At 39.6% G+C, this 71,382-nt stretch overlaps 2 protein-coding genes and 5 long non-coding RNA genes across 23 annotated transcripts; 3 read left to right on the top strand and 4 right to left on the bottom strand.

Annotated features, from left to right (window-relative positions):
• Positions 1-23,990: 23,990 nt before the first annotated feature.
• Positions 23,991-33,008, bottom strand: LOC133737786 (uncharacterized). 2 transcript variants are annotated; one of them, XR_009859887.1, is made up of 5 exons: positions 32,935-33,008; positions 25,690-25,756; positions 25,012-25,049; positions 24,652-24,683; positions 23,991-24,254 (listed from the first exon to the last, which is right to left on the bottom strand). It is a non-coding gene; the product is annotated as an uncharacterized LOC133737786 (long non-coding RNA). The 2 variants fall into 2 exon arrangements; XR_009859886.1 differs by lacking the exon at positions 32,935-33,008 and having other exon boundaries at positions 25,690-25,984.
• LOC133727225 (uncharacterized) lies at positions 30,705-31,781 on the top strand. Its single transcript, XR_009855063.1, has 4 exons — positions 30,705-31,012; positions 31,105-31,175; positions 31,371-31,438; positions 31,548-31,781. It is a non-coding gene; the product is annotated as an uncharacterized LOC133727225 (long non-coding RNA).
• A 672-nt stretch (positions 33,009-33,680) lies between the features above and the next one.
• Positions 33,681-34,172, bottom strand: LOC133713855 (uncharacterized). The gene is made up of 3 exons (XR_009848290.1): positions 34,061-34,172; positions 33,916-33,955; positions 33,681-33,804 (listed from the first exon to the last, which is right to left on the bottom strand). It is a non-coding gene; the product is annotated as an uncharacterized LOC133713855 (long non-coding RNA).
• Positions 34,173-34,379: 207 nt separating this feature from the next.
• LOC133726422 (uncharacterized) lies at positions 34,380-34,816 on the bottom strand. Its single transcript, XR_009854792.1, has 3 exons — positions 34,734-34,816; positions 34,579-34,618; positions 34,380-34,441 (listed from the first exon to the last, which is right to left on the bottom strand). It is a non-coding gene; the product is annotated as an uncharacterized LOC133726422 (long non-coding RNA).
• A 3,709-nt stretch (positions 34,817-38,525) lies between these two features.
• Positions 38,526-39,792, top strand: LOC133725322 (uncharacterized). Its single transcript, XR_009854367.1, has 3 exons — positions 38,526-38,846; positions 39,053-39,131; positions 39,474-39,792. It is a non-coding gene; the product is annotated as an uncharacterized LOC133725322 (long non-coding RNA).
• Positions 39,793-40,009: 217 nt separating this feature from the next.
• LOC133717461 (uncharacterized) lies at positions 40,010-51,578 on the top strand. Of its 16 annotated transcripts, none has more exons than XM_062144231.1 (20): positions 40,010-40,425; positions 40,563-40,624; positions 41,780-41,862; positions 41,966-42,013; positions 42,371-42,484; positions 42,597-42,773; positions 42,859-42,921; positions 43,164-43,211; positions 43,293-43,397; positions 43,478-43,528; positions 43,618-48,685; positions 49,111-49,217; positions 49,301-49,405; positions 49,799-49,866; positions 50,002-50,062; positions 50,161-50,239; positions 50,334-50,378; positions 50,682-50,830; positions 50,955-51,004; positions 51,390-51,578. In XM_062144231.1, the coding sequence occupies exons 5-11, from the start codon at positions 42,373-42,375 to the stop codon at positions 47,868-47,870; spliced, it is 4,809 nt and encodes a 1,602-aa protein (XP_062000215.1). In that variant the 5' UTR covers positions 40,010-40,425; positions 40,563-40,624; positions 41,780-41,862; positions 41,966-42,013; positions 42,371-42,372; the 3' UTR covers positions 47,871-48,685; positions 49,111-49,217; positions 49,301-49,405; positions 49,799-49,866; positions 50,002-50,062; positions 50,161-50,239; positions 50,334-50,378; positions 50,682-50,830; positions 50,955-51,004; positions 51,390-51,578. The 16 variants fall into 16 exon arrangements, with proteins under 16 accessions (XP_062000215.1, XP_062000186.1, XP_062000174.1 ...); XM_062144202.1 differs by having other exon boundaries at positions 49,719-49,866; XM_062144190.1 differs by having other exon boundaries at positions 43,618-48,437; positions 48,526-48,685; positions 49,111-49,866.
• A 375-nt stretch (positions 51,579-51,953) lies between these two features.
• On the bottom strand, positions 51,954-55,199 carry LOC133717452 (uncharacterized). Its single transcript, XM_062144170.1, has 10 exons — positions 55,074-55,199; positions 53,637-54,731; positions 53,495-53,534; positions 53,290-53,351; positions 53,130-53,169; positions 52,954-53,018; positions 52,809-52,848; positions 52,650-52,702; positions 52,476-52,557; positions 51,954-52,380 (listed from the first exon to the last, which is right to left on the bottom strand). Exons 2-10 carry the CDS (start codon positions 54,710-54,712, stop codon positions 52,186-52,188), a joined length of 1,653 nt encoding a protein of 550 aa, XP_062000154.1. The 5' UTR covers positions 54,713-54,731; positions 55,074-55,199; the 3' UTR covers positions 51,954-52,185.
• Positions 55,200-71,382: the final 16,183 nt, after the last annotated feature.

Here is a 71,382-nt window from a genome sequence, read left to right as displayed (position 1 = left end):
CTACTGTGTCAAATTAAACGGGATGAAATCATCTGTCCCTAAACTCTCTATTCCAATTCTGTCCCCCGAATAAAAATTTGACACCTAATCACTTCACTAACAGTAACTTAACACTGTTAACTTGTAATATTTTTAATTTAAAAATAACAAATAATTAAACTTAGTTCTGGTTCGGTGGTTCGTAGTCCTCACCTTCTCACCTTCTGATCATATTCTCTCCTCCAACAACCCATCTTCCAAATTCCAGTCCCATCAAAATTGGCCCTATTTCTTTCTATCTCTAATCTCTGTGCAGGACTCCCTATTCTTTTACTCTCCAAAACTTCATCATCACAATTATGGCTTCCTTCAATCAAACAAAAATGTTCCAAAACCAAAAAGTTCTCCACTGACCCAAAGTCTCTTCCTTTTTCTTTCTCACAATGACCAGAGTATTTAACTCCTTTGGTTCCAGAAGAAGCACCAAAGTTCTAAAATCAGAACCTGAACTCGTCATCATGCCTGTTCACCCGGTCGAAGACCTGCCCAACCCGTATTGAGGCTTCAATCATTGTAGAAGATTGAAAATTTGGGGAAATGTCCCATTTGGATTGGGGATCGATAGATCTCCAAACCTGGCTAGGGAGATGTATAAACTCCTTGGTTCAATTGAACCCAAATCAGGACATAAGGATACAAAAGTAGTAAAAGAGGAAATTGGAAGGGAGATAAGCCCATTTCATCCCCGTCTTGATCTCGCATATCATTATAAAGTGGGAATGACATTGAATCAGATGATTTAGATTTGAAACTTTTTCTTCTGGGCTCTATCGAATATCGATCTGAATGAAGGAAGAGAAAAAGTTTATTATGTGTTTTTATTTTATTGTTTTTTTTTTAATCGAAGGAGGTCAGTAATTTATTGAAATCGAAAAATTACAACGATACGATGCCAAAAGACATCAAGAAACAGTACGAAAAAGAAAATACATCTGAAATATAAAAACTTAAAAATGCAAGGAGCAGCAACGTCGAGACGCAGCGCTGATTTTACACTACGGATTGCAGCCGTGTAGTGAATTGAGTAGTCGGTGGTTTGACTACCCATCGAACTCCAACGCACAAATTGACAAAAATCAACTTGGCGTCGGAATGAAGGCACTCTCCCACCTAAAGATCGAAGTCGGCCAAGGGTGTCAGAACATGGCCATGTTGGCAGACGATCTTTCACGAACAAATACCATAGAATTGGGTCCTGGATCCAATAGTAAATCAAAGGAGCCCAAATCCATTCTAGCGAACCATAACAAGCCCACCAAAGATAGTGGGCCGCAGGCCAATACCAACCTCTACCCGGATCCGAGATCCGGATCCTGACACCATCCACCAGAAAACCAGCGCCGTCACACACTGCATCTCGACCTTTGTCCCTGCCGCCGGTGACGCACTGAGTGTCCGCCATGCTGCCACACGATCGGGAGTCAACCGGCCAGAAGAGGTCGCCTGCACTACCAATCGTCGACCCATCGAATGAACGCGCCCGTACCATACATGAACAATCACCTACACCGCCACGCCCACTGCGCCTACGCCGGCGGTCACTGCTTGCCTTGAAGACAACGAAATTCCCCTCAACCGCCGCCCCACAAACCTGTTGCAGCAGTCTCAGAAGATCCGATCGGAGAAAGAAAGCTCCCAATCTACTCGACCACAGCCTACTCATCGTGCCATCAGCGCAGGGATGATCTGACCCGCTAGGACCACCGTGAGAGAAAGGGATCAACCTTCTACCCGGATCCCACTCCTTCCAACAACCACCGCCACCCTCCTTCGCCGATCCAAAAGTCCTTTGACTCGCCGGCAGGACCACACCAACGCCAAAACTCTCCTCAAACTCCGCTCTGCCATCGAGAACAGCAAAAGCCAACACACAGAGACCGAGGCCTGAAATTATCTCCATGAATGGAGTAGGTTTAGGATGCGACGGCCAAGAGACGCGCCGCTCCACAAACCCTAGCAGAGCGCTAGGGGCGTGTTTTTATTTTATTGTTAACAGAGTTAGAGCATCTCCAACAGTAGAAATTGTTTTTTAGTTAAATTTAGCTAAAGTTGTGAAATATAGCTATTGATTTAGTAATGTTGCTCCAGCAATAGAAGCTATTTATAAATAATAACTATATTTTACCAAATCATAAACTGACATGTGGACAAAAAAAGAGAGAGAAATATAACTTTTGCTTTAGCTATGTAGGATACTCTAGCTAAATATAGCTAACTATTTTAGCTATAGTTAAATTTAACTTACCTATAACTAGTCTGTTGGAGCTGAATTTTGCATTAGAAATAGTTATATATAGCTAAAAATTGAGTTTAGCTACTCTGTTGGAGATGTCCTAAGTGGGCTGTTATCTATACTATTATTAAGAGAAGTGAGTTTGTCAGTCAAAACAGAAAATTTTTACCAAAATATCCCTCAAATATTAAAAAACATTTGAACTGAAATATTTGAGAAAGACTATTTGTACCTACATGTACATTTGCAAAGCATAATTAGCTATAATAAGCCACGCTCATTGTACCGCCAGAGGTACCAACTACCGTCAAAGGAGTGACCCACGGATAGGCAGCCAGGCGGGCTACGGCCTGAGCACAAGATTACCCCGGGATCACCGCTGACGCGCCGCCACGCGCTGTGCCAAGACGGCATCAGAAGCTATTGAAACTGGGAACTGAAGCACTTCAGTCCCACATCGAAAACAAGGAGAAGATCGGACCTCTCCTCACCTATAAAAGGTCCTCTTCTCTCTTCATTAAATTACGCATTAACTACTCATTTATTATTGTGCTGCCTATATGTATCAACTGACTTAGACATCGGAGAAGTGAAGACCGCCCAACGCGGTCTCCCTCTGACGCCCTGTCTTTCATTTGGTAGCCAGCGAAGATCATCAAGTATACAGAGTAGCGGTCCGCCCACCGGACCTGCGTTAAACGGAGGTTTGGCTACCGCCAGACTTTGAGCATTAACACTATTATTAAGAGAAGTGAGTTTGTCAGTCAAAACAGAAAATTTTTACCAAAATATCTCTCAAATATTAAAAAACATTTGAACTGAAATATTTGAGAAAGACAAAATGGTCAGTTCACAAATAAAAGAAAAACAAAAGAAATTTAACAAAAAAAAAATTTCAAAAATTAAAAACGAAATATGTTCCAGCAGTTTTCTTCACATTCTGTGGAATAACTTCCCACGTAATTATCCACACCTATAGGGTGTGTTTTGAGTCTAGTATTAGTGATTAGGTGTCAAAAATTTTATTCGTGGGACAGAATTGGGACAAACAATTTAGGGACAGGTGATATCATTCCAAATTAAACAATTGCTCCCCTTTTGATTCTTCTATTTCCAGTTATTAAGAGTGACCTCATTAAGACATTGTCCATTAAAAAACTTTGTGGAAAAATTCGATCAGTACTACCAATTAACCAACTAGGTACAAAACAATTTCAACATACTAAAATTTAGGTCATAATGTGATTTCTTTTGTTATCCTTCACCAATATGTGTTCAACATATATGATGATACAAATTTTTATGTCACATGATCTTGATTATAGTTTTAATTCTTATTAAATATATATAAATGCCTTAATGAGTATGTAGTGAAATTGAAAAATAAAAATAGATAAGGAAAATAATAAAGAATGCAATATAATATTATTGAATTGGAAAGTTTAGAGAAATTAAATATAATATTTTTTTTTGTATAATAATTGTCCTTAATTAATAGTCATTTTATAAGAGGTTCTATATGCTATTTAATAATTCATAATAGAGTGAGGTCAACTGAGCAGATTTGGAGGTCACAATAGAAACACATACCAAAATGTTCCAAAAAAAAATAAAAAATGCGACGATACTTTTTACCTTCTTAGCTATAACTTGGAGAGTATTTATTATATTTTAATTCCTTCCTTTTAATTCTTTCTGATATGCATTCATTAGTGTGTCCCATGAACCGCTAGCTTAGTAGCTTACGGCAAGGCGATTTCACTGTTCTTTAATTTTCAATTCTTCCTATAAGGCCACTTTTGGTTTGCGGAAAGTAATCATCAGGAAAGGAAACTTGTTCATTTCCTGCTTCTGGGATGCAAAAGGAATGGAAATCATTTCCTGAAGGAAAGGGAAAATAAGGGGGAAAATGGTTCATTCCAAACCCCAAATGAATCATTTTCCCTCCTTCTTTCCTTGCATTATTACTCACAACATATTATTTTATTACATTATTTACAATTTTTTTTAACAACTTTCCTGATAACTTTCCTTAAATCACCAAACATCGGAATGAAAAGTTGTTGAGAAATTTCATTTCCCTTCCCATGGGAAAGATAAAGGAATTACTTTCCTTTTGGTGAACCAAACGAAGCCTTAGTACAGGTAGAAACCATCTCCAGTGATATCTACACAAAAGCACTGGCGGATCTACATACGCCCGCCCGAAAATTTTGGAGAAAAAAAAATTTCTATATATAGTGTCAACAAAATGTTGTCGTCTTGATATTAAAGCCCACCTGAAAATAATTAGGAATAGGTTTTCAGTCTCCTCTCCATCATTTTCATTGTCTCTTCTCCGTCATTTTCATCACTAATCAGCGATTGAGTCCTCATTTTCTTCTTCACTCAGGTTTCTCACTCTCGTTATCATAGCCATTAAACCACTGCTTGTTCTCTTCCAAATACTCTCGCCTCCCGGTCTCCGTCAACGACAATACAGAATGATATTTCTTGCATTTGTGCATAGTTGTACCGAAAAACTTTTTGGCCTTCGCCCAAAAGAAGACACTTGAATATGTAGCCCACCCCAAATTCAAATCCTAGATTCGCCACTGCACAAAAGTGTGGATCGTACCAAAGTGAATCACTTGCTTCCTACATTGTCGAAAGTACAGGGAAACTTGATGATGTTCTTAACCCAAACATGATTATTGTAGTCCTCCAAAGGCTGAAATACAACGACACATCCACTCACTTCAGTTATGTCTTTGTTCAAAGAATAATTGTCACTTGCAAGTATTTCGATCGAGTTCTCCCGGAAGTGGGATCACTCTGAATCTCTCTTCTCCAACCTCAAATACCACTATGATATTCTCATTCTCATGCTTCAAATGTATGCCTCCATTTGGGCACACAGTTCTATTTTTCTAGAAAAATAGAAGCGTGATTTGAAAGGGATCGGAGCTAGATCTAACTCTTTTCATCTCCCTCCATAACTCGTAACCAGAGTGAAAATCTTGAAACTGAATGTACCACTCCATTTACTCGGAGAACCTTAAATTCGTTTTCAAGTGTACCTGAAGCCGAGGTGGTATGTTACAGCGCCATGGGAAAGTAAAACACCTGGTTTTCTTGTGCTTGGATTAACTAAACAAGTTTTTGACGCCGCAAAAACTGTAATTCTTCCGCTGTAAGTATCAAGCCGTTGACAACTTGACATTACATATTTTGAAAGCCAAAAACAGATGGACACCTAGATGTCGGAAGGCTTAAGAGCTGGGTCGGTACTGTTGACTCGCCTTCATCGTTGATCTTTACATGGACAAAGTTTTGATTTGTGGCTGTTGGTTCGTTGTACGGTACGGCGAAAAAGAGGTTAGCGCGCTTGTTAGGGTACTTGAGTCGGTGGAGTTTGGCAAAGGAAGGGGTTGCGAATGAGAGAGAACAAAAATTTGCATACGCATTTGTGATGAATCCACCCGGAAAGCCCTAAAAGGCTAAACCCAAATGAGTAGCCCATAAGGGAAAGCCCATTAAGCTGCAACAAAACTTGGTACAAATGGCCAATTGGAAATATGTCACACATAAGGGTAGAGTGAAGTAAGATTTTTTTTTTTTTTTTTTTTTTTAATCTTAATTTTGGTGTGGTTGAAAAATGAGGGTGTGGTGGCTTCAGCAATGTTTTATGCAATATAGCTATGAGTGATTGACAAGGGAGGACCAATGTTTGTTTCAGTGTATCTGCCGCTACAGACGTTCCTCGTAGCTATAATGGACTCGGTCATTCTGGGTGAACAATTCTTCTTGGGAGGGTAGGTTTTCAGTTTTATCTTCTGAACCACTAAATTTAATTATATTCTTGACTGGTATATATTTTCGCTGATTAATTAGTTTTTGTTCTATAAATATCCAGCATTATTGGAGCAGTGTTGATCATAGCAGGACTGTACCTGGTGGTGTGGGCAAAAAGAAAAGAGAGCAAGTTTAGGAAGGGAAAGTTCACCAGTGCCATTCAACATTGATAATCAGATCAAATATTATTCTGAAGAAGAAAGAATCTTCTCTCTCGTCAAATCATTGCTCCCTACCTCTTCAAAATAATTCAGCAAATGTATTGTGTTCTGTTGTCTATGTATTTGTCTTTGGTTCAAATAAAATAAATAAGCTGCATTTTCTCAAATGTTCAGTTTGTAGACAATTAAGCTGATCCAGATGTAAAGCTTCGCAAGTTTATCCAAAGCCAATGTATCAAGTATCTGTAGCTTACATGCATTACAATTTGGCGTACTACTATGGTGTTGGTGTAAATTCTTCATAATTGACCTTACTGGTAATTTGTTATTATTTTAACTCCAGGTGAAAAAACTGGTGTTATCATTTATTTTTGTTTGGATCCGTATCAATACCATTGATATATTGAGGGGCACATATAAGTTGGGATGTCGATGTCATGTACAGCAATTGTACAAGCAATTGTTTAAATTTGACTTGATTTACAATGAATTGTAGGGTGCTTTTGTTTGTTCATTAGCATCATGTAGAACGGCAAATAAAACTCTTCAGTGAAAAATCTGTGCTCACTCACACGATCGCGAATTGGCGATATTTCATATCAGGCAAAATATTGGCACATGGAAAGAACAAGTACTCTCTTGAAACAATCCTATCATAAGCTATGTTGTAAAGAGCTCAATCCCATGGAATTATGTGTGAATATTTGGTCTCATGGAATTGGAATAATGTGTAATGTGTGTCCTATATGTCCTGATTAAAAATCGAATGAACTGTAATCATTTTCCGGTGTATGCCAATAGAGTGAGGTTTAATAGTGTAAAGAATTCAGAACATGGTAGAAGCTCGCACTATAAATAAATTAAATAGCTCTATATGATTCCTCCTATACAGTAACTTACCACAGTTTAGAATAGCTGCTGCAATGGCTGATTTATCATCAAGTGGAGCTGATAAGACAATATTGTGTATGGTGCCTGAAAAGAGTGAAATTCACATGGCTTTAACTGTCCTGCAGTTCATCTATGAGGGGTACATATCATTTGCAGAAGTATGCTTCACATGAAAGTAAGCAAGCCTGTTCTCTCAGTTTACAGGAACGTCACCGCTCTGCTTCTGCTCATTCCCTTTGCATACTTTCCTGGCTTCAATTTTCCAAATTGTTACTATACTGGCCAAGTCCAAAATTTTAGAATCTCATTGCTTGATAGGTTGTGATTAGCGCTGTATAAAAGGAATGGAAAAGAAGAACCGAAACGAAATGTTTTGGTCCTTGTTGTTTGGTGATGCCGTCGATCCTTGGACCAGTAGTCGATATTCACAAATAAAGCAAAGGCCACCGGGCCAAGAAGGGACCAGCAGAACTGAAACGAAATGTGATTACCCCTTTGCATACTTTTGTGAGAGATATGCACATAATTACAAGAAACTAATACATTTCTTGTTGAGAATGTGATAAAATATAACTCTCGCATTGGAAAAATATAACTTTGCTTATGGGTTTATAAGTGTTTGGGCCACTCCATCCATTGCCAATTGGTTTTGGATGTGAACCCCAGATTACTTTATTATAAAACATTTATTTGGAGATTGTTAGGAGAAATTGAGTCCATTTATTTGGAGATTGTTACGAGAAATTGAGAAATGTTCCACCCAAAGTGAAAACACTTATTTGGAGATTGTTAGGAGAAATTGAGTTGAGAATTTATGGGATATAAGGAAGTGGGTGATTGGTGATGGCTAATTGGGTCTGGTTGATTGCCAATTGGTTTTGGATGTGAACCCCAGATTACTTGAAATTGAGAAATGTTCCACCCAAAGTGAAAACATTTATTTGGAGATTGTTAGGAGAAATTGAGTCGAGAATTTATGGGATATAAGGAAGTGGGTCGGTGATTGGTGAATTGGGTCTGGTTGAGGGAGATTGATACCGTTGTTGATGGAGAATGGGAGGGAGGTGAGTGATAATCAAAGATTGAAAGAGGGGGTCTTTCGATTAGACTAGTTAGAAAGAAGCGCGTGATGCTGTGAGTCTTTTAATTGTGATAATAACTGGTGTATTGTTGCAAAATAACCAAATGAGAAAACAAAAAAAAAAATAGCGAAAAAGCTCTCTACTGATCAATGCACAAAATGTCTGTTGTTTTGATTGATTGTTTTTCAGGGACCATTAGCATTACAAAAAACATAATGAATGGTCCTGACAACCATTAGTCATATGTACACAACATGACATTGTTTTTCAAGGACCATTAGCATAACAAAAAACGTAGAGAATGATCATCACCACAGCCGAAGTGGCTAGGTTAGGTCATCAGTGTCAGATTGAACAAATGTATTTGTGCTCGTCTCATGGGGTTGCTTCATCTTCAAGGTTGTCACTGGAATATACAGAGCACATGAAGGTTATATTTAAAAGATTGGCTCATTAACTAAGTGACGGTTAAATTGAATGGACAGAGTAGATAAAATGCAAAAACTAAGTGGAAAAGAGACTGCACACAATGAGAATAATCCTTAAATTAGAATTGAAGGAAAGATTTTAAAACTTTGCCTTCTTCTCAGGTTCTTGCTTCGTTCTGGTTTAAACAATTCCTTCCTCTTCTTCCCAAGCTTAACAGGATTTGGCGTGGAAGTTGTTGGTTCGCTATCTTGGGTTGGTGTGGACTTGTGAACATCTGCATATACTCCCTTTATAAGGAAATCTCATGTTATTCCTGGCTTCAATTGCAGCAATTTGATCTCTCCTTCTAATTGCAGAATTTTTTGTGGTATAATCCTTTTGGTTTTTGCAGTTTTTCTTGATAATCAAGTCCTCGCATGAGATTCGGAAAATTTATTCTGCTTCTTTCCCCATTAAGACTGCATGTGCTTGATCGGTCTCATCTTCTATGAGAACAGTGACTCTTGTTTGGCGCAAAAACCAGTTGGCTTGCAAACTGTCTCTTTTGAGCGTGTGCGCAGGCGTGCCAGCACCGTGGGGTGCAGTCGTCGGGGTAGTCCCTTGACCTGACTTCTTCTTCAAGCGTTTGTGGACGAGGAGAGCACCAACCTCGCCACAAGGTTCTTCTCTAGCCTTCCGGGAAAGGACTTTCTGCCTTACGGATAAGGACTTTGGGTGTGATCTATTCGCGTCACCGAATCGATACTTAGTATTGCAGACTAAGCAGAGCAATCACTGGGAAGTTTGGAGAAAGCACGGGTTGCACTAAAGCGTGACTTTAGCTTCGCTGGGTTGCGAGGGCGTTACCCTTGCTTCGCTGGTAGTAACGATGGCGGTTGCGCTCGCAGTCGGCTCCTGGGGAGACTAGGACTGGAAGTACCGTCGCCGGGTTGATCTGGTGATGCTGACAGTCGGCTCTTGGAGAGACTAGGACTAGCGTGCTGTCACCGGGTTTCAACAAGGTTGAAGGTTTGCTCCGGGGAGGCTTTGTAATCGCTGGGATTGATTGATTTGAGAGAGGTATTTTTATTCGTCCTTGAAACCTGGTATATATACCTAGGGTTTCGACTGTTCCTTGTCATAGAAGGGATCTTGATTGAAGTTTCCTATTCAAACCCCGCTACCCGATTCCAATAAGGCTTCGTTTTCCTCATGGATCACGGAATGGGTGAAGCTATAACCCAAACCCGAGTAGGCTTATTTTTGGGCCGCAGGTATCGGCCCGCTGTGCTAAATCCACTAAAGGATCTTGCCAAAATTACTTTTGGGCTCAAACATTGCCCCCCAGGCCCCGATATCAGGCCCAAGAAAATGTAACTGATTGAAGGGGACTAAAACGACATGTCTGATGATCGAAACTATGTAATTAATGAAGGTTGCGTCTATTCGCTTGGCAAAACGTCTTTTCATCGCATCGTTTCCCTCACAAAATCTTTTATTTAAATACCGCAGCCACTCTAGGCCTGTCACATCAGAAACCCTTCCAGTCTCTTAAACCCAGAAAAACTCTTGCTCCATACCCACTTTGCAGAAACCCAGAAATGGCTCCCCCAAAGAAAGTGATCATCGATCAGGAAGAACAACTCACTGATAACATCACTCGTACCTGGGGAGTCAACATCGGTGCCCGCTGTCGCGCCCACACCTCCGTCCAGAGACCTCTGCTTCTCAGGCTTTCAAATCATCACGTCGGACTGGGTCCGACACCGCGAGACTCCATTCCCGATGATGCCATCGTCCTCTATAGCCTGCCCATTCGTCGACCCATTCAAGTCCTCCGGAGGACCCCCGCAGATTTCAACAGTTGGGGTGCGCAGAATCATCGGGAAAAAATAGGGCATTGGCCGTCCTTCATTAGCCCAGATGAGCTTTCCTGGTACCGTGAAGTAAGAGCACGAGATTTGGCTCGCTGGGATATGGCAGGTATAACCCACACTATCGATTTATGCTTTCGCCTTCCTCGCAGTGGGAATCGCTCACCACTCGCTGCCTTCCTTTGCTTTTGGCATACTGCTACCAATACTTTTGATTTTCGATTTGGCCAAATGAGCATAACATTGTTGGATATCCTCACCATTACTGGATTGCCCATCGATGGCGAGCCCTACCTGCACGGCCAATTCGATTCTGATATCTTCACATCAACCATGGCCCAAACTGGTCGCAGCGCTCATAGCGGCTCCTATCCGCGATGGGTGACCTACTATCGCAAAGAGCGCAATGCGACTGGTAGTATTGCTTTTCTGGAGTTTTGGCTCTGTAAGTTCATTTTTTGTACTTCTGCCTGTAAGCCCACTGGCGCTTGGACTCTTCTAGCAACGACCCTCTACAACGGTCGCCGCGTGGGGTTAGGACAACCAGTGTTGGGTGCCCTCTACCGCACTTTATACCAGGCCACAATGCATCCTTTTGAGACTAGCATTTCTGGCCCCTTTTGGATTCTTGACTTCTGGATTACCTCCTACTTTCCATTCTTCCGCCGCGACGACATTCCTCTGCTACCACCCACTGATGCCCTTCTCGGTCAATGGTTTTGTCGCGATGAGAGGTACATATCTCCACCATATTCTGAGTGTTTCTCATACTTGTACCTCTTGCACGAAATGCCCTACTGTGATCTAGTACTTAATAGGAGATTCCCCGCTCCTCTTGAAAATGGGTTCCTTCTTGGGGCACCTAATTATAGCGATCGCGCGCGCTTGGCCTTTCGCCGCGCAATCTCTTGTTCAGACATTAGGCTCGCTGTTGACGAACTCACCTATGAGCTTTATGCTCCCAACCATTTTGCTCGCCAGTTTGGTCTTATCCAATTGGTGCCATTTCCCCTCTATGATGCCTGGAATTACAACACTTCTTGGCGCCGAATTGGCCCCTTAACTGGACCTCCGCCCGCACAAAGCATGCATGCACTGGTCGATCTCCCTGGCTGGGCGGATAATATTGTCCCCGTGGATGGGACCGCTGAAGATTATGATCAATGGTGGAAGGAAGTCTCTGTTAACTGCTGGAGGCAAAGAGATGACGAACTCTTCGCGGCCATCTTCGAAGAACTGAGATATCCTTACGATGTCGATACTGAAGAACTTGCTCGCTTCCATGAAAATGAAGAAAGGCCTCCACCACCTGAACCGGCTCCGCGACCCGCGCGAGCCCCACGCTTGATTCAGGCTGGAATTGTAATTCGCGAGCATCCTCCAGAGGTAATTTTTTAGCATATTCGTTGTTTCCTTGATCACTCTCACCTTCAAACTCTTAACTCAAAGTTCATAGCAGGGGCGCGCACCGCCTTCAAGCAATCGCGCAGCGGGTGTTCTTCCGACCACTGGCTCGGCCGCTAAACAGAAAGCAAAGCTGAGCAAGCCTGAAGTAGAGGACTCTTCCTCTGATGATGATGATCCTCAAACCGTAAGGATTCTCTTCTTAGCACGTATATTTTGGCAGCCTTCCCAAATTCTAATTTGGCTTTGTTTGCTAGATTGCTGCTGCTTTAGCACGCAAACGTAGTCGCGCTGAATTCTGGACCGGTCCTTGGGCAACGGATGGACCAGTCGCTGATCGACTGGTAATATTCCTCTTTAAAGTGAGCATTGACACTTTGGTTTGCCATGTATGATAACGTTCTCTGCTTCAGGTTCGTCGTAGGTTTTCGAGGCAAGTTGGGGAAGGCTCCTCTGCTGCCGGCGAGGGTGTATCTGGCACGCCAGCCCAAGAAACCCATGGTGACTCTCTCTCTGCAACCAATGCTGCAAGCAACATGCAGTTGGTTGTAGTCCCGGCACAAGTCATAGATGACAGCTCGCTTGAGTTTGAAGAAAGGTTGCCGCTTCTCCACACTCCCTGTAAGTAATCAATTCTCCTTCTGGAATCAGCAGTGCCCGACTCGGGTCCAACCTCTGGTGAGACTGCCCCAGTCCCAACAGCAGATTCTCGCGAGCTACCAGTTGAAGAGGTACTTCTTTTAACCAAAAGTTTTATCTTTACCCTTGACTTGGTCATTTTGAAGATGTTTCTTTCTAGGGTCCAAATGTAGAAGCGGTAGCGGATGAGGTTCCTACTGAACCTGTTCCCAATGTGGTTGGTGAAGATCCTGCTCCTCATGCCCCCAAGTCGAGGAAATAGGAGCACTTCCTGAACCAGTGCCGGAAGCAATACCTGTCGCGGAGCCTCTTGAGGCCCCTATCGCTGAGCAACCTACTCCGTCCACCTTAGAACGGTTAGCTCGTGTGCTTGAAGTGACCCCACCTGGGGTTGTAGATGATGCAAGGGAAGGCCTTCGTCGCCTCTTGGGCCCTGATATTCTAATCCCTGGTGCGCCCACGAGAGTTTTGGAGTATCTGAGAGTGCTGTCTCTGAAGATCAATTTCAAGAGGTTGACCAACTACTACAGCAACTCCCGCAAGGGCTCAATGAGAGGGCGGTCGTGAGCGCTCAAGCCAGGCAGACCGAAACACACTACCAAACCCTTACTCGTCAAACGGACACTGCGCGTGATTTCTTGGGTGATCAAGCTGACCTCATTAGGGATCTGACGCTCGAGAGGAACCATCTGAGGTCCCAGATTCAAGCCCTTCAGGCCCGGTTGACTGATGTCACTGCTAGGCTCGCCCATGCGGAGCCTCAATTAGAACAACCCCTTGCTGCTTTCGAGATGCTGTCCCAAGAACTGGCCCAAGCTCGCATAGCTGCCCAACAAGCCGCACAAGCCGCCGCGGACGCTAGTTTTCGCCTGGACGAGCTTTTTCTTCGCTTGACCCATGCAGGTCGAAGACTTCTGGGCCTCTAGTATTCCAGTATCAGGCCCATATTTGTACGAACAATATAATTTTTAATAATTTAAATATTTAGCCCACATTGCTTGGCCCAAATATATGTTCAAATTTTTCAGGCAGTTTAGCATTTAACTTGCCTTTATTGCTTTTGAAACTGTTCGAAAAGATAATCTCGGAACAAAGCGGTTACCTCCTTGAAAATTGCCCCGCTTCCCACGCGTTTTCAATTATCCTCATTTCCGAGATCTTTGCATTCAATTCCAACGATACTCATATTGATGGCGTTGAAAATCCTCCAACTGCCCATCGCGTGGTTGAGGCCACTGAAGCTGGTCCTATAAATACCTGTACTTTGGAGAATCAACACTCAAGCAAATATGGCTTCCCCAGTAATAGCCTCACAAACCCTACTTCTCTTCCTTTTGTTTCTGAAATCCTCTCCTCACGATTTCAGCCTCAACCCCAAATCCTTAGGTTTTATGGCTTAATCTCAATGCCTGGGTAGGTCTTATGGCCTAATCTCAGGTCCATCCGCATGTCTTTGGTCTCTGGAAATCCGGATGGGGTTCCCCGGTTCCCATTAGGCTGAAGAACACGCGGCGCTCCTAACGCGGCGGAACCAGATTCTGAGGGATCCCTCTCCTCAGATTTCTCGCGTGGAGCAGGCAGAAGAAGGGCGGAAGGCCACTCGAGGCCTGCTGTTCTTCTTCCGCAGCCTACCTCTAGGGACAGACTGTCAGACTTTTGTCATTCCCCTGGAGGTAGATGTGGTTGTGAGTCACTTTCTCTCGGAAGACCCCCTCCATCCCGGACGGTAAGCCACTAGAAGGTTTGGGATGGATTATTTCCTTCCTTCTGCCTCCAGTACAAATGAGAGTAGCTGCGACTCACATCAGAGGACGGATGTGGGTGAAGAGAGGGAGAATATCCATGACCAAAGCTCAGCCACCCCCTTTGTCACCATAAGATCACAAGATCCAGAATTTGCAGTAGATCTGCAACTCTTATGATTATTAAGCCACTTTTGGCCTTGTAAACCGCAAATGTAATTATCTCGATTTGTAATGCTTCTGGCCGCAAAGCCACTTTATGAATGAAAGAGTTTCTGAGTATTGCTTCATTTCAAAAAACTGTTATAAAATAAGGCCTCATGCTTAGGCCATTACATATAATTCTTAACACATGTTGTCAAGGAATTTGAAATAAATGTATAGAGTGTTGCCCCCCTAGTATTCGTAGGCGAAGCAAATCCATGAAACAAAAGCCACAGGAGAGGCCTGAATATGAAGGGATGATGGGAGCCAAGGAAGACTATGGTTGCCCCCCTGGCTGGGAAGAAGGAGGATCTGGAGGGTCTTCATATTCCCAAACACTAGGGTAATATTTCTTCAGGAAACGCCCGTTTATGGGATTACGATGGATGTCGCCGTCCAAATCTTTGAGGTGAAAAGCCCCGCGCTCCAGAATGCGGTGAACAACAAAGGGTCCTTCCCATCGTGGAGTCCATTTACCGCGACCGGTCAATTTCTCGCCAAAGGGCAGAACTGCTTTCCAAACAAGGTCACCTTCCTTGTAACTGCGGCCACGCGTCCGCTTATCATAGGCACGGGCGATACGCTGTTTTTCCATCACTAAATTATCCAAAGCCGCTAAGCGCTGCTCGCTCAAGTCTTCGTGCTCTTGCCACATCGCTTGGACATAATCTTCGCCGATCAAGTGATGCTGATCCTGGACGCGCAAGGATTGAACGTTGAGTTCTAAGGGTAAAACTGCGTCATGACCAAACATTAGGGCATAGGGTGTTGTAGCAGTAGGGTTCCTCTTGGAGGTGCAATAAGCCCAAAGTGTCTCATACAACGTGTTGTGCCACAAGCGAGGGTTTTCAACCAGCATCTTTTTGATAATGGTGATAATAATCTTGTTACTGGCCTCTGCTTGACCGTTGGACTGGGCATAATATGGTGTACTGTGGACAAACTGGATGCCCAAGTCGTTGACAAGCTTCTCTACCTCACCGCCCATGAACGCTGCCCCCCTGTCTGAGACAAGCACTTCAGGGATACCAAACCTGCAGATGATGTTCTGAAAAATAAATTGTCGAATAGTGGCACCGGAAGCCTCTTTCAAAGGCTCAGCCTCGACCCATTTGGTGAAGAAATCAGTGGCCACAATGATGAACTTGTGTTGGAGAGAAGAATGAGGGTGAATCATCCCAATCAAGTCCAATGCCCAGCCTCGTGCAGGCCAAGGCTTAATAATAGGCTGCATGGGGATGTTGGGAACGTGTTGCACTGGACCATGTGCCTGGCACTCTTGACATCCTTTCGCGAACGTGATACAGTCCTTCAAAATGCTGGGCCAATAATACCCATGTCTGCGGATAAGCCACCGCATCTTAGGGCCCGCTTGATGGGCGCCACATACTCCTGCATGGGCTTCGTGCATTAAGCGCTTTGCTTCGCGGCCATAGACACATCGGAAGTCTATGCCATCTTCCCCTCGTCGTCGCAACTCGTCGCCCCTGAGGAAATAGTTTAAGGCAAGAAAACATATCTTCCTGTCTGTAGTAGGATCTGGTTGCTTGAGGTAATCGATCAACGAAATTCGCCAATCAACGTCAATAGGCTCCTAGACAGCGACGACCGGATCGTCCGGCGGGTCAAGCCGCGCAAGCCACGAAGGCAACGTGCGGCGTTCGACTTTCAGAATGCGCTCGCGAACCCCATATTTCAATGTGATGCCTGTAGCTAATTGAGCCAGCTCATTGGCCGCAAAATTGCGCTCGCGAGGGATGTATTCCAAATCCGCGTCGTCAAACTGATCCAGAAGCTCAATGGCGCGATTCAAATATGGAATGAGCAAACAACTTGCACATCTGTACTTCTCTTGGAGCTGATTTATCACGAGCAGAGAGTCACCGCGTACCTGAACGTCCCTCACTCCCAATTCCAATAACACTTCTAATCCAATGATAAGGGCTTCGTACTCGGCCTGGTTATTTGTGCACTTAAACTCCAGTTGGAAAGAATAAGAGAAACGATCACCTGCTGGATTTTCCAGTACAATCCCTGCCCCTGCTAACGTTTCGGTTCTGGAACCATAAAAAAATAATACCCAGGGTTGCAAGGAGATTGTAGCGTGATGCCATATGGCGTACTCTGGAATGCGCGTCAAATCTGGTCGAATTGCGGTAGCGGTAGCTCTCTCTAATTCTTTCACTGGGGGAATATCCAACATAGGGTGATGGGCCAGAAAGTCTGCAATAGCCTGTCCCTTCACTGCCTTCTGTGGAACGTATTGTAGCGAGAATTAAGATAGAGCCAGTACCCACTTGCCAATGCGTCCTCTCAGAATAGGTCGCGACAACATGTACTTGACCAGGTCAGTTTGAGCGATGATGCATGTAGTAAAGGATAACATGTAGTGTCGCAACTTGCACGCGGAGAAGTACAACGTGAGACACAGCTTTTCCATAGGAGTATACCTTGTCTCGCAATCTGTGAGTGTTCGACTGAGGTAGAAGATGGCATGCTCGACACCTCCTTCATCATCTTGGGCAAGCAGGCTACCAATGGAAGCCTCAGGTGCTGAAATATATAGCTTCAATGGAAATCCAGCTCGAGGGGGAACAAGCACTGGTGGACTCGCTAAATAGGCCTTGATTTTGTCGAAAGCCTCTTGATGTTGGGATTCCCAGACAAACTCTTTCTGTCCTTGTAACTTCAGCAGTGGAGAAAAGGGCTGGATCTTACCTGCAGAGTTAGAAATAAAACGTCGCAGGAAGTTGATTTTACCCAGCAAGCGTTGTAGCTCCTTCTTCGTCCGTGGAGGGGAAGCGTTGATGACTGCGTTTGCTTTATCTTCAGGGACCTCAATTCCCCTTTGATGGACAATGAATCCTAGGAAATCTCCTGCTTGAACTCCAAACACGCACTTGGCAGGATTCATCTTAAGTTTATGTTGTCGCATGCGCTCGAAGACTTTCCTGAGATCTATGATGTGATCCCCTTTCTTCTTGGACTTCACCACCACATCATCGATGTAAACCTCTAAAATCTTTCCCAGGATATCGTGGAAGATCAGGTTCATGGCTCTCTGATAAGTGGCCCTAGCATTCTTCAGCCCAAAAGGCATAACCACGTACTCGAAAACGCCCGCGAACCCAGGGCACCTGAACGCGGTTTTATGTCTGTCCTCCTCGATGACTGGAATTTGGTGATACCCTGCGGTACCATCCATAAAGGACAGCAATTCGTGTCCTGCTACAGCGTCTACCAACATATCCGCCACCGGCATGGGGTAAACATCTTTAGGTGTCGCGAGATTGAGGTCTCTGTAATCCACGCAGACCCTCATCTTGCCGTTTTTCTTGCGAACAGGCACTATATTGGATAGCCACTGATTGTATTTGGCCACCCTGATAATGCCTGATTTATGCATTTTCTCGACTTCCTCCTTGACGAGGACTTGGGTTTCTGAATTCATTCTTCGCGGCTCTTGCTTCACAGGCCTCTTGTCAGAGAGTGTTGGCAGCTGATGGCAAACCAAGTCCGGTGACAGGCCGGGGATATCTTCATATTTCTCTGCAAAGCAGTCTTTGAACTCCAGTAATAACTCAATAAGCCTCTGCTTTTCGCTAGGCTCTAAGTAAGCGCTGATAGCCACTGCCATAGGCTCATCTATTGTTCCAAGATTGACCTTTTCAGTAGGGTCTCTGACCTTAGGGGGTGTATCGTCCAGCGCTGCCGGAGCTAGCTGAATTTCGACCTCGTCTTCGTGTTCCTGGTCAGAGAGTTCTTCATTGACGGTTTCTAAGGTCGCGATTCGATCATAGGCCTCTCTTTCCACTAAGTATGACGATAGCCGTTCATACAACGAGTGGAGGGCCTCTATCCCTTCCTCCGGAAGGTCGTAATCCATTAATCGTTCAAGGGTTTGGGCACAGCGTGGCCAGGCCTTTCCAGGCCTTTTTTTACGAGCGTGAGCCCCCACTGTGCCAAGTCAGAGGCCGTCACCCCTGTGGGGCGGCCCTTGTTATCGATGCCACTCACCTGCAATGGAGTAATAGGCTCCAAGTAATACCTGGCATCTACGTAATTCGCGGAAACTGGGAATGGACGAGGGTCCGCTTTGATCACCTCAGCTTTATCTGTCTCCCTGTTCCACATAACGAGTTCTTGATGGAGAGTTGACGGAACACAATAGCTCCGGTGGATCCAATCTCTCCCCAGAATAGCGCTATAGGCTGCATAACAATCTGTCACAAAGAAAGCATAAACTCCCTCTGCAGGGCCAACCTTGATGCGCAAGAAAAGTAACCCTAAGGTCTTTGTTACAGTCCCCGCGAAGTTCTTGAGTGTAAGGGACGTAGATTGGATTTTCTCTTTCTTGATCCCGAGCAAGTGCATGGTCCTGGTAGTGATGACATTCACGGCAGCTCCGGTATCAACCATGATCTTGCTTACCTTGGTACCGCCAACTTCTGCTGTGATGTATAAAGGTCGCATGTGTTGGACCATAGCGGGTGTTGGCCTGGTGAAACTCATGAAGAACTCTCTGCTGTTGGCATCATCTGTTTCAAGAAAGACAGCCTCTTCCACAGGTGTCGTGACTGCTGACGTAATCTGCAGGGGTTGTGCACTACTTTCCTCAGCTTCTACACAATCCTGCGCGGCGACTGGTAGTGCATACCTCGCGGGCAGTACGTAGACCATGTTGCAGGACGTATCAGTCATAACTGTCTCATCCATGTCCTCATCCAGGTTCAATTTAGGTTCGTTGACAGGGGTGTCAGTGTTGAACTGGCTAGCCAGCCGGTCCACCAACGATTCTTCAGTGAGACCTTTTACCTCACATTGCTCATGTTCCTGCATTGCGGTAGCCGGCTTAGGAGAGTTTGACTTTGGTTCCTTGACTACATTCCCCTCAACAGGGATGACTACTACACTCTGGATCTGCTTCGGTTTCCACTGTAAAGTATCGGTAGTCCTGTCCTTACCCCCCAGTCTCTCAAAAACTGAGGATTTGGCCTCTGGGTCTTCACGAAACAGCTTGCGTCTGACAGGTGGTCGTCTGGTCGGCGAACTCCCCTTTCGAGCTGGCGGGGGTCTCCTTTCGTCGGTGATCCTGCAAAAGACACTGGGCTTAGATGCCCCTGTTACTAAACTTGCCTACTTCTGGAAGTTGCGGGGAGTCATTAATGGCTTAGCAGCGAGTGTCTCCATCTCTTTCTGATACTGCTCAGGTGATTTGACCAACTGCGAAGGTTTGATCAGGCCCTGGTCCAGAGCCTCTACCGCGCGCTTGGCTTCTCCAAACCTGCGCTGCAGTTTCCTCTTCCTGGAAGGACTTATCTCTACTGCCTTCCCCTTCTCCCTGGTGTACCACTTACCTTCTTTGATGGTGGCGGTTGAAGCAGGTGGAATATAAGGCTTAGTCAGAATGTCTTTGTGCTTGATCGTAGCCTTCTCCTCTTGTGTCTGATCAACCGCGGCCGCTCTCAGCTTCTTGAACAGATTGGAATCTTTTGGAGATGGCGGTGACTCCACTCTCTCCTTTTCTCTTGGGCTGGCAGGTTGATAGTTTCGCGATGGCGAAGCCCACTTGATGGGCGGGAGAGAGCCAAAACAAAATGTCTGCTCGACCTCTTCGTGTGACACTTAGATGCCACATTCTTCTTTGTATCGCGAGCATAAGACCACGGATGAAGCCTGGCCTGCTGGTTCAGCCTTCTTCTTTGTAGGGGCCTTATCATTGTCAGATTGGTCTCCTTTCCCCTTTGTATTCAAATCCAGGGTTGGTTTCCTGTGGTGCTGCTTGGCCCAGTTCACGTCGACCATGTTGATTCCAGTGTCAGGAAAAGGGTTCAGGTCAACGAGCGCTGCGGCTGTTACTGGAGCTTCTACCTGCAAACTACCATTATTAAGCCATACCTGAATCTGGTCTTTGAGTTTCACACAGTCAGCTGTATTATGATTCCACAGGTTGTGAAATTTGCAGTATTTCTTCCCTTTCAGCTGATCTGGTCGCGGAAAAGGTCCAAAGTCGGTCTTCACCATCTTCGCGGCGATCATCTCATCTAGGATCTCATGCGCTTTATTGGCATCGTATGTATATGTCGCGAATTCAGGTTTAGTGAAGGCCATTGACTTGAGCTTGACAGGTTCCTTGGAGATTTTCAATTGTTTCAAGGCTGGATTCTTCCTCCCTGTCAGCTCATAAGCAGCGATGTCATTATCCTCATCTTCATCTTCTTCCTGCACCAGCTCTTCTTCATGATGATGGTAATAAGGGTCATAGGTAGCTGGCTGGTAGTGAAGGGCTGCAACTGTGCGATGCTTTCCTGGCACATATGTCCCTTTGGACGCATTCTTTCTTGCATCAGTTTCTCTAAGAAGATGTTCAAAGCTGCCCACTTCTGTGATAAGCTCTCCCATTGACTGGATCATGCTGCCATGTTGCTTCTTTCGCTGGCGAGGCTCCAGTCCCTTGATCGCCAACTTGATCAACTCTTTCTCAGGCAGGATCACGTTCAGTTTGGCCTTCTGAATCTGGAAGTGTTGAAGGTATGCGACGGCGGACTCAGTAGGTTGCTGGGCCATCTGAGTGAGAGAAGCCAAATCCACCTCAGGCTCAATGGCTCCAAAAGTTTCTCGAAAGAGCTTTCCCATTGCTGGCCAATCCGCCACTGTTCCTGGTCGAAGTTTGGAAAACCACCTAAAGGCAGCCCCTGAAAGAGAAGTGCCAAAGATCCTGCACTTGAGGATGTCATCATTCTGGTACTAGCCGCATTGCACCTTGAACCTGGCCAAGTGAGTTATTGCATTCTCGGTGTCTTCCCCTGAAAAAGTAGAAAATATGATATTTTTATAACCTCTAGGGAAAGGCGCGAGCATTATATGCGGCGGGAAAGGTCCCTCATAGACCCCATCCATCTGGGCTCTAGGGTTAGCCAGTCTGATCATCTCCTCTACCTCATCTCGTCTCACATATTCTGGACCCGGAGGAGGAGGAGGAGGCGTCGCCACCGTATGGCGAACAGCCTGCACAGGTATTGCTTGGTTTACAGCCGCTGCCCCTTCTCCCACCTGTACAACGCGAGTTGTAGCTGGTTGTTGAAGAGTCACTGCTGGCATAGGCATCTCTTTTGCCAGAGCTGTTATCTTGACCGGGTTACCAGCTTGGTCGATCCCGTAATAGCTTCCTGGAAGCTCTTCATATACGTTCTCCGCCCCATCGTTGTCGTATTGAACGAACACGGCGGAATCGGACGAAGTTTCAACACCTTTCGATGCCTGCTGCTTCTGTCTAGTGGTTCGTCCGCCTGACAAAGTGGCCTTTTCTTTGCTGCCGCCAATAACCAGGGCTTGTTCTTTGCCTCTCAATTGCGTGGAAGCAACGGTTGCAGAAGGCATAGCGGTATTGTTGCTAACCTTCTCTCGCTGATTTGGCGGCACATATTTGCCTGAACCAGATGGTTGGCCAAGGGAACCAAGGATAGCGTTAGGATCTCCTAATGTTTTATTCAACACTTCTCTGGCTTGGATCAGCTCGGCTCTTTGCATGGCTACCTCGGTTGCAAGAGTCGCTCCATCCTTGCGAAAACCTGCCATATCTGACGCTGTCTGCTTGGTATGGTTCGCGAGAGCCACAATGATTCTTTTATGCTGCTGACTCTGGGCATCTGCGATGCTTGTAGCATGAGCCCTTAATGCACTCTCAGTTTGTGACATTAGGTGCTTAGTTTCTTCAGCTTGTCGGGAAAGATGCTGGTTTATTTCGCGTATGATCTGGTCAGTTTTTGCGTTTTCCCTTTCAAGATCAGCAGCCATCTTCTTGCGATGATTTTCAATATTTTGCAGGATGATCGCGCATGCGACCTCGGCGGTCGCTCCCTCTGGAATAGGCTTCTCAACGAAAGCCTCTCTTTCTTCACTCTCCACTGTATTGGAGACAGTGGCAGTGACAGGCTCATTGGCCTGATTAGTAGTGACAGTTTGACCCTCAGCAGCGGTCGGGTGATTCTCTCCCTGTTCAGTTGACATATCGGAGGATTGGGAATGAAGAGAGAATCTTTGAGTCACTTGTTCTTCAGAAAGACCACGACAATCCGCGCGAGGATGCGGTTTGTAACTGGAGGTCTTATGTTTTGAGCAGTTAGCGTAGCCCTTTTGGTAAGGGTTTTCGCTTGACTTCCCAATGGCTAACGTTCACGAAGAGACACTTAGTTGGTCCCACCGGGTGTGCCAAAATGTTTGGCGCAAAAACCAGTTGGCTTGCAAACTGTCTCTTTTGAGCGTGTGCGCAGGTGTGCCAGCACCGTGGGGTGCAGTCGTCGGGGTAGTCCCTTGACCTGACTTCTTCTTCAAGCGTTTGTGGACGAGGAGAGCACCAACCTCGCCACAAGGTTCTTCTCTAGCCTTCCGGGAAAGGACTTTCTGCCTTACGGATAAGGACTTTGGGTGTGATCTCTTCGCGTCACCGAATCGATACTTAGTATTGCAGACTAAGCAGAGCAATCACTGGGAAGTTTGGAGAAAGCACGGGTTGCGCTAAAGCGTGACTTTAGCTTCGCTGGGTTGCGATGGCATTACCCTTGCTTCGCTGGTAGTAACGATGGCAGTTGCGCTCGCAGTCGGCTCCTGGGGAGACTAGGACTGGAAGTACGGTCGCCGGGTTGATCTGGTGATGCTGACAGTCGGCTCTTGGAAAGACTAGGACTGGCGTGCTGTCACCGGGTTTCAACAAGGTTGAAGGTTTGCTCCGGGGAGGCTTTGTAATCGTTGTGATTGATTGATTTGAGAGAGGTATTTTTATTCGTCCTTGAAACCTGGTATATATACCTAGGGTTTCGACTGTTCCTTGTCATAGAAGGGATCTTGATTGAAGTTTCCTATTCAAACCCCGCTACCCGATTCCAATAAGGCTTTGTTTTCCTCATGGATCACGGAATGGGTGAAGCTGTAACCCAAACCCGAGTAGGCTTATTTTTGGGCCGCAGGTATCGGCCCGCTGTGCTAAATCCACTAAAGGATCTTGCCAAAATTACTTTTGGGCTCAAACAACTCTGAAGCTACATTAAGACATAAATCAAATTCAAGTATCTGGGGAAATAATTGCAGGAACTAAATAGATATGACAGAGACATGAACGAAAACTGAAGGATAGGAAAATATTTGTGAATAGAAGGAAAGCAGTACATATACATACAGACACAAATACTGACATGCGATGCAATTTTCTAAATTACAAATGATAGTATGTGCTTTTGGTTGTATGCAATACATAATGCATATGCAGATCAAATGTTTCATAGACATTACCAAGGAAATGAAAACAAATAGACATTACCAAGGAACTCAGTGACAGAAGGCAATGGCAACCAAACACAGAAAGATTATAGTAAAAAGCAGAGAAAGTGCTTTTGGATTCATATGATCAATAGAGCAACCCTGATATGGTAATCACTAATCATATATCAGTTTCAGACAGCAAACAAAAATGAATAGGGGGAATTACTTGCATAAATACCTGAAGCGCTGGTTGAGTTATTATAGGGCTTTTCCTCTTCTATGATTGGACTAATTTTGCCGAGAGCAAATGAATCTGAATCCCATTCCCATTCCAAAACTCAATCTCTAAACTCCAACAGTCTCCTTCTCCTTCACTTATCTTCTTTTCCCTTCTCTTTCAGTCACTGCTTACCACAATAGACCTGGTCCTCAGTGCTTTTAGCAACCCAAGAATTTCAGCTCACCGAAAAGTTAATTGTAAATGCCTGCACCAAAAAAGCCAATAATATTTAACAACATTTAAAAAGCATAAACTCGCAAGCTCAAATATATGCTCTTCTAATCTACAGTCATGCAAAAATGATCCTAATTAGGTTTACATTCATTGGAACAAGATAAATTAATATTTCAGAAAAAGGTATTGATATTAATGTCTTTAGTAGACATCTTATTGAGCACAATCCATTAACAAAGTGATTACTGGACAGAATTTTCCAGAATGATCAAATGGTCTGGTGCTAAATGAGCTGAAGATACAATAATAATATAAACAATAAATGACTCATTTTCTAAACAAATTGATCAAATTAAGTGGATCCAAATGATATCCTAATTTTAACAATGATATTGCATAAACAGGGTTATAAAGTTTCAACATCTGACCTGAAATGACAGTATACTGATCAGCAAGCTTCCTGCACCAAAAGTGAGTGGAATTAAAGAGAAGGTTTGAAAAGGAGAAAAAATAGAGGCCTATCGGAGTTACACACAGCGTAACATACAATCAGCTTTACTAATCAAACCTTAGCCTAATCTAATCCAAATAAGTATGAGTAAGTTAAATACTACATGTATAACTGGTATGGGCAAGTTAAATACTACATGTATAACTGGTATGGGCAAGTTAAAGTTACTGATACAGTGATACATATAACTGGTCCAGGACATACTACTTATTTGTATGCCTCAGAACCAAATAAACAAGAACAATTGATTAGATTCTATGGAGATTGTCAAATTTACCTTTAAAAGGATTTCTCTTCCATTACGTATTGATGCACCTGAACGTGTATCCAAAAGCATATTTTAGTAGCAATAGTAGGAAGAAACACAAAATATTTTTCATATCAATTGCCCCAATATCGGTGCATGACTTATCAATTCAACATGTGTTTCACTGCTATCATTGGTACAGTTCAAACTGGGATATATGGAACATAACAGCTCCTGACATCTCTAGTTTTCTTATATGGACTGGATATTGACTCTCATTTCTTAAGTCTTAACATGGATAGAAATACTTTTACTTAACTTATTACGCATCAACTTTTGCCTAATTGTGCCCACCAATAGTTCTTGTGTCCTGTGGGTCAGGAAAGCATGTAATTCTATGGCTAGGAGAAGAACAATCTATGCTCAGTATCTCTTTTTAATAGATTTTTTTTCCTCTTTTTCATCTAAAAAATGTTAATGACCTCTCTTAAGGCTTTGAAGATCATATTAACTACCAAAAGATCATATGTGCATTTCCAAAAATAAAGACAGAGGTCAGAGCAAGTTGCTCAGCCATAAACAGAAGGAAGCCCCGGCCCATAACCTAGATCTTTATATAGCAAACTTCATTGTGCTATCATATAGTGACCGAAGATTGGACAGAACAAGCAACCAACCTAGTTATTTAACAGAGTAAAAAGATATAACCTGACAGAAAACGACGTCTTGCTTCCATAAAAGATGGCACAATAAATCTTATGCCACATTCTCCTCCCTGGGAGCCAAAAAAAAAAAAAAAAAAAAATGGGAGGAACAAAATCAGTCAACAAAAAATGAAAATATGCTTAAAAACATTGCACACAACAGAAAAGTTAAGAAATTCATTGCTAACTCTCCCCAGTGATCTTTAGGCTGTCAAGCACTCAGTCCTGCATGGCTTGCAGAGACTATGAAGATCATGAAGCCCGGTCTCAAAATTACACCCGCAAACACCCAAAACAGATAAAACTAGGGCTGGCCCTGGTACGGTTACCGGGTTTTTGGGACTGAGCCGACTACCGACCAGAACATGTCGGTTTGCTCAAATGCAGTACCAATACCGTACCAAAAAAATTGGTACCGAAACTATCGGTTACCGACTTTCCCGGTCGGTATAAGTTCGGTTAAGGCCCAACCGAATTGGATGAATGGGCCTACTATTGATTGGTATTTTTTCAGCCCAATTATTCATTCTTAGCTGAATACTCAACTCTATCTGCAATTTTCTGAATAATACATCCTCATCAAGTCTATTCCATATGCAAACTGATTTCACAAAACATATGCAACTGATTTCTGAGTCTAAAACTACTTAAATATTACATAACTGCAAATAGGAACTAGAAATCTGAAATAAACAAAAATCTGCAGATGGTCTGATGATTCCAATCACTTAACAAAAAAACAGCAATATATCTTTGAACTCCAATCCCTTCGGACTGATGCTTGCACTTTGCACTTTGCAGCATCCAAATCTTCAAGCAGCAGTTGTTGTAGAAGAGTTCGCACCTCCCAAATTTAGGCTAGCAGTTTTTGCAAAGTAAACCACAAAAATAAAAATAGCCAAGTCAATAATGCGAAATCATAAGTTGATGAAAAATAAAAACATGCAAGTTAATGTTACTAGATTATAACCTTTTTGCAGTTCTTCTAGATCACTATACAAGGCAAGCTCATCCTTTGTTGGTTCTGAATAGAAATTAGGTTGCTCAGCCCTCAACCAATCACTAGTGCAGACTAGTGCCTCAACCATTTGAGGAGTTAGTGAACTCCTAAAGGGATCAACTACTCTTTTTCCCAAACTAAAAGCATTCTCACTTGCCACAGTAGAGCAAGGAATTGCAAAAATGTCTTGCGCAAGCTTGGAAAGAATAGGATATGCAGCTGCATTCACCCTCCACCATTGTGAAACATCAAAGCCCTTGATTAAAGGATTGACATATCTATCTGCGAGGTACTTGTCAACCTCGTTGGATATCATTTCATGTTCATTTTCAAGCCTTTCTTGCATGAGATCAGCAAGTATCTCAGCTTGTCCATCTTCTAAATCATCAAATTCAACCCCTTCCATTCCTGCAACACCATCTGATTGAACAGATTGGGATATACCTCCCTCACAGCCCTTATATTCATCATACATTCTCAACAGAATGTTCTTCAAGTCCCTAGTTATCATTTCAATCTTCGCAGGTCTAACTCCCACCCTTGCAAAAGCTTTTTTTTGATATTGAAGTTTCCAACGAGGGTCTAAGACATTTGCAATTACCATGATTGGATTCATGGTTTCAAAGTTGCCCCAATATTTATTGAATTTTACTTTCATTCCCACTGCCACCCTCTGCAGAACCAAATCAGAGTCATCTTTTGCCTTCTTATCAATCTCTGTTTGAAGGCCAATCATCTCACTGAACTGCAAGTTTGCAGTCACTGATTTCCAAGCACTCAATTTGAGTGTTGACTCGTAAAATTTTTTAAGAAAATGCACAAATGCTTTAGCATTTCTCCAATCTTCCTCTACAGGAGGGCCAACCCTCTTCCTACCTTTACTATCTTTCTCCTCAAAATAATGCCTAAACTGCTGATCTTCATCACCCATCCTATCAAACACTTTCTCATATTTTAATGCTGCCTCAAGCATTAAATAAGTGCTGTTCCACCTAGTAATCACATCTAGGGGAACGTTAGCATTCTTATTCAAGTGCTCAAGGACAGAAAACTCCCTAAACTTGTCTAGTCGACTTGAACTTGACCTAATAAACTTGACACAATGCCAAATTGCATCAATTCCATTCTCTAATTCTTTGATTCCATCCTTGACAATCAAATTTATGATGTGACATGCACATCGCAGGTGCAAAAAGTCCCCATCAAAGCTCAAAGTGTTCATGTTTCGGAGCCTTTTTTTCATGTATACAACTGCTAGGTCATTTGCACTAGCATTGTCCACTGTGATAGTGAACACCCTATTGATATCCCATTCCCTCAAACACTGCTCCAGAATCCTCCCTATATCTTCCCCTTTGTGACTGGTAATTGAACAAAAGTTAATAATTCTTTTGTGCAACTTCCAATCACTGTCCAAGAAATGGGCAGTGACCACCATGTAGTTAATGTTTTGAATTGATGTCCAAGTGTCAGTGGTTACACTAACTCTTTTTGCATGGTGTGCAAAGATCGACATCATCTTGGTCTTTTCAGATTTGTACAATTCCCACACTCCCTTGGCCACTAACTTCCTACTTGGTTGAATCCATTGTGGCTGAGCTTCTTCCATAAATTCCTTAAACCCTAAACCCTCTACATGCCTAAAGGAAAGTTCATCCCTTATGATCATTTTGTACAACTTCTGATCTATCCTACCCTGATTGAATCTGTGATATTGTGGAGCCCCAGTTATATTATCCCTAGATAAGATAGTCTGCCCTTTTTCGATTGGTTTCTCAAAAAGAGGATTAACCTTGCAGTTTCTAGCATGGGACCAGCAAGAACTGGTTCCATTTTTGGAACTAGATGCAGGAACTATTGCCTTACAATAGTTGCATTGGGCATTATCTGGGTCAGCCTTGCCATCAGGGAGCAAAGGCCTACTGAAACAATCCCAGACTTGACTCTTTTTCCTACCCTTTGTGGTCTTTTCTTGTGTTTTCCTTTTCCCCAGCCCCGTAGTGTCTTCCACTGAGGTAGGATCTAAATTTGGTGTAGTATTTGGGGTTGGAACAGGAACTGAGTCTGGGGTACAGTTTTCTAATACTGGTATAGGGTTTAGGTTAGTATTTGGGGAAACCATTGTTGGTTGAGCACTTTCACTAACCATGTTGGATGTTATGGACGGGGATGAACAACAACGACTTCCTGACCTACTTGTAGAAGCCATGGTCTACAACGAAAAAATAAAGTTTTAGTTTTCATATGTTTTATGTAAGAGATGCATTTGCAATCATGTAATGCTGCCTCATGTAATGTTTTGTTTATCAATAATCAATTACAATCAAGCTACACATTGCAACCAACCAATCAATCAATCAAAAATGCAAAACAGTTCAAAGAATCAATCAATCAATCAAACGACCAAAACCTAACAGATCTGGAGCAGATAGTGCATGCATGAAAGAATCAAAAGTTCAAAACCCATCGAAGCACACACAAGTTTAGACGTTTAGTTACCTAATCAAATACCTTGATCACTCTCTGTCAATAACTCAATATGTTGAAGCTTCGGACTTTCCTACCAAAACACATATTAACATATATATTAGATAACCACGATCAATTCATCAATTGCAAACAATCAATTAAAAATAACAACAACAGACTACAATTTTTTTTCATAGAAATTAGACTAAAATGAGTAACAACAGTTCAAGACTAAAAGGATATAGATTTTACCTAATTTGTTGTGCTCTGAACCACCACTTCAACACCGTATACCACCACTTCAACACCGTATACGCCTAGGGTTGGGTCGAAGGATTTGGGGATTTCGAAAATCAAATGACATTGGGGTTAGATCGTGGTGAGGTTTGCATCTTGCGTCGAGGGAGGGTTCTGAGAGGAAGAGAGAGGAACAGAGGGTTCTGACTTCTGAGAGGAAGAGAGAGGAACAGATCGAGGGTTTTGAGAGGAAGAGAGAGGAACAGTCGAGGGAGAGAGGAACAGAGGGTTCTGAGAGGAAGAGAGAGGAAGGTTCTGAGAGGAAGAGAGAGGAACAGTCGAGGGAGAGAGGAACAGAGGGTTCTGACTTCTGAGAGGAAGAGAGAGGAACAGACGAGGGAGAGAGGAAGAGGGAGAGAGGCTGCGGGCACAAATGACTGAAATGAGTCTACCCTAACTGACCCCCTAGGGTTATCTCAATCGAAACTAACATCCAACGGCTCTTATTTACAGATGCTATAAATCAACGGCTCAAAACATACCTTGTATTAAAAATAAATAAAAAGTAATAAAATTATATATATACGGCTGGTTCGGTAATACCGTATATATACATTTAGGCATACCGTTACCGAGCCGAGTAGGTTTATACGGTTCGGCAGAACCGAACCGGTCATTCGGCTACCAGTTTTGTCGGCGCCGACGGCGGCGGTTCGGCCGGTTTCCGGCTGGTTTCGGTAAGTTCGGCATTTTCAGCCAGCCCTAGATAAAACCCAATAAATTAATGTTGGAAATATTTAACATATCCTAACCCTCTCCATATGTAAGACACGTCATAAACCCAGTAATTATTGAATTAAATGCAAGAGTTTCTAGTGGTACTAAACAAAAGACTTGATGGGCAGCCTAGCTCTGATAATCTAATCCAAATTATTAAACTAAAATAAAATCATCACGCTGTATACAACACACACTAAGCCATCCTTAAAATTCTATAGAAAAGGACAAAAGAATATCTTGGTTCAGGGGTGGGTTCGCGAAACCGAAAACCGAAAAAAACCGAGCCGAAAGCCGAACCGAAGCCGAAAATAGCCGAACCGAAAAAAACCGCACCGAAATGAAAAAAACCGAACCGAACCGAACCGGTTCGGTTCGGTTTTCGGTTTTAGGGTGTTAAAAACCGAAATGAACCGAACCGAACCGAAGTTACCAAAACGACGTCGTTTTGGTGTTAAGTCAGAAACCCTAGAGGCCCGCTGTGATATAAATACTCTCTCACTTCACAGCCTCACGCCTTTGCTTCTTTAGTTTCTTCTTTCAGTCTTTCATTCCTCTCCTCGGCGCCTCCCTTCCTTAATCAAACTTCAGTTCCTCCCTTCCTTAATCCTCCATCAGCTTTTGACTTCGATCGGATTCTTCTGAGGCGAAGCGGTTACAACCAAGGCTTTTCTGGGTTTGAATCTTCCTCTCTTCGTGTCATTTAATACTACTGCTACTCTCACTCCTTCATCACGTAGATCTGATAACCAGCCCCAGACAACAAATCATGATGAAGTTATTGGCTGACAGTTTGGATATCTTGTATCACATGTCTTCGTCCTTTCCGAGCTTTGTTGCCAAGGTAGGTTCCTTGTACCGAATTTCAGTTAAAGATTGTTCAATCATTCTGATATTGTGGATGGTAATCCTGGATTTGTTTTGATTTGGGCAAAGGTGGTAACTTGGTATCTACTAGAGGTGTTAATGGTGGAAAAGAAGCCTCAGGTTCCTGCTCCTGTAGCAAAGTAAGTTGCTTTCTTTCTAGTTCAATTTCTTTCTGTAGATCGGTGGTTGCTGAAAATTGTCGTGTTGCTTCTCTTTCTTGATGGGTTCTTAATTTTGTTCTGCAATCTCAGAGTAGTTTATCTTATTGTTAGCCTTCAATCTAAATGGGTTATTGGATGACAAAAGTCTTTGTATTGTTTTGTTTGGTTTATCAGATCCAGTAGCCACTAGCCAAGGTAATAGAATAGATCTGAGTTTAAAAGATCCGAGCTTTGTTGCCAAGGTATGTTTAAAAACGAAGGAATAGAAAAGATCTGTTTTTAAAAGATCAGAACTTTGTACTGGCCCTTCATATTCTTGATCTAAACATTGTTCTTGTGTACGTTGTATAGGACAACGAGTTGGTCCGGTCGAATTGTGAAGCAAGGCTAAAAGGAGGATGTTTAGCTTTATCAGTGGGTATGTCTATCAGTAAACTTTTGATGTTTAGCTTGACTATTGGCTTGTTCTTTTTGTCTGTCTAATTGATGGTCATCTGCTATCTACTTCTAGATTTGGTCTATTGTGTTAGAATTCTTCTGTTTTACACTTACACTTTGTATCTTGATCTGAAGTATGAGTATTGTTTCGATAGGCTCTTTCTCTCGACCTCTCTGTGTTGTAGTTTGACTCTGTGATTCTAATATTCTTATCATGAACATATGACCAGTACAAAAATTCATTGAGGTTTGATGATGTAGATTTGGACTATCCTAATATTCTTTTCATTTGAATCCTATTTATATATTGAATGTGCAGAAGTGGAGTGCTATTGCAGGAGAAGGACTATCCTGCTCTGATGATGTAGATTTGGACCATCCTAATCATAAAGTTTCTGAGGTAATGTTTCCCTCTAAATATTTGTGTTCTGGGACATCAACTTCTTTTTTGTCTAATGTATTTGGGCTGAAGGATTTTTGTCTCACTTTGCAGGCAACAAGAGCAATTATCAAAACTTTCCAGCTGTTTAGAGGATATATTTCTAGATAATGTTTTTAGCTTTTTCTCTTTTTTCTTTCCACATGGAAATGGCTCCAATGGCCTTCATTTTTTCCATATTGAAAAGGCTCCAATGGCCATATTGAGAAGGCTCCAATGGCCTTGATTTATAATTTCTTAGTTTCTAGTGTAATTTTTGTAAGTATATTGGTGAGCAAGGAGCCTAAGAAGCTAGTTAAAATAGAAAAAAAACTATCAAACAGGCTTTCAAAAAAAAAAAAAATTGTATTGAATAATTTTTTATTCAAAAAAAAAAAACCGAACTGGACCGAAATAAACCGAACCGAACGGTTCGGTTCGGTTTTCGGTGTTTAAGTTCGAAAAATGTAAAACCGAACCGAACCGAACCGAAGTCTAGTTCGGTTCGGTTCTCGGTTTTGGCCTAAAACCGAACCGAATCAAACCGAACCCACCCCTACTTGGTTGTTAAGACACATGGATGTTTTTCACCCTGGAAAGCTCCTATGCTGATCGCATGCAACATGCGTTGAATAACTTGGTGCTATATTTCACTTTGCATTAACCGTACTATGTTCCAGTAACTTTACGGATTTCTGCACTCAAAGCTCTCATGATTCAATATAAGAGGGACTTCATATTCCACCCTATTTATCTTCAGAAAGCAACTCGAAAGATCAGACCATAGACGGAATGGCAGACAGATTTGTTTATTTTTCTTTAGCTGATTCGAGAAATTGTAACGCAACACAAAGTACAATTTCAAGGTTCTATTTAAAAGACCTGCAAGTCGACTCATATGTGTTGCCGATGCACCCAAGTCCACCTGAAAAAGTAATAACCAGTCTGACTTACTGCAATACAGAATGGTACTCATAGATGCAATTTAAGGAGCAGCAAAATTGTGGGAGAGAAGGCTTTTGGAGAAAGGGTGTAGCAGTGAAACCTAAACTCCTGTTAGTGGTTTAATGTATTAGAAATAGAGGTTGAGTAATATATATAGACTCTCCGCAGTTGAGTAAGTTTAATTAATAAGACACTGAAGAACGCAAAATAATTTCAAGGTTTTTGAAACTAGCTTCGATTAGTCTTCCTGATCAAAAACTCCCAAGCACTCCAACCTAAACTTTAGCAGGCCAGCCTTCAAATTCCTATCCCTTTCCCAAGAAGGAATCGCGCCTCACGAGTTTCTGGAAGAAAAAGAATCCATAGAGCAAACCAATGAAAAGGATGATGAGACAAGCAATGGGGACGTATGTTCTTCCTCTTCCGTACTCGAGATACTTGACGTTTGACAAGAGAGACAATGTAGGAGTCTCTTTTAGTTCTCTGTGAAACCATTCTTATCATCAGAAACTATACCTCAAAAACAAACAGATTCTACTGATTCCAGGAAACAAATAAATCAAACACATGTGCGATTCACCTTTTTCTCTGACAGTTTAACCTTCCTCTTAAGGCTTCTCGCCTTTTTCATGTTAATCACACTCTCTTTGGGTTCAAAATCCTTGAAAACATACAATCAGAAATCACTTAAACCAGCCTACAGAACACAGAAAATCCCAACATGTAGAAATTGAAACTATAGAGAACAACTAACCGTGAGTTTGAGTCAACCTTGCCGGGGCTGTTTATTATCCCATTTGTCTTCCCCTGAAAACCCAAATTCAGTCATTAGAAAATACTGACAAAGCCAATCGATTCTTTGGATTGAAAAGCACTATATATGAACAAAAAAACTTCTTAAAGGCACAAGTATTGAACCTTTATCTTAGTCGCACTCTCTCCTCCGAGTTCAAAATCTCTGAGACAACAATCAATCAGAAATCATATTACGCTGTGTAAAAGACTTAGATTAATCCCAGCACGTAAAAAGTGAGATTATAGGGAAGCACAAGAAACAACTTACAGCTTCAAGCACTCGACCTTGCAAGGGCTGCATTTTTTGGATGTCAACCTGTGAAACCTCAGACTACGAAACAAAAACAGCCACAGGCAACTGATTTTTTGATAAAAAGGCACCACAGAAATAGAAAGATGTCATTGATACGCATGTACGTATTTCTACCTTCTCATTTGTCAAACTCTCTTCCTTTGGTTCAAAAGGTCTGAGATGTGGAGCAATGATCATAAAACAATCAGAAATCATATGAAGTTGCAAAGAAGATGATAACCGATCCCCAAAATACAAAAACTGAAATTGATATGATAGCGAATAAACAATTTACAGAATGTCACAGTCAACCTCCAGAGAGATGTCCTTTATCCTGTTTCTCTCTTTTTGGATGTCCTGTGAAGTCCAATTTTATATGATCACATACTATAACTCAGACTTAAACAAACATATACATGGAGAACTGATTCTTCGGAACCAGGGGCACTACAAAAACAAAATGATTTCATATAGACAGAGACAAATAATTCTACCTTTGTCGTAGTCAACATGGCTTCTTTGGGTTCATAATCTCTGAGGCATTACACAGACAGAAGCGTATTAAAGTGCGTAAGACATACATCATAATCCCAACATATAGAACTGCAATTATACAGAAAGAAAGAAAAAGAAAAAAGAAACCACTTACGGACTGTAGCCAAATGTAATCCAGAATTGACCATAACCTTTAGAACTCACAAACTGGCCGGAGAGTAGAATGTATGGTCTCAAACTCTCAATACGGCTATTCTAGTATTCTTCCCTTCTTTATGGATGATTTTGAACGTGGTGATAGAAAGAGGTTGATACCTATTAGTCCAGTAGTCCATAGTCTTTTTTTTTTTTTTGACAACTCAGTAGTCCATAGTCTGGACTCTGGACTAAACAAAACTCCAAGTCACCCAAAGGAGCCCAACACTCCGTTATGCTAGAATAATACCTATATTTTGCACTTTGAATAATCTTCAAGCCTTTCAACTTGTAAGGTGTTGTTAGAGAGTAAATAAGAGTACCATCCTCCTCTGAACCAGACTTCTTAATAGAGAATGATATAAACTTTCCCTTATCAACACCAAAGGCATATATAGTGTCCCCTGCAACAGCGGCCTTCCCAAAGAAAGGAAAACGTTGTATCCGTTGTTCTTGATCGAAATTGACTTGATGCCATGTTCCCGATTCTGCATTGAAAACTACTAGTACGAAATGTGCTGGTTTGAACTTCATGGAAGCAAAATACAGCTGCCCCAAACAGCATAACCAGTTAACTCCCTGCGAGTGAAGGAACGGCGAGGCCGCCGTGGATTATCGGAAATATGAGGGAACAAGAAGGCGAACAGAGTGCGATGTGAGGAAGACGAAGAGGCGAGGTGAAACGACGTCTCAGTGAAGGCGCTTCAGATTTTCTGGTGCTGTGACCCTGTTCATATTAGAATAAGAGACCCACGCCCGTCACATATTAGAATAATATATTATTAGTTTACTTTAATAAGTGTGATAGGTCTAACTATCCTATGTCGTTAGGACATCAGTCCGCAATTTTATATGTTGAAAGTATGTACTTTTTCTCAGGTGAAAAAAAAATATAAAAAATAAAAACCTCCGACTTGAAGATGATAAAAATTATTTGATAGTACCAACATGGTTGGTTCAGTTAGTACGAGCGTATTTGTAGTTGAGCAGAGCACCAATCCAACTTTGATCTCCGTTGCCAGCTGTTCTTCAAAATTGAGATCTGTAGGCTAATCTCTCTCTTCAAACTTTTTGTAATAAAAAAATAATAATAATAATAATAACACTATTTCATAGTGTAGAATCTAGACCACTTGCAATTTTCACTAAATTTTAATTTTCGAAAAAAAAAAAAAAATGCTTGAGATCCCAAATTTATATACAAAATTTGGATCCCAAATGATGTGGCAGCCGCCATGTCAGTGTTTGGCTTTGAAAAGATATTAATGAAGTGAAATTTATCTATTTTTATTTTATAATTAATATTACATTAGTCTAAATTAAATATTAAAATATAATTCCTTCACCCTTTTTCTGAGAATCTCCTCCACCCCAGATTACTGTCATGAAAGATTTCAATCTCAAGTTCTCAACCCTTCTCTCTCCTTTGTCAGAAAAAAAAAACCCTTCTCTCTCTCTCTCTCCATTTGAAATTTTTTGTTACAAATCTAGGTCATTAAATGCAACATCTTTAACTTCTTCCTCTTTCTCTTTCGCAATCCCCTAATCATTCTTTATTCTTTTCTTTGGTCCATCGTGATTTTTTTTTTTTGAAAGGAAAATAACTTCGCCGTCTTTTATTGGTTAGGTTTTGTAGCTGCACTTTAATATCAGATCCCTTCTTTTATTTTTTCAATGAATGATACACTTTTCATTCTCCAATACTCGATCAAAAACTTATATAATAAAATTTCTTATCATTTTTGCATCATTGAATCAAGCTGTCAACGAGTTTTTCATAACTTCCTATTGCATAGATTGTGGAACCTTAGAGGTGTAAATCAAACAAACATATGCCTCACCAAAACTATCTTTATGAAAAAGCATAATGATCTGAATCTTTTTATGAATTTGGTTTTCAATGTCCTTGAACTCAATCCCCCCAATAGAAAGAACACCAGGAAAGAACAGGATCCATATATACTTTCCTTGAGTTTCATTTACAAAGCAACTGACATCAAGTACTAATGTCTTTGATTCAGAATCCAAAACCCCCAAAAGAAGGGGGGAAAATATGTATAGTATAAAACTTCCTCAAGAAAAGAGTTAAGAGCTGAACCCATTTCCTGAGCAGAACCCAGAAACCAAAAAGGTATTATAGAACTAAAGCAAGGATCTTTAGACAGAGAGGGGAAATTGAGATTTCTCTCTGTAATTGGATCCTAATCTCTTTCATAAATCATTGTAATCATACAAGTAGATGAGCATGGTAACGCGCCTCATGATATAGGACTTTGCTCTTCTTGATCATTGCGAAGCACAAGCCATGAGTTCGAGGCAATGGATTGTAATATGGGGAAGCAACATAAGATTTGCAGCATCAAAGCAGAGGATGTCTATGGAAAAAATCTAAAGAACATAAATAACAAAATATAAAAATCCACCTCACCGATTTTCAAAATAAATGTCGATGACATGGCATATGCCACCTCATTTGGTATTGAAATTTTGTAATATTTTTTGGGGTTTGTAGCACTACCCAAAAAAAAATTCAAATTTTCAATACAAAATTAATTTTTCAGTTTTGATATTTTTTGTTTGAGAATCCAATTTAAATTGCAAATACTTTTTAACTTTTCTTCAATATTTAATCTAAGTGAAAGCACCTAAATTAAACCTATTGAACATGCAATCATAGTCTAGAAAGCTAGCTAATGAAGAACACATTCAACGCATGAAGAACAAAGAAATGATGTCAACCAAAGTGCACAACCTAGTATGAAAAAGCTCATCTATTTGCAATCCTCCTTAATTGATTTCGACTTTTGTCCAAAGCCTTCACTACTTAAAGCTAGCTCCAATTACATGCATATATCATAAGTTGGCCACCAAAGAACATAAACACACAATTCTAAACATACCTCTCTCCCTTAGAAAATAAACATCAGAAAAATTCTCTCCATTCTTTAGTCTTCAGAAGCTCTGCGTCTCAACCAAGGAGGAGAAGAAGTCATGCAATACATCAAGATCCTAGCCACCATCCACCCTTGTGTCGTCCCTAGAAGATTGCTTGCTTTCAAGGATCTTCAAGTTCTTCGTCTCAAGGCTTGTCATCCATCTTTCACGGTGTATTTCATACTTTCTTTTGTTTTCCTTTGTTTGATTCGTAGAGTTATGAATTCTAGTTAACATGACGTTAAGGGCAAAGTTTAAAGTCCGTTTATATGTTTTGAAATAAAATTGTGATTTTTATATGTTGATTTCTATGTTGCTTATGTGAGATTGCTTGATTGATTTTGGATCACAGAAAATTTTTATATGTATGTGTTCTTTGGTGGCCAACTTAGGATATATGCATGTAATTGGTGCTAGATTTAGATAAATAATTCACCTAATAGTTTTGTGAACCTATTTCATAAGTAGTAAAGGCTTTGGACAAAAGTCGAAATCAATTAAGGAGGATTGCAAATAGATGAGCTTTTTCATACTAGGTTGTGCACTTTGGTTGACATCATTTCTTTGTTCTTCATGCGAAATCTTCTATAGCATGCAGGGGCGGACCGACATGGAAGGCTCTATGGGCTTGAGCCTAGACAAGATTTTGGGCTAAAAACCCTTAGGTATATACATATATCAGCCCATACCCAGCCCAAAGAAAAAAAAAAATTATACATCACAGCAGCTCCTCACCGCTCGCAGCCTCAGTGCCTCACACAGACACTCATTGACTCACAGAAGGAGATAGAATATCCAGTAGATCGAGAGTTTCTTCCAGCTCTGTTTTTCCCAGATTCCCAGATCTCCTCTCGCAGTCTCGCCCAGTCGGCCCAGATCGAGAGTCTCGCCGTCGCCGATTCTGTTTGCTACGGTGCTACCAGTGGCGGAGAGACACAGAGAGACAGAGATTCCATGTTAGCTACTTAGCTGAGCCGCTAAGGAGTGAGGAACTGCCGAACTGAGGCTCTTGATTTCTTGAATCTTGATCATAGTCGATTGGTCGGTCTCGGTGACTCGGTCATCCCCATCACGATCTCTTAGAAGGAGAGAGAATATCCAGTAGAAAACCAACTCTTAATCAAGCCCAATTTCAAAGGTCTGTAACTCTGTATCCCAGGTGTCACCGAATTGAGGTGTTATAGGTTTTATTTAACTCTGATTTGTTATGAGAATGCCTTTTCTGGTAACCTCTGTCTTTAATTCTTGTTAGAGGTTAACTGGATGTATCTGGTATTCTTAAGATTGAATTTATTGTATTAGAATACCTGATTTAAAGTTCTCCTTTGATTGTTTATATATCAGGCAAGCAAAGGATGTTGTTAAAGGTATAAAGAAGCGCCTTGGAAGTAGGAATTCAAAAGTTCAACTTCTTGCCCTTACAGTAAGCTCCTGAGATCTTGTTAAAGTTTAATTTAGTGTAGTGGCTGATTTCATTTTATTTTATTTTGTCAAATGTTTTTGCATTCAAATTTTCTGACTTCCATTAGTAGAAAATGTCAAAGTTAGTGCCAGGGCCCAAGTGTCATAACAAAATATGCCCTGTAATATTAACAACCTGTGCATGCTTAGTTTTGTGGTTTGTGACATAATATGAGCTCCTGGCCAGTTCCTGTTAGTCTTCATTTATATTTTGTTGGGCTTTGGGATTTCTTGATGCTTTCTTTGGCTTCTGATTATGTTGTGATTTATTTATTTATTTATAGATGTGCATTTTGTGTTGCAGATTGGAGATGGAAGATGAGTTTTTTGATCTATGACCATCATAGAAAACAAACTTCGAAATAAGATGGAAGATGAGTTTTTTGATGATTTGATGGTTCTCTACATCGAAAAAGAATTTGCCGATAGCATTGATAATGATTCTGTGATTGCTGAGTTTGAAGTGAGTGGGCCTCGGAGGGTACAATTTAGTTAATTTATTGTTGTTTTACAACAAATGTATGCTTGTAGTTTTTAATTTACGGGATTTGGTTTTATGTCCTCTCTGTTGTATGTTTTGATTGAAAATAATAAAGGCGTGAGGATGAGCCTCCCACTGGGTTCCAAACCTCAAAAAAAAAAAAAAATTATGCACTTCTAATTAGCCTAGACAACAATTGAATCCTGGATCCGCTCCTGATAGCGTGATCAATAAAACAATTTAACAATAAAAATTATCCACTGGTATGTATACAATTTTAGTCTGTTAGGGGCACACGGTGCGGCTGACTAATCAAGAACAAAAAAGTCCCTGCTTTTTATAAGTAAAATACCAAAATTCTAAATATACTAAAGCGCCTACGCCCTTATGAACAGTGATTCCCGTATGAACAGTGTTGTGACGGATTTGCCCCTGCCTGTTTAGAGTTTTTCTCGATTGCCCCCCAGTGTTGCGCTGTATCTTTCTGGCCATCTGTCCTGTTTTTCCGTTGCCACGAAGAGAGAGAGGGTGAGATCGGTGGCCTAAAACAGAGATTCAACCCGAGTTTTCTGTTGTGTTCGGGAAGCATCTATTTGAGTGTAGTCATCAACACAGCTATCAGATAGACCGAGAAGATCGAGCTCAGGGATCAATCGTAGATTGCTGGGGTAGGAACAAGAGGAGGAGATTTGCAGGATTTTGGTGATTTTTCGGAGGAGGGTTTGGGTTTGTTTTGGTGATCGAGTTTGGGAAAAGGTTTTCAACACAAGAACAGGTGTGTGTTTGATTTCAGTTAGTTTTGGTTGTGTATGATTGCCTACATATGATGATCGATTGAAATATTGGTTTGATTAAGGCATGTGGAAATTTTCCTTTGGTTTTTGGTTAGATTAACCTTTGTGTTTTATGCAGTAGAAGGACTGTGGTGTTCTGATTTCTGGTTTTGGTGGGTTTCGCGACAGTGAGGATCGCAGGTTTAGCCATTTTCTTCTGCTTTTGTTTTTTGTTAGCTGGGTTTTTAGTCGTTGTTGGTCTTGAATTGTTATGGGTTTTTACGTTTTACGGCTTTTGATTGTCTTTGGATTTGGGAGTTCGGTGATTGATTGGAAAGGTTTCACAGTTTGTTTCTGATGTTTGGTAATTTGAAAATTTCCATTGGATGGTGGCTCGCCTTGATTTCACGTATATACTTTGTCATGTTCAATCAGATTGGTTGGTATTGATTTATTGAATTTGGTTGATTTATTGATGTATTGATTGGTATTGATTTGACTCTTCATATTTTGGGCTATTTTTCCTTTCTTCATCAGTTTAAAAAAAAAAAAAAATCTATCTTGCTTCTGTCATGTGACTCTATTCAATTCTCTAGGCTATAATGCCGCTTATTTCTATTTCTTAATCATTCTTTATTCTGTTACTTCTGTTTGAAGTAATAACACATTTCTGAATTAAGACTCATGCTCAACACTTTCACCTCTGGAATACTTTGCCTACCAAAAACTGCCATGACATTCTGAAAATCAGGTGCGTTGTTAGTGCCAGGTTCGCCTTCATCACAGGCTCCAATATTAGTACTCTCATCTTTTTCTTCAGCTGACAGAGAACAGAGTCCCTCTACACAGTAAACAATATTAGGCTACATTAGTCAACAATCAAAACCAAAAAGGGTTTAGTTGGTTAGGATTACCTTTTAATTTGATTAGGATTTGCATTTTATCAGTGTTAGTTTCAATTATATTAGATTTGTGTTCTTGACTTGCTGACTTGATGAGTTTATGCTATGGTATTCTCTGCCCTTTTATTTATATACACATAAAAAGTTAGATATCACCAGATATTTGAGGGATTGGGAATATAAGCAAACTTACTTCTCTGCTGCGTTTTCTTCTGCTTTACCATGTGGGATAATGTGTATATGAATTAATGACGATATTATTTTGCAGTAGAAGACGATCATCTTACTATTATGAGGCCCCTATTTTGTTATACCAATGACATTTGTTTTATTTTTTTTTATTTTTACTTTATTTCAAAATGAAAGAGAATACATGTTAGGCAACTCTTGATAGTATAGTGGTTTATTTGATACACAAACTACTTGGCCTTAATGATGCTCTTAATTGTTGCAGGTCAATACTATCAGGATAATTTCTCAGTTTATCTGTGTTTTGTTTTCTGCTCAGTGTTATCTGTGTTTTGTATTGTCATTCAGGTATAAACTATAAACTTCCATTAAGAGTATTTGTGTCTTTAGTTTATAGCATGTATAACTATGGTAACATCAGATTCTTTGTTACTGTTGTTTGATTTTGCAGATTTTGCGAACAGTTTGCAGTTAGATTCTTCGACTGTTTTGGATTCAGGTATAAATTTTGAAAAAGTCTAGATCATCTATATTTTTATTAGAGTAAAAGTTATAACCTAAATTTGTGTATTTGTGGATAACAAAGTTTTTAATGTGTAGGTATTTGTACTTTGTCTGTACAGTATTGATTTGGAGTTTCATTATTTTTTTTCTATGTTTAATGATCGAGTCAGCTAGATTAGAATTTTGATTTTTAAGTTTTTTTCTCTTTATCTGCTTTGTCTAATGCTGTTTCTGATGTATGTTTTATGTGTATAGTTAAAAATTTTAAGTTACTTTTGATTTGTTTTCTTTGATCTTATTTTAAGTTCCAATTTTACATGTATAACTGATAAATGCTGCATTTGAAATACAGTCATGGCATCAGATATTCCGAAAAGAAAAGTAAAAAGATCTTTGCAAGCTAATTGTGTAGAAAATAATGATCATCAAGAAGAACATCAGATCAAATCAAGGAGGTGGAAGCAAGGTGAGCATTTATTATCAGGTTTAGCATGTTGGTCTAGATAAGTGCTTTTAGGAAGATTTGGTTTGCCTTTGCAGATTGAAAGTGAGTAATATTCTTGAAATTTTGTTTATAGTATGTCAACCGATAATGGTAGAAGGAGGTCATAGTGCACAAACCAGCAATAAAAATCTGAACATATTGGAACATCGTGATAAACGAATTAGAAGGAATCAATTCAATCCAACTGTCATTCTCGACCAAACTTTGTTTGCTCATGGAAGTTCAACTGCAGATAGTACAAGTATAATCGGTAGGTATAGTGATTTATATAATATTCAAAGCCTTCAAAAATGTAAATATGATGGTTATTTCTTACTTTAAATTCTTATATGTAGGGGTGTCACGGCATTTAGCAAGCAGTAATGCTACTCAACTTGCAGAAATTGAAGAAATGAGAGGTACATTTTGATACTGTGAAGATGAAATTTTGAAAATGTTCTGTTCAGATCCTGCTTTCATTGAATCAAAGTATATGGATTTTATATTCTTGATTCATCTGTTTTCTCAAAACGAATTTTAATTTTCTTCTTATTGTAAAATTACATGCATTATGAGGAAGTAAGACTCTTAATTTTGTTTACCTTTTATTATTATGTAAAATCTCTCATATTCAAAGTTCTGCTGCTTTTTTTTCATGAAGGAATGGATCATCAGATTAAATCAAGAAGGTCAAAAAGGTGGAAACAAGGTTAGTATATTTCATCAATCTTGGCACGTTGGTTTGAATGAATATTCAAAGTAATTAACATTATTTATATTGTGTTTACAGTCTCTCACTCAATAATGGTAGAAGAGAATCAAGTTGGACAAACCAGCAATGAAAATGTCACTGTATTTGAAAACAATGACAAACGGGAAATTGCTGAGCCCAGGGGTATAATTATTTTTACATAGTCAATACATAACTACTCTTTTAAGAAATAACATAGCTGATTTCTTTCAAATTGTGTACAGGTGAACGCTCACATTCATATGGTCAGGCATTCTATCAAAGAACTAAACAAGGTTATTCCTTTGATATTTTCTGTGCTACTATTAAATTTTTTTAAATAATTATGTATATTATTTAACAAAAAGAAGAATTTTGTTGACAGGATCAACTGTTCGATATAAAGATTCAGGCGACAATATTTGCACGTGTGATTATTGTGGTGCGTGTTTTTGGTTTGAAGAAGCTATCAAACAGACATCTACAAGTAAATCACCAATCTACACAAATTGTTGTCAAAAAGGACGGATCAAACTTCCACAACCGAGACCGACTCCTGATTTACTGAGAACATTATTGGATCCAAATAATGGTTCAGAAAGTAGACTTTTCAAAGATAATATCAGAGTTTATAATTCGATGTTTTCTTTCACATCAATGGGAGCAACAATTGATTACAAAATAAATACTGGATCAGGTCCTTATGTATTTAAAATTAGTGGTCAAGTGCATCATTTAATGGGTTCTATATTACCTTCTGATGGTGAATGTCCTAAATATGCACAGTTATATGTATATGATACAAAAAATGAAGTTTCAAATCGTATTAATGCAATTGATTCTACTCATGCTAATGAAAATATTAAATCAAATATTGTTCAAGGACTTATTAAAATGTTTGATGAAATTAACGAATTAGTAAGAGAATTTCGAACAATGAGAGATAAATTTGAAAATCATTCTTTACCTTCATTAAATATGACTCTGCTTAATCGTCAACCTACTGATAGTAAACAATATGAAATACCGACAACTGATGAAATTGGTGGTTTGATTGTTGGTGACATTGGAGAGAATAATTCAGATAAAGATTTAATTATTCAATCAAACAATGGATGTTTACAACGTATTTCCAGAATCCATCCAAAGTATATGTCATTACAATATCCAATACTTTTTCCATATGGTGAAGATGGATATAAACCAGATTTGCTAATGCAGCCAATTGCAGGAAATCATCAAAAAAAGAGAGAAAGAATATCAATGCGAGCTTATATTGCGTATCAAATCCAAGACAGAAACTATGAAGTAAATACTTTATTAAAAGGTGGACGACTATTTCAACAATTTTTAGTTGATTCTTATGCAACTGTTGAGGAAGACCGTTTAAATTGGATCAGAAAAAATCAAAAAAAAATTCGTAGTGAAATTTATAAAGATATTTATGCTGCAAATTTAGCTGGAATTAATAAAGCTCACAATTTAGGACAAAAAATTATTTTGCCAAGTTCTCATACTGGAAGTCCTAGAGATATGATTAATAATTATCAAGATGCTATGGCAATTTGTCGAAAATATGGTAATCCTGATTTATTTATAACTTTTACGTGCAACGTTAAATGGCTAGAAATACGAAGATATTTTGCAAATAAACCTATGTATAAAGTTGAAGATAGACCTGATATAATTTCAAGAATTTTTAAAATTAAATTACAAGATATGATTACTTATATTAAATCTGGAAAACCTTTTGGAGAAATCGAAGCAGATGTTCATACAATAGAGTTTCAAAAAAGAGGACTTCCTCATGCTCATATGTTATTTTGGCTGAAAAAAAATTACAAATGTTATACAGCAGTTGATATTGATTCTATTATTTCAGCAGAACTACCAGACAAAACTGTTAATTCGGAACTTTTTGAAATTGTTAGTCAATTTATGATTCATGGACCTTGCGGACAACTAAATTCAAAATCTCCTTGCATGAAGGATGGAAAGTGTTCAAAATTTTTTCCAAAACCATACAATACAAATACTATATTTGAAACAAATACACCTTCAATATATAGACGTCGCAACGATCATACAAAATTTGTAGAAAAAAATGGTGTACATATTGGAAATAATTTTGTCGTGCCTTATAATTCAGAATTATTATTAAGATATAATGCTCACATCAATGTTGAATCATGCTCTCAATCTATGTTAATTAAATATTTATTTAAATATATTAATAAAGGTCCAGATAGAGCTCGAATTTTATTCCACGAAAATTTAAATGATGAAATTGCAACATATCTCAATTGTCGTTATTTAACTCCTCATGAATCTGTATGGAGATTGTTTGAATATCCAATTCACTCTCGACATCCTGCTGTTCAACATCTACACATTCATTTGCCTTTAGAACAAAATATTATTTTTCATGAATGCCAATCTATCGAATCAATAATAAAACATAAAAGTGCGGAAGATACTATGCTTACCGGATGGTTTAAAGCGAATGCAACTTATCCAGGAGCATCTGAATTAACCTATACAGAATTTCCATCTCATTTCGTATGGAATAGTCATACAAATTGTTGGACACCAAGGAAAAGATATGAAACTATTGGTCGAATAGCGCATGTACCTCCTTCATTAGGCGAATTATATTTTATGAGAATGTTATTAAATATTCAAAAAGGTTGTCACAATTTTGATTCAATAAAAACAATTAACGGTATTACATACTCTTCTTACCAAGAAGCTTGCCGAATCTTGGGTTTATTAGATGATGACAAAGAGTGGATTGAAGCGTTAGAAAATTCTTTACACGCTGCAACAGCTTCTGAAATTCGTCAACTATTTGTTACAATTATTTTGTTTTGTGATGTTGCAAATCCTAAAATGTTACTAGAATCATATTGGTTAAATATGTGTGATGATATTTTGCATAAAGCAAGAATTGAACTTGGAAATCCAAATCTAATTTTACCTGATTCAGAACTGAGAAATAAACTATTATTTGAATTGGAGCAAATATTTAATAAATCATCATCTTCATTAAAAGACCATCAATTACCAATGCCTGATGCAAGCAAAATATTTAATTTAGATAATAGACTGTTGAGAGAAGAATTAGATTATGATTGCATTCAATTAAAACGTGAACATATGAATTTATTGGCTCAATTAAATCAATGTCAAAAAATTGTATATGATGAAGTTATTACAGCAATTGAGAAAAAAACATGTAATACTTTTTTTGTCCATGGCTATGGAGGAACTGGTAAAACATTTTTGTGGCATACAATAATAAATAAATTAAGGTCTGAAGGAAAAATTGTTTTAGCTGTTGCTTCATCTGGAATTGCTTCATTACTGCTTCCAAATGGTAGAACTGCTCATTCTCGATTTAAAATACCTCTAACAATTAATAATTTATCGATATGTCCAATAAAAAAAGGCACTCATCTTGCAAAATTAATTGATAAAACAGAATTAATTATTTGGGATGAAGCTCCAATGTGCAATAGACATTGTTTTGAAGCACTAGACAAATCTTTGCGTGATATTTTATCAAACCCAGATGATATGCAAGTTCATAAACCATTTGGCGGTAAACCTATTTTATTAGGAGGAGATTTCAGACAAATTTTACCTGTAATTACAGGAGGAACTAAAGAGCAAATAATTAATGCTTCATTAAATAGTTCATACATTTGGTCATCATTTAAAATATTTCATCTCACAGAAAATATGAGATTATCAAAAAAAAATTTAACAAATGAGGAAAGAATAAATATTACCACTTTTGCAAATTGGTTATTAGAAATTGGAGAAGGCCGTATACATTCAATTAATTATGAAAATGATGAAGACACGTCTTGGGTTGAAATTCCAAATGACTTACTTATTGATATTTATACAAATCCCATAGAAGCAATTTTTCATGCAACTTATTCGAATTTCAACATTCATTACAATAACTTTAATTATTTAAAAGAACGAGCAATTGTTACACCACGAAATACTACAGTACGAGATATAAACGATTACGCTATAAATTTATTACCAGGTCATACGATTACTTACTTAAGTTCTGACAGTATTTTATTAAATTCTGGAAATAATGAAAATATGAATATTTTATATCCTATAGAATTTTTAAATAAACTTGAATTCAACGGATTACCATCACATGAATTAATTTTAAAGATTGGAATGCCTATCATGTTGTTAAGAAATCTAAACCAAGTAACTGGCTTATGCAATGGTACAAGATTGATAATAACAAACTTATTTGATCGATTAATTGAAGCAAAAATATTAACAGGAAATAATACAGGTGAAAAATGTTTCATACCTAGAATTATTTTTACTGCAACTGAAAATAAATGGCCATTCATATTTAAAAGAAGACAATTTCCAGTAAGACCATGTTATGCTATGACTATTAATAAAAGTCAAGGTCAGTCGTTGAATCAAGTTGGCATATATTTACTAGAACCTGTTTTCACTCATGGACAATTATATGTTGCACTTTCAAGAGTTACATCAAGAAGTGGATTAAAAATTTTAATAAATAATAACAGTGATATACCAAATAAATATACTAAGAATATAGTTTACAAAGATGCATTACAAAATTTATAAATAAAAATTTGTATTACATTGTACGTTAATCCAATCAAACATATTGTTTATTATACACTAAGATGTGATACACTTTATGTGACACACAAATTCACAATTAATTGATTATGTGACAAAATTAATGATTACTTTGGTATTTTTGTATGATACACCCGGTCAATGCAGAAGCAAACAAAAGTCAATACAAGTAAATAAATATAGTCAACACAGATATACGAAAGTAAATGCAGGCAAAGAAAAAAAAAAGAAAGTGTTCAGAACAATCGCAAAAAATTTCAATGTTTCAATCAGTTTGATTTGAAGTTTTAGGACAATGGGTGGACAATTTCAAACTAGACAAGTTTCAGTCCAGAGAAAAAAGTTAACCTAGCTTTCCAGATTGTACCAAAAGAAATGTCTCCTGTCATGTTTATCAGATTCTACTCTTATCTGATTTCTGTTCTGCCAATTTACGTTTGCTACCATTCCAACTCTGACTATATAAAGGATAAGATTGACTTACAAGCGTCTTCGGGAAGTCTCCATCTAAATCAACATCATCTTTTCCGCTCTCTCCATAGAAACTGGGTTAGTATTATCGATCACTGTCTTTCTTCTTTTTCCTTCAAATTATGCATCTGATGAGTTATGGGTCTATTACTTCAATCACAAACAGAAATTCGAATTCACTTTATACACTGAGATTTATGAGTTTTCGATTGAAACGGGGGGCCGTAGCTTCTTTCTCATTGTTGTTTCTGCAAATAACTAAAGTTCAGACAAAGCATATATGGTCCTTTTGATTTTTCGCCGCGGAATAATCGACCCAACTTCAGGTCAGTTTTCCACTTGCAAATAAACTAATTTTTCATCGGGAATTCCCAGCTTTAGCTTACTTTAAATCCAGGGATGAGGAACTAAATATTATTATTCTCAAGGTATGGTTGTTTTGGAGTTTTTGTCAAGAAATTAGCTATTGTTTGTATAGAAATGCAATCACTCACACATAATTTGATCTGCATAGTACATTTAGACATATATGGTTTCATGTTAGACACTCATATAAAGAGTAACTTAGGATGCACTGATAGTCATTATTGCCTGATATATAACTATATTTTCTTATGATAGAAAGTGGATATGAGATATAAATTAGTTCATACATTAAAATTAAAGTTCACTGGCTGATCGATTAGGGTCTCATAGCGTTGTCAATCTATGTTCCTGGTGTTCTTATTAATTGTTAATTTTGGTTTTACAGTGGACCTAAAAAATCAAATGACTCTGCTGGTTATTTTCCATACAACTGTGGGAGTTCTCTTTGGATTTCTCATTGGTGTATCATTACAGAATGCTTTTCTAATAAAGGTATTAATTAGGGTTTTCCACCGGAATGGGTTGTGTTGAATTGGGATGCCTGTATCTATAGAATGTGTTTGGAATTTTTGCAGATTAGCTTTTCACTTCTATCTTTTGATGCACGGTTTCCCGATATGTGTAACCAACTAACACAAACAAAAGTCTTGAGCATCAAAGATCAGGGGGATGTTCCTACGGTACTGATTATTGTTACTGTCTAAATATTTTGTTCACCATTGACTTTTCATTCTGTTCAACTTTGAACAGCAATAGCAGTCAGAAAAGAATGTAATTATAAGGCCCCTTTTCACATGTTAAAAAAGTGTCAGATAGGTGATAAACACATGTTAAAAAAAAATCTGTCATCCTGCAAATACTTGGAATGGATTAACTTAATAACTTTTCACATATAACTCTGAATACTTTTTAAAGCATGTTCCAGAAATAGGACTAAAGACACCATTTCGTGATACAAGCTGCCAAAGATGTACTGAAGTTTACATTTTGCAGAGATAAATTTATCTTACTGCTGAGGTAGTATTCATGTATGCGCGTGCGATTCCGGCCCAAGCATCCTCTGGCTTCTGCAGGAAGGCCTGGAATGAAGGTCTTTAAGAAATCAAGATTCTTAAAGAAGTGTTCAAGGTTCTGAGAAATGGTAATGACACCAGCTTTCTAAGCTTTGAGTCTTAAAGGTGTTCTATATTCCATGTAATTATAACGTTTTGTTTTTTTTCCCAAGTGACAGTATTGTTATTATTCGTTTATTAATGTTTCTTTTTATTCATTGAAGTTCAAATGTAGGACTCTGACATATTTTCGGGATTCTCGATACGACTGATAGTTTATAAGAGGTAACTAGACCAATTTGTTCAGTTACTTGCTTAGTTTGATGCACATTAGTTTTTAATATTTTTTTTTCTGAAGCCTTTGCCATTTATCAATTTCCCAGGTTTCAATGAGAATTTCAAATAGGATTGGGACTTGCAAAAGCCTCAGGGCTTTTCTGATCGCTGCTGACCTTCAGTCAGGTAGTTTAAAGGTGGATTTTTGCACTTTTTTTTGATTGGATCTTTTCTTCAGTGTTGACAGAGATGTTATATATTACCTTTTTTTTTTTGACAGTCAATCGAAGAGATAAGTTTTGCAGCAGAATCTCAGCCAAAACAGGTTGGATTTTTTGAATTCCTAATGTTGTTTCCGCAATCTGTTTATGTGATGTGATGTGTGAGGCACAAATTTATTTGCGATTGGTCTTTCAACAACCTTGAGAATTTAAGATGCTGTAGCACTATTTTAGCTTTGAAGAATCCAATCTTCTGATCAACAAAAGTAACTGCTGCTAAGATGACAGTAAACGAAATATGATTTATACCTTTCAATTATGACATGGTTGAGAGATTCCGAAGCGTCTTATCAGAGGAGTTATTAACTCATTATAATGGTTGGTTTGCTCCATTATTGTCACTGCAGGGAATGCCCTGAGGAATGTAAGGAAGCTATTGCACCACTAATGCATGCTGCAGTTAGATTTTCTGGTTTACCAGAGTACATTGTCTGACATTAGGCAACTATTTCAAGCGAGAGATGCGAACTGTCTGACTCATTGTGTAGATCAAAAGGTAATTTTCTACGGACCTTCTTATGCAACATTTTCAAAGCTCCAACTCTGAATTTATATGTAAAGTTACCTTTTATCTGCATATGGGATTCACCACTTCTATGTATTTGTCTTTGTGCTACCAGTTTTTCATGTGCTCTACTGCATCACAACGTTGGCTTTGGGAAGGCACAAGGTACTCTCTCTATCTCTCAACAATTCGTTATTTTTGTTTTTCTAGACTACAAATAAGAATCTAGAAGATTGGGAGAGAGAGAGAAAAATAATTGCATACCAGTTTAGTAATTGTCAATTGGTTCAATCTCTTGACTTCAAAGCTAAATGCATCCATTTCTTTAACATCATGATTCATTTAACTATGCAAATCAATTAGTTGCAGGCTGACTTTCTTTACATATCAAGTGTTCCTACAAACTAAGCTTCTCTGAGCTGCTATGACCTATACTTTTTCCCGTTTTTTACAATCTATAATGTCATCTCAGACGGCGGTTAACAAATTTTAAGCCTTCTCAGTCACTAGAACTTCTTGGATTATACCTTATACAGTGTTTGTATTGCAGCAGAAAGGTTTAGGTACGCAACGAATACTTCTGGAGCCAGTCATCAGTTTTCGTTTGGATTGTACGTAAAGCACAACTTTGAAGTTGAGCTTTATCGTATTGTTAATACGAATTTCCACTTACAAGTGTTGAATTTGACAAAGAATTAGTGTAATAAACAGCAATTATCGTTTATTTATTATGCGATCACTATTGTTTCATCAATAACACATGTATATAACAAAAAGGCCCATACCCGCGGCAAAGCGCGGGCTCTCTACCTAGTACTCCCTATACTCCCTACTATTAAGCCCATAATTTGTCAGCCCCGCCACGTGGTCCAGCTGCCTCACAATAATCTCTCAGCTAAACCTCCCTCCAGACACAGTTTTCCATATATTAAAATTGTCACATCAAGCATTATTAGGCCATTATATCTGTACTTTCTATTATATTATGCTAAACCCCAGCCCCTAAATAGGTGAGAATATGTGCGATGACTTGGGTCAAGGGTCATTCAGGACGATCATATATGGAATATTAGTCTAGACAGAAAACATAAATGTGCGATAACAATTACTGGTATAATAAGAAACTGAAGTAATGCAACTTCACTGAAAACATAAATGTGCTAAAATGGCTTAGTGGGACTTTAATTGTGTATATATATAGACTCAACCCTCCGCAGTTGAGTAAGTTTAATTAATAAGACACTGAAGAACGCAAAATAATTTCAAGGTTCTTGAAACTAGCTTCGATTAGTCTTCCTGATCAAAAACTCCCAAGCACTCCAACCTAAACTTTAGCAGGCCTGCCTTCAAACTCCTAATCCTTTTCCCAGAAGGAAACGCGCTTCACGAGTTTCTGGAAGAAAAAAGAATCCATAGAGCAAACCAATGAAAAGGATGATGAGACAAGCAATGGGGACATATGTTCTGCCTCTTCCGTACGATTTCAATGTAGATACTTGATGTTTGACAAGGGAGAAAATGTAGGACGCTCTTTTAGTTCTCTGTGAAACCATTCTTATCATCAGAAACTATACCTCAAAAACAAACAGATTCTACTGATTCTAGGAAACAAATAAATCAAACACATGTGCTTCACCTTTTTCTCTAAGCGTTTAACCTTTCTCTTAAGGCTTCTCGCTTTTTTACTGTTGATCACACTCTCTTTGGGTTCAAAATCCCTAAAAACATACAACCAGAAATCACTTAAACCAGTCTACAGAACATAGCAAATCCCAACATGTAGAAATTGAAACTATAGAGAACAACTAACCGTGAGTTTGAGTCAACCTTGCCGGGGCTGTTTATTATCTCATTTGTCTCCCCCTGAAAACCCAAATTCAGTCATTAGAAAATACCGACAAAGCCAATCGATTCTTTGGATTGAAAAGCACTATGAACATAAAACTTCTTAAAGGCACAAGTATTGAACCTTTATCTTAGTCGCACTCTCTCCTCCGAGTTCAAAATCTCTGAGACAACAAACAATCAGAAATCATATAAAGCTGCGTAAAAGACATAGATTAATCCCAACACGTAAAAAGTGAGATTATAGGGAAGCACAAGAACCAACTTACAGCTTCAAGCACTCGACCTTGCAAGGGCTGCATTTTACCGTGCTCGTCTCGTTTTGGATGTCAACCTGTGAAACCTCAGACTTAGAAATAAAAACAGCCACAGGCAACTGATTGCATGATAAAAGGGCACTACAGAAATAGAAAGATGTCATTGATACGCATGTACGTATTTCTACCTTCTCATTTGTCAAACTCTCTTCTTTTGGTTCAAAAAGTCTGAGAAGTGGAGCAATGATCATAAAACAATCAGAAATCACATAAAGTTGCAAAGAAGATGATAATCGATCCCCAATATACAAAAACTTAAATTGATATGATAGGGAATAAACAACTTACAGAATGTCAGAGTCAACCTCCTGAGAGCTGTCCTTTATCCTGTTTCTCTCTTTTCGGATGTCCTGTGAAGTCCAATTTTATATGATCACATACTATAACTCAGACTTAAAAGACTAAACAGACGTACATGGATAACTGATTCTTCGGAACCAGGGGCACTACAAAAACAAAATGATTTCATATAGACAGAGACAAATAATTCTACCTTTGTCGTAGTCAACATGGCTTCTTTGGGTTCATAATCTCTGAGGCATTACACAGACAGAAGCGTATTAAAGTGCGTACGACATACATCATAATCCCAACATATAGAACTGCAATTATACGGGAAAAGAAAAACTACTTACGGACAGTAGCCAAATGTCATCCAGAATTGACCATAACCTTTGGTGCTCAGAAACTGGAGAGTAGAATGAATGGTCTCAATACGGCTATTTGTCCCTTCTTTATGGATGATTTTGAACGTGGTGATAAAAAGAGGTTGATACCTATTAGCCCTGTAGCTCATAGTCTGGACTAAACAGAACTCCAAGTCACCCAAAGGAGCCCAACACTCTGTTATGTAACCCCTATATTTTGCACTTTGAATAATCTTCAAGCCTTTCAACTCGTAAGGTGTTGTTAGAGAGTAAATAAGAGTACCATCCTCCTCTGAACCAGACTTCTTAATAGAGAATGATATAAACTTTCCCTTTTTATCACCAAAGGCATATATAGTGTCCCCTACAACAGCAGCCTTCCCAAAGAAAGGAAAACGTTGTATCCGTTGTTCTTGATCAAAATTGACTTGATGCCATGTTCCCAATTCTGCATTGAAAACTACAGGTACGAAATGTGCTGGTTTAAACTTCATGGAAGGGTACCATAATGAAAGCAAAATACAGCTGCCCCAAACAGCATAACCAGTCAACTCCCTGCGAGCTAGTGAAGATTGTGGGATGAATGCAAAATGAGGTACAGGAGTTAAAGGATCCCAAGAGTTGGTGGTGGGATCATATAGCTCAAAGGGCATGGGCATCCATGGTTTTTCGGCTAAAAAAGTTGCCAGATGATAAAGCCTGCCATGCGCTGCCATAATATTTGGAAATGTCGCGTATATATAAGGCGGATCGAATTTAACTAAGTCTCCAGATGCCTTTGGATCAAAAATATATGCTACTTTTGCCCCAGCTTCTGCTGCTCTGAGTCGTTCACCTGCATATATGTATAACTTGGAGGCAATTCTCTCGCAGCGAATGAAAGGAACCCATGGGATTTCTGTTTCATCAAACAACTTCCTTGCAGGGGTTGCAGGCTTATCTTCTGTGGATTTAGTGATAACTTTTCCATCTTTGCTGATTTGTATTTCATGTAATAACCCGCCTACGCCATTAGTGTAATGATAATGCAGCGTCAAATATACAGATCTAATCTGGTCATCCATGGATATTGTAAAACAGTACCTAGCCAGAAAAGAAAATTAAAAAAAAAAATCAAATTAACATAAAAGCCATACAATCCCATTTAAAAAATAAAAAAATAAAAAAGCCATATAATCTAGTTCATCAGATACAGGAACTTTACAATAATATTTACTGAAACTTACTTCACGACCAAAATGAATTAATACAGTTTTATCTCCTATGGTTCGCAAATTGACGTACTAATTCTTCAACCCAGACAAATCAGTATATAAATCTTGAGGTACTCAACGCAATAACTAACAACATGAACGAAAACCCTAGGAGAGATTTATTACTTTCGCATCAAAATTACATAGAAAAATAAATAAAAAAGTCACTGACCGTGATTGGGTTACCACCGATAGGGTAGATTTTGGAGTGGGAGGCCCTGTAGCTGCCGATGAAAATTTGCTCTGAGAGATACGGCGACGCGGAGATGAGATTAGGTTTTTTATAATCGAAGCGGATTCGGAGGGCTTATATATAGTTCGGGTCGACAACTCATTTTTGATTGGATCAACTCAGTTTTCGGATAATTTTATTTTGGGCCCGATCGCATTTATAATTTGAGCCCAGACTCCTTTTTATGAATGTTGGGCCTGGACTCTAACATCCAAGAAAGATGATTCTATATTAACCTTTTTTTTTTTTTTTTTTTTTTTTTTGAGAAATGAATGTTTATTCACATGAGAAACAAATACAAGAAATAAGTACGGGATTGTTCTGATGACAATCCAAAACCTAATATGAAAGTCAGGAAACAAAAGCACTCGGAAGAAGTGGAAAAATGTCTTCACTTCTCCTCACACCTAAGTTAAGGTGGTGTTTGCCTCAAAATCGTCTCGGCCGAAATGAGGGCCGAGGGACTTGTGGTTGAATCGTCCTTCTGATATTGCGCGGGCGTGCCAACTCGCGGCCGAATGGCTGACTGAGGTTTAGATCTGATTTACGCTTGTATATGACTTCTTTCAAATGATTGTAGGCCGATGAAGGAACCCTCTCGGCCGTTAGGTTCTGATTCCTCTGTTGCAAGGACTTCGGTTAGGCGTCAATCCTGACCGGGATCTTCTATCACGTTCACTTCTTGAGTAAACTCAAACGTCCGGGTGACAAGCGAGAGATCTATCGGGTGAAGGTACTCGCAAATCACGGTGAAGACGAAGGTGAAGTGGACTCGGTTGTCAAAGCGTTGTGAGATGATATGTGTGTGAACAACGAATCGCATCGACCTAATCCGGACTGGCCGAAAGAGATCAATGGATGATAATTCTAAGTTATGAACTACTCCTAAGTGCGAAAAGTAAAGTGCATATAAAATAAATGAACAAGAAAGTAAGGTGCTTGAATGTAAAGTACTGAATTAAAATAAGAAACTAGAAATGAAAAACAAGTTATAAAAGTTGAATCGAAGGCAAAGTACCTATGAGATAGTAAGAGAGAAGTTTGTGTAAAAGTTGTATATTGATTTGTTTGTGTGGTGCAGGACCATTTACAATGATTTACAATGTGCTATATATACAAGTCGAAAACCCTAGCTAACTTGTCCTCCAAGACGTGGAATTGAAGTAGGATTCTCCTTCCTTCTAGGATTGATTCGTCTCATAAAATTCTGACTTGGCTGATATATGAAATCTTCACCATCAAAATCCATAATTGATTTGAACTCCTTCCTTGCAAGGATTCCTTTCTTGAATGAACTCTTCGGCCGACTTTACTACTTGGGTTCGGCTGAACTACTCCACCTTGCCTCGCAGCCCATTTATATAGTTACTCATGTGGACTTGGGCCGTCTAACTTTATGTCTATGAGATCCGTATTTCTTCATATTTTGGGTCATGTGACCAAAAATCCCAAACCTCCATCGATGCATCCATCTCAACCATACATCTTGAAACTTCTAATTTCGGCTGAATAGCCGAATACTATTTTTATTCCGGTCGAACGACTCAATGCCTCCCTAATCAACCCTCAAATCAACACACATGGGAGTTGCTAAAATCAGGTCCAAACAGGTGGCCTCATTAAAACCTTGTTTAGATAAAACTCAATGGGAAAAAAATCTATACAGAGGAAAGAGTACCACCTACTAATTGTAACAAAGAGCTTCTCTGAACCATCAATCCTGAATTTGCAATCCCCTTATTATGAACTGATGAGTCGGGTACCAATAGTAGAATGAAGATGATCAACTGCTGACCAGACGTCCATGTTTTCTATTCTTGAAATAAGAATAGAAGGTATTATCCAAGTGAATTATGCCCAATAAAAGATGGAGTAGAATTAGGAGAGATACTTGCAGACTCCAAAACTGCCACATTTGAAATTGAAAACTGGTATTATCTAAAACTCCAGTATTTCAACCATCTTCAACTGCTGGCAAGACATGTCCATCCTATCCTCTGCGACCAATAACTGTCACCTTATCTGATCATCGCCGGCACTTAACCACCTGAGAAGCCATATCCCACATATCTCAGTGTCTACCTGATGAAAGTATCTTCTAGTGCCAGATGGATCATGTTTTGCAAAGAAGATCCATGAAAAGATGATGTGCCATTGCCATAAGAAAACAAACAGAAGAGACATTTAATAAAGATTCATGTAAACAAAGAGAATACTACCTATACTAATCATTGAATACAATAGTAAAAACCTGTGAAGAGCCAAACTGTAATCAAATAGCAAAATACCAGTCTATTGAAAATAGACAACTCTAACCCACGACCAAAGCGTGGGAGAGAACACCAGCCAACCACCAACATTTGAAAGGATGAGGACATTACCGGAATAAGACAATGGATCGATGTATGATTAGAATCTGCAAATCTGAAGAGTTCTCGCTATACTGTACCAAAACACCAAGTTGCAGCGAACCAAAGAAACCACAACCACATAGACCACAACAAACAATCACATGAAACAAAACTGTCTAGTGAAACTAGACACTATCTCCCAGGATCAAACGATCTAGTAGGAGAGAACTTGGGGGAGGGGGAAAACATCACCATGAAGACATGGAGGGAGGGAGGGAGGGAGGGAGAGAGAGAGGGAGGGAGGGAGGGGGGGAGAGAGAGAGAGAGAGAGAGAGAGAGAGAGAGAGAGAGAGAGAGAGAGAGAGAGAGAGAGAGAGAGAGAGAGAGAGAGAGAGAGAGAGAGAGAGAGAGAGAGAGAGAGAGAGAGAGAGAGAGAATGGTAGTTGCCATTTGGATCAACCAAGCGGCCGTGTATGTCATCCATTCCCACAACCACCTCCTTGATTTGGAATTACATTTTGGGAAATTCCGTTTTTTGACAAAAGCAGAAGAAAAGGAGCGATGGAGAAAAAGCGACGTAGAGGTACTGAATGCCTTGCAACCACATCAAAATTTGGAATATTTGAGAATTCGTAGGTATGCAGGCACCACGGTGTCTCTGAAATGGTTGGTGTCTTTACACCATTTGAGATTTCTTACTCTTGAGCGTTGCCGTAATTGTGAATGTTTGCCTCCTCTCGGGAGATTGCAATCTCTTGAAGTTCAGAAATGTTAAAATTTAACCATTGCAAACTCGAGTCCAGTCGTCAATTCAAGAATATCATTTTTTCTATATTAACTTTCAAACTCCAAACTCCAAACCCCAAACTCCAAAGATGATTGGTGACAATAGAATTTCCATTGCAGTCTACCTTATCTCTAGAAAACCTACCTAAGTAAGTTTCCTCTCCCCCCCCCCCCCCTCTCTTGCCTCATCTCGATCGATTTTGATCTTGATCATGGGCTTGAGAGGCTGGGGAGACACCGATCTACACCCTACCCTTCGTGGTAGTTCCCTGCCCCAGCGGTGGCAGTTCCTTTTGCGGCTCCCCTATTTTTCCTATCTCCCCTTCACCCAACCGCTTTCCCCAAATCTCGACACCCCAGATCTTCTGTCCTGTTCGCCCATCCCTTACCCCTTCCATCATATCCAATCTCCTTTCTTTTTCACCATTATTCCAACCTTCCCTCTGATAGAAAATAGCTTTTACAGAAAGTAGTAAACAAGAAGAGGATTTTCTGGAATTCAAAAGTACCTTTATTGACTGATCAGCATGGTTTAAATAGTAAACCTACAACCAACTCTACGAAAAGAAAGCAACAACTAGTCCACTACAATATGACTAGTCTACTCAACTGATAACAACAACTAAACTATGTCTCCTAATCTTTAGGGATATTCCTAAAGAATTGGTCTTCCTAAAGACTTGGTCATCACAAACCAGATTAGGATTTCCACAATTATTCAAATAAAACAAACTCTTTCACTCTCCCTTAAACTGAAGTCCTAGGACATCAGTTTACAAAGAAAACTCCAGCAGCTCACTTCTCCACCACAGACTCCATAATCCACAGCTTCTTTCCAAGAACACATACCCAGCTCTCCACGTAACTTCACAAAAACAGCTGATTTGAGAGGCTTAGTTAAAATATCTGCCACTTGATCATTACTAGGACAATACACCAGTTCGATTGCTCCTTCCTTAATAAGATCACGGAGGAAATGATACCTCACATCAATGTGCTTGCTTCTCCCATGTAAAACTGAATTTTTTGAGAGTTTAATTGCTGAACTGTTGTCACAATAAATAATGGTTGGACTCTGCTGCTGGTTTTGTAAAACTCCAAGCATCCTTCTTAACCAAATAGCCTGACATGAACTCGAAGCAGCTGCAACAAACTCAGCTTCAGTAGTTGACAATGTCACTATTTGCTGCTTCTTTGCTGACCACGAGATAGCTCCTGAACCCATCATAAACACAAACCCAGACGTACTCTTTCTATCGTCCATATCACCCGCATAATCACTATCTGTGAAGCCACACAAATTTGAACTTTGAAACTTCTTATAAAAGATTCCAAGATCAGCAGTACCTTTCAAGTAGCGCAGTATCCTCTTCACTGCTACCAGATGATCCTCCATAGGTTTCTCCATGTACCGACTAACCATACTCACAGCAAACATAATATCTGGTCTTGTGGTAGTTAAATACATCAAACTTCCAACTATTTGCTTGTAGAGTGTAGCATTCACCCTCTTTCCTGACCCATTCTTTGTAAGCTTCAAACCCACTTCAGTTGGAGTGCAAACCGAATTGCAGTTCCCCATTTTGAATCTCTCTAGAACCTCCAGTGCATACTTCTTCTGTGAGATGAAAATCCTAGCTGATGACTGTAGAATTTCTATGCCAAGAAAGTAACGCATTAACCCCAAGTCTGTCATATCGAACTCCTCCATCATGGACTTCTTGAAGGCATCCAACATAAGGCTATCATTACTGGTATATATGAGATCATCCACATATAAACACACAACAAGTATTCTGCCATCATCTCCTAATTTAGTATAAAGTGTGTGCTCATAAGGACATTTGCAAAACCCTTCTTTGACAAAGAAAGCATCAATACGGCTGTACCAAGCCCTTGGTGCTTGCTTTAAGCCATATAATGCTTTCTTTAGTCTATATACCTGATTTTCAAAGCCTTGTTTCACATATCCAGGGGGTTGATTGATGTACACTTCTTCTTCCAGCTCTCCGTGCAAAAATGCTGACTTCACATCAAGCTGATAAACCGGCCAAGAATTCTGAGCAACTAAACACAACACCATCCGCACTGTATCAAGCTTCGCTACTGGCGCAAACACTTCTTGGTAATCAACACCAAATTTCTGCTTGTAACCCTTTGCAACGAGCCTCGCTTTATATTTGTCAGCTTCACCGTCTTGCCTCAGCTTTGTCTTATACACCCACTTCACTCCAATGGATTGTTGACCTTTTGGGAGTTTTGTCAATTCCCATGTATCATTTTTCTCAATTGAATTCATCTCTGCATCCATAGCTTCTCTCCACTTTGTCTCCTTAGCAGCTTCTTCATAAGTTATCGGATCACAATCAGAAAACAGAGCTAAATGAGCAATTGCTTCATCATCTATTAGGTCACCTCCACTCTCATAATCCATCATCCAAGCAGGCCTTTTCCTCTCACGTTGAGCTCTTGGACTTCGTGGAGATACTGGCTGGACCTCACTTAGACTTCTTGCTGCCACAGGTGATGGACTTTCATTTGGCGCTTCCAACTCATGATTTGTCTCACTGTCAACTCTTCCTTCATCAGCAATTAGCGGAACTTGCTGCTGTCTAATACCATTCCAATCCCATGAACTCTCCTCATCGAACACAACATCACGGCTAATAATAATTTTCTTGGTAATAGGATTAAACAATCTGTAAGCTTTAGATTCTTCACTTACCCCAAGAAAGATGCACTTCACTCCTTTATCATCCAGCTTCCTCCTTCTCTCATCCGGAACATGGGAATATGCTACGCACCCAAACACTCTAAAATGATCAACTGCCGGTTTACGATCACTCCAGGCTTCCTCAGGTGTCATGTGTTTCACAGCAACAGTTGGGCTTCGATTGAGCACATGAACACTCCAATTTACTGCCTCAGGCCAAAACTCCTTTGGAATCCCGCTGGGCTTCAACATGCTTCGCACCATATTTAGAATAATGTGATTCTTTCTTTCGAACACGCCATTCTGTTGTGGTGAGTAGGCTGTTGTCAGTTGCCTGCGAATGCCATAAGAAGCACAGAAACTCATGAATGCACTTGAGTTATATTCACCACCACGATCAGTCCGAAGAATCTTAATTTCCTTCCCAGACTCTTTCTCCACTAGAGTCTTAAAACTTTTAAACACACCAAACGCCTCAGACTTCTGCTCCATGAAGTATACCCATGTCTTTCTACTAAAATCATCAGTAAAAGTAATAAAGTACCTTTTGTTTCCATTTGAGACTGGATGGATGGGACCACATATGTCTGAATGAACAAGCTGCAGTACCTTTTTGGCTCTCCATGCTCCTGCTTTCAGAAATGGGTCTCGGTGTTGCTTCTCAATTACACACTCTTCACACACTCTAGTAGAACAAGTGATATGAGGAAGACCTGTCACTAAACTCCTTTGTTGCAGCGTTCTCAAGCCATTGAAATTAAGATGACCATAACGCATATGCCACAGCCATGATGCATCTGACATTTGCATAGTGTAACAAGTTTGAATATCATGTTGGATGTGTAGAGGAAACATACGGTTTGTTGTCATGGTAACCTGAGCTATCAGTCCTTTTTCTGGATGCATGATTTGGCAGCAGCCTTTCCTCATAATGATCGTGTATCCCTTTTCTTACAACTGCCCAATACTGATGAGGTTGCCCTTCAAGTCTGGGACGTAGAAAACATCACAGATTTTAACAACATGACCTCCAATTTTCAGTTTGATATTGCCCTTCCCCACAACAGTCATCTTAGCATCATTTCCAAGCTTCACAGTATCTTTGAAGAATTCATCAGAATCTGAAAATAAGTACTTGTTACCGCACATATGATTGCTGCAACCAGAGTCTAAGTACCACACATCTGTATTTGTCCCCTCATGATATGCCATCAACAAAATTTCCTCCTCATTCTCTTCTTTCTCTGCAAAATTAGCTTTCTCTCCTCTACCATAACGCAAATTAGAGGTGCATTCAGATTTGAAGTGGCCATACCCATGACATCGATAGCATTCGACATTGGACTTATTGAAGCCTCCTCTGCCACCATCAAAGCCTCCTCTGCCTCTTCCTCGTCCTCCCCAGAACCATCCTCGACCTCTACCAGAATTTCTCCAATTTGTGGATACCTTCAATGCTTGCTCCTCCAGGTAATTGCTCTTCATTCTCTGTTCATGCACCAAAAGTGAGCTGTGCAATTCCTCAATGGACATCTCTTCAACATTTTTCGACTCCTCAATTGAGCAGACCACATAATCAAATTTTGATGTCATGGATCGCAGGACCTTCTCCACCACTGCTACATTCTCAAGCTTTCCACCATGAACACTCATCTTGTTGGCTATTGAAAGTGTTCTTGAAAAATACTCATCAACAGATTCTCCTTCCTTCATGTGGAGAACCTCAAACTCCTTGCGAAGAGCTTGCAGCTGCTGCCTTTTCACTCTTGTGGACCCCTGATATTTCTGCTTCATGGCATCCCAAATCTGTTTAGATGTGTCCTTTTGGAGAATGGTCTCCAAAAGATCATGATCAATTGCTTGAAACAGATAGTTCTTAGCCTTGAGATCTTTCAACTTCAGCTCCTCCAATCTCTTCTGTTGAACCTCTGTCTGTGCAACTCCAGCTGCTGGTTCACTGACTCCATTTTCAACAACACACCAGTACTCCTTTGACCGCATGAAGTTTTCCATGAGCATACTCCAATGGTCATAATGACCATCGAACTTTGGGATCGAAGGCTGCACAAAATTTGATTCTGTGGCCATGATATTTGCTGCTGCAAATTGAAAGCTGCTGCTTTCTCCCGACCTCAGGCCCAGTGGGGGCTCTGATACCACTGATAGAAAATAGCTTTTACAGAAAGTAGTAAACAAGAAGAGGATTTTCTGGAATTCAAAAGTACCTTTATTGACTGATCAGCATGGTTTAAATAGTAAACCTACAACCAACTCTACGAAAAGAAAGCAACAGCTAGTCCACTACAATATGACTAGTCTACTCAACTGATAACAACAACTAAACTATGTCTCCTAATCTTTAGGGATTTTCCTAAAGAATTGGTCTTCCTAAAGACTTGGTCATCACAAACCAGATTAGGATTTCCACAATTATTCAAATAAAACAAACTCTTTCACCCTCTGTTTCTCCCCAATTTCCAATCCCTCTATTCTTCCTTCAGAAGCTTGTACCTCTTCCCAGTCATCAACACCATCTTAAGCGATTTCTCGCTATCTCAACAGAGTCAGGCCTTCGCTTGCGATGCTGGCTCTTTCGCTCCTTACTTTCTTTTTTCTTTTTCTTTGGTTCCCTTGTTGTCAGGCATCTTGGCTGTGGTACTAGCGCTCTTCTTTGGCTATAGAGTTTGGTTAGCGGGGATATCTTGTCTCTGTGGATGGGATCAGTTCTGGTGTTCTTTCCAGGTGATTGCAGATTCGGCGGCCCCCGTTCGCGGTGGTCTGCATTGTGTCGATCTCGATACAATTGCGTCGGCCTCTCCCCTCCTCCCTGGATTGGTTTTCTTTGGGCTTTGTTGTGTGTTGGGCCTGTTTATGTCCTTCTTTACTTCTCTTGTTGTAATAGATGTGGTCCATCTATGGGTCTGTAATTGCTATTGTTGTTAATAAAGTTTGTCTTTTACCGCCAAAAAAAAAAAAAAACTCCAAAGATGATTGATGATTCAACCTTTGAACTACACCTATAATTGAATTTCTTAATATAAAAAATAGATCACCAAACCCATTTCGACATTCTGTATTCTTCTTTTTGGAGGAAATTTCTGGAATGCGCCCTGCGGACGATGCGCCTCTTAACACCGTTAACGACAGGGGCTATTTGGTAATCTAATCTCAATTGGTAAATCTAGTATAACTCTTCTTCCATGGTAAATCTAGTTTAAAATCTTCAAACTCTTCCGTCTCTCCTCTCCTTCTCCTGCGGCCAAACCATCACCAACCTCGTCGAGACCGCTCCGATCCTGCAAAAAATCCATCATCTCCCAGTCGTTGTCGCTCACCGTCTTCGCACAGGTCAGCTCAGTCTGAACCTCCTCCCCATCCCCCACGGCTCGTACGGCTACTGCCTCGTCGCCGGAATCAAGAAGCATTCGAACCCAAGAAGTCGAGGGTCAATCTTGATTGTGTTTGATTAAGAATATATGGCTTTAGGAATTTAAATGTTGAAACTAACTAATTAAATGTTGAATCTGATGTCTGTTTATTGGGGGAGGAATCTGAGGTCTGTTGAACATGTTAGTGTTTGAAGAAGCAACTCTGTAATGCTGGTGAAGGACGGCGGGGGAGACAACCAGTTTAAGCGTTGAAAAATGAAAACCAGAACAAAAGACCACATTAACGAACCCACCACTATGGTGCGGTGGCTAAGACATAATGAATTTATGGTGGCAACAAGGGATCGAGCCAGCACATTCCCATTTGCTTGTGGGCTTTTTGTTGTCTTTTTATTTTTTGCTGTTTAACTTTCTTTCTTGCTTTCTTTTTTTTTTTTTTTTTGAGAAATTGTTTAACTTTCTTTTGTTCCAATCTAATTAGTTGGTTCAAATTTACTGGTTATAGTTCTCGTTTGGACAATATTAGTGACACAAAAATGAAATGAAAAGGAAAAAAATTAAAACAAAAATTTAATTAGACGTTAAATTGATTAAACTTTATTTATAAATTTAACATTTAAGTGTTTATAAAAATTAATCGCACGAAAATCATGTCCCTCGAGTTCTTGTGTATGGGTAATACATATACCATATGAGAAATGGTCATGAAAAATGCTATCATAGCAATAATAATGGATTGGCAATTTGTGTTTTAGTGTTAGTAAAAATAAAGACATTGTGGTTGACCGAGTAAATCATTGTTGAGACGAAATCGAAAGCGGATAATATTTTGAACATGAACATAAAATATCTCAATCGTTGCATCTAACGGTTGGTTTCCCCAATGTCTTATGCCTTGATGGGGTTGCCCGTAGAGGAATTTAATTAATAACTAGTGTTATTAAGGTTTCATCGGTTGACCATATGGATCGAAGTCAAAACAATAATGAAATTGGTTGATTTTTTTACAACAAACATAAAATATTTCAATCATCTTATCCAACGGTTAGTTTAACAAGATTCGGTTTCTTCCTCCTTGTCATTTTGAAAAGTCCACATTTACTATATAAGTAATGTACAAGTTAAACAACACTAGTACACACATAGCTATTTTCACCGTTCCACAAACTCAAAAATGAAAATCGAAAGATTTGACATTACACATGTATTTCACGTGTATTAATAGGTACTGTGTAAAAAAATTAACCCTGTCGGCATTCGTTTTCGTATTGGTCAAAGGGATTAACTCAATATACGCTCATGCTTCCCAAAGGGGAGCCGAATCGCGGCTAGATAAACGTCTCGATTTTTTTAAATGTGTTGATACACCTCGTCTCCATGAGCGTGTAAGTGCTGACGGATCGAGAAAAGAAGTTGCGAGGGAGTAGTTATGAGCGTTTTAGTTTGTGGCTATTTAGAGTTTAGGGTTGATCACGTGGATCAAGGCCAAAACAATGACGAAAACATGTAAATTTTTTACCATAGACATATTTCCACGCCTTGATCACATCTAACGGCCGGATTTGAGGAATTCTATTTCCTCCACCTTGTTCATTTTGGAAGGTATATTTTTCCCTACAACCAATAAACATGCTAGACAACTTAAGTAAGCATATAAGGATTTTTGGTGATCCAAATAATCAAAATTAAAAATTGACAGATTTGACGTTACTCATGTATTTAATACGTATTAATAGGTATGGTGTAAAAAAATTAACCCTGTCAGCATTCGTTTTCATATTGGTCAAAGGGGTAATTAAACTCAATATATGCTCATGCTTCCCTAAGGGGAGTCGAATCACGGGGAGATAAACGTCTCAAATTTTTTACATGCGTTGATACACCTCATCCCCACGAGCCTGTGAGCGCTGACGGATCGAAAAAAGAAGTTGCGAGGGAGTGGTTACGAGCATTTTAGTTTGATGGCTATTTAGAGTTTAGGGTTGACCACATGGATCGAGGCCAAAACGATGACGAAAACATGTAAATTTCTTACCATAACCATATTTCCCCGCCTTGATCACATCTAACAGTTGAATATGCGGAATTCTATTTCCTCCACCATGTTCATTTTGGAAGGTATATTTTTCCCTACAACCAATAAACATGCTAGACAACTTGAGTAAGCATATAAGGATTTTGGGTGATCCAAATAATCAAAATTAAAAATTGACATATTTGACATTACTCATGTATTTAATGTGTATTAATAGGTATCACGTAAAAAAATTAACCTTGTCGGCATTCATTTTCATATTGGTCAAAGGGGCCAACTCAATATACGCTCATGCTTTCCTAAGGGGAGCCGAATCACGGGGAGATAAATTTCTCAAATTTTTTACATGCGTTGATACACCTGCTCGTCCTCACGAGCGTGTAAGCGCTGACGGATCGAGAAAAGAAGTTGCGAGGGAGTGGTTACGAGCATTTTAGTTTGATGGGTATTTAGAGTTTAGGGTTGACCGCGTGGATCGAGGCTGAAACGATAACGAAAACATGTATATTTTTTACCACAACTATATTTCCCCGCCTCGATCACATCTAACAGTCGAATTTGCCAACTTTTATTTCCTCCACCTTGTTCATTTTGAAAGTTGTACTTTTCCTTACAACCAATAAACATGCATTAGTATACATATAAATATTTTGTGTGATCCAAATAATCAAAATTGAAAGTTGATAGATTTGGTATTATCCATGTATTTAACATGTATTAATAGGTTTCATGTAAAAAATTTAACCTGGTCGGCCGTCGTTTTCATATTGGTCAAAGGGGTCAACCTAATATACGCATATCTTCTCTAAGGGGAGCCGAACCACGGGGAGATAAATATCTTGAATTTTTTATATGGTTGATACACCTTGTCCCCATGAGAGTGTGTGCGCTGATAGATTGAGAAAAGAAGTTGCGAAGGAATGGTTATGAGAGTTTTAGTCTGATGAGTATTTACTATTTAGAGTTTAGGGTTTCTTCGGAAAATTTTTCTTATTTTTTTTAATGTGAAATCTTTAAATTTTGGACTTGATAAAAACTACACAACGTGATGAGTTTACGGTAATTTTCAGAAAATTTTTCGGACACCTGAGCTACATATTACGATTTTTGGAAGTTCGGAATTATAAAAATTGGTAAATGGAAAAGGATAGATTTGGGTCGTACATCTTAATATATTTTAGTGTTGGAGGGTATTTGATTTGATAATAAAATACACAATGCGACGAGTTTGTGAAAATTTTCGGATACCCGAACTAATTGTTATGATTTTTTGAAGTTTGGGAATTATAGAAATTAATATTAAATAAAAAGAAAATCTTTGATGCAATCTGAGCTTTCGAAAACAACCACCGCTTCATCGTAGCCGTAATAAAATAATTTATGGGAGACTATATAAGAGGGGAGATCAGATTGGACGGTCCAGATCGCCCCAGAAGCTTCTGATCTTGCGACCCCTTTTTCCAGCTCGACGACCTGAAAGCTAAACCCGACTGAAACTTATTCTTTCAGCGAAGACATGGTGGCAGATTGATCGTGTCGATGCGTCTCTTCATTGCCGACACGTTTCTGGTCACGAATAATTCATACGTCGAGGGAGTGGAGAGAATCAAAGCTCGAAAGGTTTGGGTTTTCCGGCAACTCCGGCCACCGTATGAGGTGCATGAGGTATGAATCGTGATCCTCTCTTCGTGCTCTACGTGTTGCTCTACTTGGTTTCGATTATAGTTGAGTTTTTATCGAATTGATGTTTTAAGTGCATCGGGCTTCGTCCGAGTTTACTGTTCCGGCGGCCGTTAGGGAGATTCTGGGTTCACTCTGGACATTATTCCTTGTTCTAGAATGATGTTGATGATTTATTCCGCTGAATTTCACCCCTTGAAAAGTGGGACGCAAGTCGGAGTGGAATCGAAGAGTAGCAGCTAGAGCTCCGTCGTCCAAGCACAACAGTTTTGATTACCTTTAAACTGAGAATCCAGTCCTCGAAATGGTTTCTCTTGTGAAATTTTGAAGGTAGGGAATTGGCTAGGAACAATTCTCGGGTAAGGGACTACGGGTTACCTGATGGGAACCTATTGCACTTGGTACTTGGGCTTTCAGATCTCCAGGTTATTACTGTTAGGAGTTTGAGTTACATGTTGAGAGTAGTAGGAATGTCGGATAGGTGAAGCAGCAGATTGCTAAGAAAGGTAATGTGTCTGTTATTGTCAAAGATCAGGAACTCATGAGATGGTGAAGAGCTTGAAGATATATATATATATATATATGCACAATTAATGATGCTGTTATTCATTTGTTGGTCCGAAAATCTGCTAAGGTTAGAGCTAAACATATAGAGAAGGATTTTGTACAGAGGCTTTAAATTTGAACGAGAAGAAGCAGCTTTAGAGAAGATGAACAATTTTACCGTCACGGAGACATTTGTTACTGTTAACGGTAGTTAAATGTGAATTTCCTTCCGTGCCCTTCTCATCCAAATTTTGTGGACAGGAAGACGCTAGCATTGCTGGCCCCACTGGGGCGCACGGTGTGCAAGGCGCATTCCAGCCGCACCTCTTTTTGGAAGAAATTCTTAATATACTAAAGCTAGCACTGTACACTGTTCATCTTGGCTCGAAATGAAGTGACGGTTTGCCCTTGATACTTACCTCAACCACGGTTTTGCCATTATTTTACGGATGAGGCAGATGGAAGCTTCGAGAGAGAGAGAGAGAGCAACTTTGAGACAGCAATTCTGAGAGGGAAGAAACCACAGAGGTTTGGGTTCGGTTTCAGTACAGAGAGAAGGAGAGACAGAAACACTCAGAGCGAAGTAGAGGTCCATAGCAAGATGTGGATCGGGTTTGGGAGGGATCTTTCAGGAAAAGAAGAGGTGTGGCTTTATCTAGAAGAAGTGTGTGCCTAGATTTTGATCGAGTTTAAGAGACAGGTTTTAGCCTTTTAGGAGAAAAAGAGGTATGTGTTTGATTGTTTTTTTCAATTCTATTAAGATTGGGTTCTTTTTTCTTTGTTGCGATTTGGGGTTTTTATTTGGGTGTGTCAATTTTTGGTCTCGATTGAGTGTTTTGTTTCTGAATTTTATGTTTTTTTGTACGAAGATTTGAATAGAGAGCATTATGGATTTAAGTTTTGGTTTGAATGGTGTTGGTGTCGAAAAATTCCGTTGAGGAGTTTGACTCACCAATGAATGCGGACTGGAGCGGGAGCTGACCGGGAACAATCGAGAAGCTTCCCTCGAGCGTTGACTCGAAGTTTGACCGTCGGCTCGAGGAGGAGGGGGGGTACCTGCAGAAAACTCTCCGATGCCTGAGTCAGTACGTTTCTTAGTAGTGGAGTAGAGTGAATTGGAATTCGATGCATTACCTTGACGTCGAGCAGCCTATTTATAGGTGTACAGCAAGCCGTAGTGACTTGAGCGGCACGCCACCATTAAGGCCGTATTTACTCCTGCAATAACCGTCACTTATTGGCGGCCATGATTGCCATACTGAGTGTCGCATTTATCGTCGCATTTACAGCTACATTAACCGTTGCATTTACTGTTGCCATTACTTCTCTTTCATTGCCTTGATTGCAGGGTCAAATTTATTGACCACCCCCACAATGGATAGCATAGTGATCATGGTTTTGGTATGCAAAATTATTAGAACAAAGAGGAGGGAGTTATCAATAGCAGAAATTATTTGTTTTGTTCCAGGTTAACAACGTTATCAACATTAGGTAATTCGTTGATGTTGAAATGAGTTGCAATTGTTTCTCATGTAGAGAAAGTGAGATGTACTGTGAGGATTTTTTTTTTTAAATTTATTATTATTATTTTTTTAATTTTATCTTGAGAGAAAATTTATAGTGAGGTTTATTGTTTAGAACAGATGTATGAATAATGAAAAGAAGTGTTAGTGTTTTGGGTTAATCAGATTTTAGCTGAAGTAGAAGAATGTTATTGTTTTCCATTCGAATTGAATTACTTTGTTTTGTAATTGCAACTTCTCTTGCTTTCTCTGTTAAGGTCTGTATGTTACGAATTTGTTCTTATTTCACTTCTCTCTTTGGAAAAACATAATACTGAGCTTCTCACACATTCTAATCAGTGTGGGTTTATTGAAATACTATCTTCTTTAATATTTACTATTTCCAAAACTGGGCTTTTGTTATAGGTGAATGAAGATGGTTTGTTTTTAATCTCTCTGATCAATAGTACTTGATGTAATTGCTTTATGGGATTTCCTTTGGCGTTTAGTTTGCTGTCAACTTACATCTGTACCAATGTATAGAAGTCCTTTTAATTTTTGGATTTCATTTCATGGAGTCATTACATTCACTAATTTTCTCGATCGTTCAATGTATTTGATTGAAAGTCAAAGTAAAACTTCCAAGTAAAAGTCAGTGAGGGTTCTTTTGTCTTTGCTTCAAACTTGACCACCCTTTTGTGTTCTTTTTTAGAGCTTTGGCTGAACTTTTGGAGCGAAGTGCATTGCAACTCACTATATGCTACTGCAGGTGATGGACTAAACTGCTATTACTCAAATATCCTATTTACAATTTTTTTTATTTTATATTTTATTTTCCAACAGTTTGGATGCAGTACTGATTCTTTTACTAATCTATTTACAGATGTTCCCACAAGAAGTCCTAGAAAGAACCATTAGTTTTTCTACACTTAATTAGCAAGCAGACAGTCCATGATATAGTCTTAGTCTACTTGCTAGTATCCATTCTACTGTCTTTGGCAGATATAGTAATTTTCAAGGCACCTCCAATCTTGCAGGTAGTGTGTATAACATCTTATATATTAATAGTGAATTGGTGTTTGTTGTTTTTAAGAACTTTGTGATATGTAGTGTTTTGACACTTTCTCCTTGGGTATTCTGTGCAATATGCAGGAAATTGGCTTTAGCTCGGGCGATGTATTTATAAAAAAAAATTTGTGGTCAAGGCTGCAGATTATGTTGAGGTAAGATCTTGATATTCTTGGTTA

The sequence above is a fragment of the Rosa rugosa genome, chromosome 1 (assembly GCF_958449725.1).
Source record: "Rosa rugosa chromosome 1, drRosRugo1.1, whole genome shotgun sequence".
In the NCBI taxonomy this organism is placed as follows: domain Eukaryota; kingdom Viridiplantae; phylum Streptophyta; class Magnoliopsida; order Rosales; family Rosaceae; genus Rosa; species Rosa rugosa.
Note: the sequence above shows the minus strand (reverse complement) of the source record. Positions and strands in the feature narration are given on the sequence as shown.

Excerpts from the sequence above, each read along its gene's own strand:
- LOC133717461 (XM_062144259.1), top strand. The coding sequence starts at position 42,373 with ATGGCATCAGATATTCCGAAAAGAAAAGTAAAAAGATCTTTGCAAGCT. Across the intron at positions 42,485-42,596 it reads ATCAAGGAGGTGGAAGCAAG|TATGTCAACCGATAATGGTA; the intron begins GTGAGCATTTAT and ends TTTTGTTTATAG. Across the intron at positions 43,529-43,617 it reads CTATCAAAGAACTAAACAAG|GATCAACTGTTCGATATAAA; the intron begins GTTATTCCTTTG and ends TTTTGTTGACAG.
- LOC133717452 (XM_062144170.1), bottom strand. The coding sequence starts at position 54,712 with ATGGATGACCAGATTAGATCTGTATATTTGACGCTGCATTATCATTAC. Across the intron at positions 53,535-53,636 it reads ATGACATTTGGCTACTGTCC|AGATTATGAACCCAAAGAAG; the intron begins GTAAGTAGTTTT and ends GTAATGCCTCAG. Across the intron at positions 52,703-52,808 it reads AGAGTGCGACTAAGATAAAG|GGGGAGACAAATGAGATAAT; the intron begins GTTCAATACTTG and ends TTGGGTTTTCAG.